Source organism: Solanum verrucosum, unplaced genomic scaffold (assembly GCF_900185275.1).
Source record: "Solanum verrucosum unplaced genomic scaffold, falcon-dt-bn FXZP01000113.1, whole genome shotgun sequence".
Classification (NCBI taxonomy): domain Eukaryota; kingdom Viridiplantae; phylum Streptophyta; class Magnoliopsida; order Solanales; family Solanaceae; genus Solanum; species Solanum verrucosum.
The window spans coordinates 295,163-367,251 of NW_026020105.1; the positions used below are offsets into that span (position 1 = coordinate 295,163).

Sequence of the window (72,089 nt, forward strand, 5' to 3'; positions counted from 1 at the left end):
ATCTGGAAATTTGTTAAGTATGGAAAAAAAATGAGTTTTTGGTCAACTTTGAACAGTCATAACTCCTAACTCAGGAGGAATTAGGTGTAGTTCCAGTTATGTTTGTGAAGCTCGTGGAATGATCTTTCCAATGCCATTGAGTTTGCTCGATTCTGAGTTCGTATGAGTGAGTTATGCCCTTTGGAAGTTGGCAGGGAAATTAGTCCGAAAATTTTGAGGGTATTTTGGTCTTTTCCCTAACCAATTCTTTTGGTTATATTAGTGTGTTAGACTGATTTTTTGATCAATTCTTCCCTTTTTAAAAGAGTGAGAGTGAGGGTTTGTGAGTGAAGAGGAGAAAGAGAAGATCAAGCAAGGTATCGTCAAAGATCGTCGTGGATATCGTTGGGGGTGATCCCTACTAGGTATGTGAGTTCATAGTGTTGGGTTGGCTCTTTCCCCACACGCCAAACTCGTTTTATTTCCGAGAAAAGATTGGTTGTGTTGTTGAAGTTGTTGGTTGTGTTGTTGAAGTTCTTGTTGGTTTAGTACATGATTTGGTTGTGTTTTTTGAGTTGAATCTCTTGTATGTTAAGGGATTTTACGATTCTTAGTGTTTGGAGTTGAAACCCTTGAAGTTAGGGTGGTTTAGAGTTGGACAAAGAAGGAAGAAAAGTCGAGTTTTTGGGGGAAAAGGGGTGGCGCGTCGCGCCTGCCACCGCACCCCAAAAGGGACTCTGAAGTCCATCCCTTGGGGCGGCACGCCTAGCAGAGCGCCAGCAGTCCCCTTCTGAGCTTTGTGGTCTGGCGCCCCGAGCCTCTCAGAGCGCCAAGGACGCCAACCTTTCCCATTCATTCCCCATTTTTTCATGCATGTTCCTTGGCATTGTACCTATGTTTCATAGTTGTTTCCAACACTCCAAGGTATGTCTAAACGTCAAGAACTCATCCATAAACGTGTGATCATATACCTTGAAACCATAATCCAATTCAAGGCGAGTTCGGATCAAAGTCAAGTCTAGAAGTTAAGAAGTAAGTCAAAGGAAGTTTTCAAAGTTGTTCAAGAGTCTTTATTGAACGTTTTAATTTCATTTTAAGGCTCAAGTTTCAAGTTGAGTAAAGAGTATAGAGTTTCAAGTTAAACCAAGAGTATAAAGTTGAGTTCATTTTCTCAAAATTTATTAGGGAACTAAGTATTCCCAAAGAAGTTTATAAATGTTTTTACATTGAGTAAGAAAGGAATTATGCTTTCCAAGAGAGCCTTTGGGCTAAGCTTTGAGTAATTATCTCAAACCAAAGAAAGAAGTTTGTTTTTAAAACATATGAGCCAAAGTATATTTTTTGGAGTAGTTTTGAGCACCGAATTGGGGACACGAGTTCATATTAACTCAACTCTCCATAAGAACCATGTAGCCAAACATGGGATTTAACGGGTCATTCTTTTTAGACGATCACGTAAGATTAAGCTAGTGGATCCACTAAGTTAAGTAAGGTCATGTATCACGGCAAGGTATAGGATGGTCCTTAGGTAACGTCAGGTAAAACGTTGTATCATCACTAAGGCTCAAAGTGGTGGTTGTCGGTTAAAAAATCTCCCACTAAAGTTATATTACTTTTATATAAGTAAAGTTGAATTTGTTATCGTTTTATCCTTAACGAACTAAGTTGTTTATAGTGTTTTACAAGCTATTTATGTATTGCATGTGTCTTATTATTTTACATTTGAGTTCAGTTATTCATGAGTCGAACAGAGCTAAGGTAAGTGTTCACTTGTACTCCTTTCAAGCTTAAGTTGTTGATTAGTTTTCCAGCTCGCATACTCGTACATTCAATGTACTGATGCCAGTTGTCCTACATCTTATGACGATGCAGACACAGGTACCCAGGATCAGCATCCAGCACACCGTTGATCCAGCTGAGCACTCCAGAGTCAGTGGTGAGCCTCTTTGCATTCCGGAGGACCCGGTTATTTTGTTCTCTTAGTTTTCTTTTATTAGGATGTTGCTGGGTCTGTCCCAACATCCATCTCAGTGTTATAGAGGCTTCATAGACAGTCAGTCAGTTAGTTAGTTTTGAGTCTCTCATCTATGTATATATGTAAATATTCTATTTTGGGACTCGAGTTGCCTTTTAGGCCAGATTTTATCAGTTAAGTTATTTTATGTCCTTGCATTGCATGGAGTTATTCTGTTGAGTTAGGTTTCCGCTGAGATAAGAAAGCCAGGCCAAGGGTTCGCTTGGGGCCAGCAATGGTCTTCAAGTGTCGGCCACGTCCAGGGTGTAGGCTCGGGGTGTGACAAATTTGGTATCAGAGCCCAGAGTTCAAGAGTCCTAGGTTGTCTATGAAGCCGTGTCTGTAGAGTCATAGTTATCGATGTGAAGCGTGCCACATCTATAATTGGGAGACTGCAACATTTAGGAATATTTCTCACTTCTTTCACATTCATCTCGTGCGTTAGAGTTTATCTCTAAAAAGTTTCTTTCTAATCCGTGCTTGCACGTGTTTTCAGATAATCATGCCTCCACGAAGAGTTGGCAGAGGGCGCCTTCCTAGACGTTATGTTGAGGAGCAAGAGTAACCTTATGTACCTGGAGTACAACATCAAGGGGAAGTTTCTAATGCTGAGTTCAGAGAAGCAATTAGGATACTGAGTCAAGGTGTGACAAATCAGATTGGTCAGCAAAGGGGAGCTCGACATGAAAAAGCTGACACTTCAAGGATTCGTGAGTTCTTGGGGATGAATCCCCCGAGTTTCACGGGTTTGAGCCCTACTGAGGATCCAGAGAACTTCATTGAGGAGTTGAAGAAGATTTTTGATGTGATGCATGTGGCAGATAATGAGCGGGTTGAACTAGCTGCATATCAATTGAAGGATGTTGCTAGAACTTGGTTCGACCAGTGGAAATGGGGCAGAGTTAAGAATGCACCACCTGCGAATTGGGCCTGTTTTGAGGAAGCTTTCTTGGGGCATTTCTTTCCTCGAGAATTGAAAGAGGCCAAGGTATGCGAGTTCCTCACACTTAAACAGGATTCTTTGAGTGTTCATGAGTACAGTCTGAAGTTCACCCAACTATCCCGTAAAGCTCCGGAGATGGTTGCGAACATGAGGAGTAGAATGAGCTTGTTTGTTGCTGGGCTGTCTCGTTTGTCAAGTAAGGAAGGTAGGGCTTCAATGCTTATCGGGGACATGGACATATCTAGGTTGATGGTCTATGTGCAGCAGGTTGAGGAAGAGAAGCTGAGGGACCGAGAGGAGTTCAGAAATAAGAGAGCGAAGACCGGTAATAAGACCGGGCAGCAGAAAGGTAATGTGAAATCCTTCAGCAAAGGCAAAAGAGACCTGCTCCATCATCTGCTAGAGCACCTACACCCAGATAAAAAGGTGAATTTAATAGCCAGAATTCAAAGGATTTCAAGGCTATACCAGCACAGTCTTCGGGTAGTGTGGCACAAGGAGGTAGTTCGATTCCTGCATGTGCTAGGTGTGGTAGAAACCACCCCGGTAAATATCGTGATGGCCAGACAGGTTGTTTTAAGTGTGGACAAGAGGGCCACTTCATGAAGGAGTGTCCTAAGAACAGGCAGGGTAATGGGGGCAATAGAGCACAGTCTTCTTCAGTTGCTCCCCCAGACAGGACGACACCTAGAAGAGCTACTTCTAGTACCGGCGGAGGAGCAAACCGCCTTTATGCAATCACCAGTCGCCATGAGCAAGAGAACTCTCCAAATGTTGTCACTGGTATGATCAAAGTATTTGCTTTTGACGTGTATGCTTTGCTAGACCCAAGAGCAAGTTTATCTTTTGTAATTCCTTATGTTGCAAATAAGTTTGAGGTTCTTCCTGAAGGACTTTGTGAACCCTTTTGTGTTCCTACACCTGTTGGGGAGTCTATTCTAGTAGAAAGAGTTTATCGTGATTGTCCTATTTCTATCAATCACAAGAGCACCATGGCTTTGTAATGGCGAGAGTAGAAATAGTGTATATGATGGAAAATGCTTGGGGGAAAGAGATTGGGTTAGTGATAAGAAAGCTTGAATCAATGTATTATGTGACTATGGTTAGTATGTGACGAGGAACAAGGGTATGATGTGAATGGTTAGTATAAATGGCGGTGGTTGTACTTGGGGATTTTTCTATGCGATTAGAATGATTAAGTTATGATCAAGAATTCGGTAAGTGGGTTGATTGAAAGAGGGGTTACTATTGAGGGTGCTAGTGTGAATTGAGGTGTTCCCAAGAGAGAGTAAAGGTGGAGAAGCGAGTGGTTTAATTCATGATCTTACTAGTTGGTTTCTTATGTTATGTGGTGGGCGTCGAGTTGACCAATGATGCCTACCAGTATGCGTGTTTTGTACTGATACTACTCTTGTTATGTCCTTTTGGATATAGTCTGGATGCAGGTTGGTAATGTTTCATTAGGTGAAGACGAAGAGATTCTCCAACAGCTTCTATTTTTCCTTCCGCATGGTGGGAGTTGTGTCTTTTGTGTATGTTGACCAGTTATACTCTTAGTGGCTCTTGTACCTATTTAGACTAGATCCATGGGAGTTGTTTAAATTACTTACAATAAAAGTGTGTCTAGAGATATTATTGATAAAATCATAGTGTTATGTTTATTTCTATTTTCTTCAAATTTCCAGATGTTTTACTATTACGATATGAGGGTTCTCCTACTTAGGTGTTAGAGTGGGTGCCCGCACGGCCTGATGGGTTGGGTCGTGACAAATTAGTATCAGAGCCTAGGTTACTCGTCTCCCAGTACAAGAGAAAAATGTGGACTAGACTCTTGCAGATTGGTGTGTTGACATCCACATCTAATCCACAAAAATCTGGAAAGCATTCTTTGAAGTTGTTCCACTTATTCTCTCATTTCGTGCGAGTGTCGCTTGTGGTATGAGTTGAGTCTAATTGGTATCTCAACAAAGTGAACTAGACGTCGTTGATACGACTGAAGGAACACCAACAAGTTAATTGGAACTGGAAAGGTTCCAATTGGTATCTAGCCTTAGGGGTTGAAAAAGGGCATGCATGACCAATAATGGTCATCTATGGAACGAACTAACTAATAAATCAAAATTGTTTGTGCATTGTGTCTTGTGAACTGTGAGAACGTGCTTCTTGTTGATTGAATTAACTGTGAATGTAAAGTTAAATTGCGTGAATGTGATGATGTGGTATTGTGCACTATCAATGCATGTCTGAATCTTAAATATGTGTGATGTGTGGGTGTAACGTAAATTAATGAGAACTAGTTGGATGTTGTGTCGTTAAGATTGATTCGGATTAGCTAATGATTTTCCTAGCTTGGAGACTTGCCCTAGATTGTTTGGTTAAGCTGGGAACCTTGGGAAAGGTTTGGAAAAATGAAAAGAACCCAGAAATTATATGCCTGAGTTCTGGTCCCTTCTGAGTCGTTGGGGCGGGATAGTGGGATATTTATGCCAGAGCAGGACAGGGCGAGGCAGAACCTCAACCTATGCCTCCCCTGCGTCAATTTCAGACCTCGAGTGTATCCGAATTCACCCCTACCAGTGTTCAGTAACAAGCGTAATAGATCATAAACATCTTAAGATTAAATAAAAGGTTGCATTAGACAGTAAAACAAGCATCTATGTGCTACCAAGAACTTAAGAGTTTCGAAAGATAAAAACAAGGTCTGTCCTAATTACAAAGCACAAGATGGGCAAAACAACTCAAAAGCGTTCAGACTAGGTAGTGTCATTATTGGAGTCTAGATCCTCTGGAGGTATCAGGACTGTAGCTACCTCGTCCATGAAGGTGAAGTGTTGAAAATCCCCTCTCTCGACCCGTGGGAGCTCCTGATCAGGGGCAACACAAGTGAAAATGCCTCACGGTCTTCCATATCTGAACTAGCAGACGATCTCTCTCCAAATTCTTTCTCCTCTCCTGACGCAACTGGCGGCAGAGCATCTCAACCTCCAAGGTAGTGCTAGGTGGGGGCGGAGTAAAGTCAGCATAGGCACTCCTCAATCTCTCCTGAACGGCTGCTTGATCCTCATCAGCTCGTGCCTCGTCATCCGAATCAGCAGCCGCCTTACCGCGGCTAGACCTGCTAGTCCTCCTCTTTTTGCTCCTAGAAATAGAATATGTCCTAACCAAAAAAAGATGAAGGGGGGGATCCATAAGAAGTACCTCGTCAACATCGAATAATGGCACTCTCACTCGCTTGCACAGGGCAGTGATAAGACCGGGGAGAAAGAAAGCCTTTTTGTTGCCCCGATAAAACATCTTCCATTTGGAGATGATCTGCTCCCCCACATTTAGCGGGATGCCCTGTATGGCGCACACCACCACCAAAGCCCGGGGAAAGGTCGCATCGATGCGGTTGCCCGATGAGGGGATCCTCCTAGTCACCAAGTGTAGCCACTTCTTAGCATCGGGTGACTAATCCGTGCTAGTAATACCCTCTGCAGTAGCCCAGTGAACCTGATCCCGATGCGTAGGCTCAACAAGACTGTCCCTCAGCCATTCCATGTCCATCTCCCTTAGTCGATCCTCAAACGCATGGTTCGGGACCTCCGACACCTCTAGTACTTCATTGAGAGCGGTGGGATTCAAAGGTATGTTGACCACTGGACATCAAATTGTTTGTCTCTTGGAATATATCAATCAAGAAGAATTGTTGACCACTGGACAAACAACCTCGTCCGCCCCTATTAGTGCAGTACGCTGTCATTTTCACCAACCACCTGACACGACAACTTTACAGTTGTATAGCAGTACAGACTTGGACGAGAGCACTTTCACAGGACCTGATCCCTGCGTTTGTGAGTATCATCAAAACACCTATAATATAGCGTTTTCCCCCTTTTTGATGATAACAAACAAACATATAATACAAAGAATATTCATTCAAAATCATTCCCCCTGTCACCGTTCCCCAGCAAGAATAATAACAACACAACAACATTCCCCTTTTTGACATCATTGAAAAGGGAGGCAGTAAACATACACAAGTGTTCCGCAAGACGGTATAGAATTCAGAGCCATAGGCAACACAGTACATAACACTACTAGAAAACTGTAAATTGCCTCGAGATTTTACTTGGGAATTATTTTCGCAGAAATTTCCTACGAATTTTCATGCGAAAAATATGAAATTCCTAAAATCTGGACAATTTTACCTGCGAAAAACATTTCTCCTGAAAAATTGGTAGGTAAATTTGGCGCTATTTTTGCAAAATTATTACTTGGGAAATTATTTGGGGCAAATAATTTGCAAGTACCATTTTCATAGGTAAATTCGCAAGTAATGAAAAAAAAAACTATTTTTTAATTTGTTTGAAAGAAAATTTCTAAATAAACTTATTTGCCATTCCAGCTAGAAATAATTACTTAAAAAATTATTTATAAATAGCTAGAAATAATTACTTATTTGGGAATTTATTTCTTGAGGATTTACTTGGGAATTTTTATACTTGTACAATTACTTCGGGATTTTATTATTGTGAATTTGATAGGAGATTTTTGAGGAATACGTACTTGAACTTTTTTAAATATAATTTTACTCGAAGTTTTTTTTTTAATCTAAGAACTTGTTTTATTTGAAAACCTTGAGGAATATTGTCTTTAAAATATATTTAACCAAATGAAAAATAACAATAATATAAAAAATAACAATGACTAGAATGAATTTTATTGTGAAATATTTACTCTACGTTTAGATTAAATAAATTATTATACAATAATATATATCTAATACGGTGTTGGAACATTACTACAAATGTCATGATCAATAATTTTAACTTATCACAAAAAACCAATGATGCGGTTTTTTTTTTTCAATTTAAAAGATAGAAAGTAATAAAATTATATGACTAGTTATTTATCCAATAGAAAAATAACTATCATAAATCTAATCAATTTTGACTTAATATTATTTATATTAAATTGTGTATTATTGAATAAGTCAAGCATTATATTAAAGTATAGAAATATGATATACATTATTAATGTGAAGTTTAATTACCCTTCATTGAAAAAATAATATTATATGAAAAATAAATAAATTTTACTTATATATCCAATTGATATTTTCTTATAAGCACTAAAAATGACATAATTTCTCTATATATAGTAAGCTATTAAATGATATTTATTAGCAAATATATAATTAACTATGTTAAGATATAATTATTAAAAGATATATTAAAATTAAAAATACCACAAATACCTAATAAGATAATAAGATATACTATCAATTATTGATTATAACATTCTTGCACTTTAAACTTATAAATTTATTTACATTTTCAATTATTTATTTATAAAAACTTTGTATGTGTTATGCCGTAATTTTACTATCTTTACAAAAAACACTTTTCAAAATGTTCTAAGTATAAAACAATTTGAGAAAAATACTTAGAAAAGAGTCGCCACTTAATTTTATAAAGAAATTAAGAAAACTTAATTTAAAAAGATTTTAACAGATTAAATCTTTAAAAAATTAGAGAAAATGGGTAAGAGGTTCTTATTTACGCTTCAAGAAGGTTTTTTAAAGCATTTGAAGCGCCCGCTAACATGCGGTTATCCTACGACTTAGATTAAATAATTTTTGACTATTTTAAAAAAAAATGATTAACTTGAGAGAATAGATTAAATAAACGACACATTTTATTTTATTTTATAGGGAAAGGAACCTAAAATGAAACATTTGAATTAAATGCAAGTGATAAGAATTTTAACAAACTAGATTAATTAAAATTTATTTGACTCATAATAATTTGAACTAATTTAGTTGATAAACCAAGAAATCATTTTAAACTAATTAAAGACAAATGAAAGTTTTAACTAAAAAACATATTTAAATATGTAAAAATAGAAGAGTTGATAAAATTGAAATTTTATTAAAATCTAACATAAAGAATATAGTTCATCTTTTGGGGATTTAATTAAGTTAACTAACAATTTTAAAATTAGAGTTAATGATAAGAAAAACAAATAATAAATAAAGACAATTAAATAATTTAAAGGTAAAGGAGAAATGAATTTGGGCCCCCTTTTGGCCAATTTCGCTGAAATTTTTTGAGATTTTACTCAATTCCATTTTTGTATACACGAGTTGTATATCAATGTATACGGATCGTATATGAGCCCCGTTTCCTGTCTTCTGGAACTGTGTCAGCTTCTGGGACCTGTTCTTCCAATTTCTAGCCTTTTTTGCCTTCAACCTGTACACTACTTTGATTTTTTGGCTGACCCATTAAGAGGTAAAATTGGGCCTTTGGCCCAACGAGGAGATGCAAGGAGAGGAGATAGGAGTTTATGTTGAACTTTCTTGGAGCAGCGAGCTGGGACAACGAGCTTGAGAGGGCAGCGATTCTTCCACCACAAAAGCCAAATACGAATAGCAACCCAAGAAAATTTGAGTGGCGACCTTCTCGGAACTTAGAACAAGAGAGCTAAATATAAAATTTTAAGTGTAAAATCACTATCGCCAAAGAACTCAAACTCAAGAACCAATTTGTAAGCTGTTTTTCGTATGTGACCTCAAAATCCAATCTTTTTCCACTTCTCCCTAATCACTGATGGTAGAGGGTTATTTATAGGGGAAGGTGTGGCCATTTTGGGGGGAATCCATTGAGCAAAATTCAAAATTTTGAATTTTTTTCTTCGTTTCCAAGGGCGAACAGTGAAAGAGATTTGAAGATCTCTGAAAATGGGGGAAAAGGAACAACGATGTGATCGATTAGGTTGCTAGGGTTATGGGTTTCACAGGGCTGATTTCGCGCCAGGTTTGCTGGGATTTTCTGGGTTGCATCTGCAACAAGAAGAACGGGGTGGGGTCGGGCATTTTGCTACTGGGTTTCTCACGAAGAAGAAGAGTAGCAAGGGTCGGGTATGTAGTTTGGTGGGACGGGAATGTTTTGTACGTATTGGTGTACTGTTGTTGGGTTGTAGGAATTTAGGAATGGGCCTGGGTTATTGTGAGTGAGTATCAAGAGGAGGTCGTTGATTGCTTTAGGGGAACTTTCGCAAATAGTCACTATAATAAACTTAATTATGCTTCATCGCTATAGTTTGCATATTTACGGGCTGTAGCTACAATTTAAGCTGTCTCGTTTGTATAATACGCAGGTTTGTATAATTAGCGGGTACATTTGTATAATTCAGTTATTTTATATAAACTCAAAATAACGAATTTATACAATTACAAACATCAGAAGTGTAAACTATACAAATTCTGAATTATATATACAAAAGTTATACAAATTATATTATACAAATTCAAAATTATACAAACGTGTGAATTATACAAAACTAAAAAGCTGAGTCGCATAATTATAGCTAAAAGTATGTCGTGAATTGTAATTAAGGCAAACTATAGCTATGTTAACTAATTAACTAGTATGTGTTTGCTTATACACGTAATTTTCCCATTGCTTTATCTTGGAACTGGGCTGGCTGGAATAGAGAAAAGACCCAAAACTTTGGTCAAATGGGTTTAAGGTGAGGTAAAAAAATGAGTTAGTTCTTGGAGTTTAAGAAATAGTCAAATTGAGTTAAATTAACAAATTCGGCTAAACCCTAAATAAGATGAATTAATATTAATTAATTAACGAGCTTCTTAATCTTAACGAAATAAAATAATTAACTTATTTGTAAATTAATGATTCAAAATTATAGTCATAATTTAAACTAAACTAATTTAATAAAATACTTACTAAAATTAAAATCTTTTGAGATGATTTTCGAAATGTTTATAAAATATACTAATTATATAAAAACTATATAAACATATATATTACTTAAAAAATTATAAAAAATGATAAAATTAATTGAAAGTAACTTGAAAAATATTTTGAACTTTACAAAAAAATTAATTATTTCAAATCGTTTGGGATTTAAGAAGCTCGGTGATTAATATATATTGTGGGGGTCCAAAATTGGATGTCAACAGTATGTACTATTTAAATTTTGTCTATGTTTAATATGCTTAATTACGAACATTATCTCATAGGAAGTGTAAGCATAAAATTGTCAAGAATGTTGGGTTATAGTGATTTATTTTTTATATATAAATAATTGTCATGTTTCACCTTTTAAGAGTCAAATTACATGAACTTTAGACAATATTTAAGATATATTTTATTATGAATTCAGAACTTTTGTAGAATTTATGAATATCTAATGATATTTTAAATACTCACATTAAATTAATTAAATTTTGCTTTAAAAACTAATCAAATTGGAGAAAGACAAAAAAAAATAGTGTAGTGTCATGGTATCTTTTGTACCACATCGTAAAAAGACACCAAAAATTTAGCATTTATAATGTTATGACTTAGAATATTGGTAGAATGAAATTTCAAGGAGTAACTATAAATGAGTGGGCATGGAATCTCATGGGGACTTGGCATTAGGAGGGCAATTAAATTGAATCTCATGGGGTATTGGGCACTTATGAAATTGTGCAATGAGTCAATGAATTGGTAGTTGTGTGAGAAATGTGGATATGTAGGTAAATGTGTCAAGGGGTTCAATGAATAGTAAAATAAATAAATAGGAGATAAAAATTAATATTGTTTTAAAAAAATTATTTGAATATATTCCTACGGCTTTACTTGCGAATAAATATGTATGAAAATTAATTTTTATTTTTTGTATTTTTTGAAAGAAAATCCGCAAGTTATTTACCTGCAGAATTTAAATCCCTAAATAAATTAGTTGGGGATTTTGAAATTCGCAAGAAATAATTACCTACGAAGGTTTTACCTTCGGATTCATTTTTTTAGGAAAATCCGCAAGAAACTGCGAATTTTCATACATAATCCCCAAGAAAATCTCATGTAATTCACACTTTTCTTGTAATGAAACAAACAAGCTTGGATTGGCTTAAAAAAAGTAGCTTTTAAGTAAAAAAATAAAAAGTAGGGGGAGACCTACTTTTGGTTTCTAACTTATTTTAAGTCATTTTTGACTTATTTTAAATCATTTTTTACCTTTCCAAACACTTTGTAACTTATTTTAAGTCAGTTGTGACTTATTTTAAGTTATTTTTTTATATTTGCCAAACACTTCCAGAAGTCAAAAACTGACTTAAAAGTAGGTTTGACCAACTTTTTAGCCAATCCAAACGGGTAGAAGGAAGACAAAGTCACAATAAAGGCAGTATAATGCATTAGCAAAAGTCAAAGTACCACAATTCTAATTGTTTAGCAATACAAAAACGGGCAGACTGCCACTGTAAGTTCGACAAGAGGTTACAACATGGGGACTAAAAGAAGGACATTTTAGGATGGAGGGGGACGAGGAGCAAAGGACTCCAGTAGAATGTTCATGCACCTATTTGCATCAACATGAGCCTGAAGGAGTTGCGTGGTGAGAGACTTTTTCCTCGTTCAACGAGGATTGGACTCAGTCAATCTAGCATTTTCACCCCTCAGCCTAGTAGCTTCCTCATTTTCATTCGTACTGGTACCTGATCCTTGAGACTGAGCTTGTTGAAGTAAGGCCTTTAAATGTGCAATTTCTACCTCCTTGTCACCCAAGATAACTGTGAAGTCCTCCATCTCCCATTTAAGTGCTTCTTGTTTTTCAAGAAGTTCAGACACATGAGACTTAGCCTTGATCTTGCCCTCTACACATTTATATTCGATGAGGGTGACCATTGAGAAGGTTTACTTGATGGTACCTAGTACTCCCCTTCCCAAAGGCATACTGAAGTGATTGAACACCCTGTTTAGCAAATACCCATCGGCTATTTCGTGCTTACCATTTTTCACCATCATGATCCGATGCAGATGCTCAAGCATGATACCAGGGAGATTGATGGCCTCAAACGTTTCCAACTGTTTCATAAGGAAGAGATCAACAGCAGATGCAATCGCTCGTTTCTCCGATCGAGACAGCAAAACCTTATTTACAAATTCAAAGTATAGTTGATGCTCCCCTTTGAGAAATTTCATTGGAACTCCAGCACACTTCATGTTCTCATACTTGGAAGCCTTTGAAATATGGTCCATAGACGATTCACAGCCTTCCACATACATGATCTCTTGGCATAGTACATCCAAGATAATCCTCAAGATCTCTTCGGTTAGATTAATCTCAATCTCATGAACTTTAGAACTTATTCCTCCATCCTCAAGTAGAACCATCTTGTAGTAGAATTCCCTCACTTCAGGTTCGTGCAAGACCGACATTTGACTTTTAAAAAACTGTTCCCAATCTTGTAAGGCCACATAGTCCATCAGGTGGCACATCCCTAGTTGAGTAAGAATAGCAGGATCAAACACTCTGCCATTTAGCACCTTTTGTTTCTTATGTTCTTCAATATGTTTCTCTTAGGTTAATTCCTTTTCTTCATCCAATCTTTGGGCAGAAGGACATGGTCCCTTAATCCTTTTGGGCTTTGAGTTTGTCTTCATTTTCCCGGTGGCCCTTTTCACTGGTGATTTGGCCTTTTTCACCGGTGATTTTATGTTCTTCCTATAACCTTTGGAACTTTCACACTATGTTCATTTGCTTCTCTTCTCCTCTTTGCCACAACCCTCACAACATCTTCAAATATAGTCTCGCTCGATTCAATGACTTTAGTTTGAGCATCCAAATTTTGAACTTCTTCAGACACAACAACATTTCGCCGCTTGCGATTTCATGGTGCAAGGCATATTTTGAGCTTGGCGAATCATAGGTGTGTACTAATGTTGATTTGTAAAATATCTAAGTGTGATCAGATATGATTTTGTAGGATGTAAATTGATCTTATAAATCATATCTAATATGCTATTGAATAGGCTAGGCTATTAGATCCAATAAAATCATCCCTTGATTCTCAAATCTACCAGAATCAAGGGATTTGATTGCTAGATAGTTTGGTTTTCTATACTATAAATTTGTATCTCTATGGATGAATAATATTGTACAACTTTGGTATCAAAACTTACATGGTATCAGAGCAACTTCATTATTGTGTTGCTTATGACTAAAAACAACATTTATTGGGTTATGTCACCCAGCGGCATCAATAGAAGCCGAGAGTTCTACTAATAAAGTTCCAATGAACCAATGCATCGATTCTTCTCATTTTTCTTTTCAACTTACTTCTTACAAGCTGAATGGAAAGAATTATTAGAATGGGCACAATATGTCCATTTGACAATTATTTGCCGAGGAAAACTTGGACACCTGACTGGAGAAATGAGAAAGCCTGAACCAGGAGACCCAAAAATGAATGCCTGGAGATCAGAAAACGCAATGGTAATCGTTTGGCTACTAAACTCCATGGATCCTGCCATAGGTAAGCCATATTTGTTTCTTCCCACTGCTAGGGATGTTTGGGAGGGTATTAGAGAAACTTATTCTAATTTAGAGAATACCTCACAGATTTTTGAATTAAAAATTAAATTGTGGAAAGTTAGGCAGGGGGAGAAAGGTGTTACTATTTATTATAATGAGATGGTTTCCCAATGAGAAAAATTATATCAATGTTATAATGATGAATGGGAGTGTCCTAAGGATAGCGTGAAAGCAATGAAAAAGGCAGAAAATGAGAGGGTTTATCTATTTCTAGCAGGGTTGAACCAAGAATTCGATGAGCTTTGTTCTCGAATTCTTGGAAAAAAACCACTGCCTACTTTGAGGGAAACTTTTTCTGAGATTAGGCGAGAAGAAACAAGGAAGAATGTTATGCTAAATATATATCCCAATCTGGAAACAAAAAATATAGATTCTTCTGCACTAGTTGTTGTGAAAAATGAAAATGACAGGAAAAAGAAGTCATGGTGTGATTTTTGCAAAAAATACTGGCACACTCGTGAGACTTGTTGGAAAATCCATGGAAAATTGTCTAATTGGAATTTAAAAAAAAGGGTAGACAACCATGGCAGCCAAGCCTTTTAATCTACCAGCGAAGAATCAAGGTTGAAATCTTCTCCAGAAATGTCACCATTCACCAAGGAACAATTGGAGCTACTGCACAAACTTCTCCAATCTCAACTCCAAAATCATTAAACTTGATCCTCCTACTCTTACTTGTTCTTTTACCCAAGCAGGTAATGTACCTTATGGTTTTTGAGTACAAATTCTATTGGTATTAGTTGATCATAGATTAAGGGGCTGGTGATCACATGACATGGAATTCCCATTTTTTCTCGACTTACATTCCATCCGCAGGAAATAAAAAAGTCAAAGTTATTGATGGTTCCTTCTCAACAGTTACTGGAAAAAGGGGCAGTCAAACTAACCGCTTTTTTTACTCTTGTTGATGCCCTTCATATTCCAAAATTGTCTCATAATCTTTTGTCATCAGCAAATTGACTCAAAACCTTAATTGTCGTGCTACTTTTTACTCTATTTCATGTGTATTTTAGGACAAGGTCTCGGAGAGGATGATTGACAATACTAGAGAGTTTGAAGGTCTCTATTTTCTTGAAGATGGTGACAATTCAATAAATCTAAGTTCAGAGTATTTGAAATCTGTTCTAGTTGATAATAAAGTCATGTTATGGTACTATAGACTTGGTCGTCGTAGTTTTCATTATTTGAAGTTCTTCTTACCTCAGTTGTTTATGAATAAAAGTGCATCCTCCTTTGAGTGTGAAATTTGTGAAATGGCTAAACATAGACGTTCATCTTTTTTCTTCCTAAAAATATCATGCAACAAAACCTTTCAATTTGATCCATAGTGATGTTTGGGGACCTTCTAGAGTAGCAACTAAGATGGCTTGTGAGTTTCATAGATGATCACACTAGACTAACTTGGATGTACCTATTGAAAGACAATGAGAAGTAAAACATATGTTTGAGGCTTTTTATGTTATGGTTGAGACAATTTCATGAGAAGATTCAAATATTTCGAAGTGATAACGGGATAGAGTTTTTCAATGACCGACTAGGTAGTTTTTTCACTTCCAAGGGAATAGTGCACCAAAGTTCATGTCCTAATACACCCAACAAAATAAAGTAGCTGAAAGAAAAAATAGGCATCTTATGGAAGTAACTAGGGCCTTAATGTTCACAATTGAATCCCCTAAATTTCTTTGGGGAGAAGCTCTTTTAACATCCACCTATCTTATTAATAGGATGTCTTCCCGTGTTCTAGGTTTTAAAACCCCTTTCAGTATGTTTAAGACATATTTTCCTAATTCTAGATTGATCGCTGACCTATCCTTGAGAGTCTTTGGGTGTAGTGTATTTGTTCATATTCATGATCATAATAGGAGTAAGCTTGACCCACGGGCTAAAAAATATGTTTTTGTTGGCTATGCCCCTAGTCAAAAGGGATACATTTGCTATGACCCAAATACTAGGAAGGTTATTGTCACAATGGATGCCACATTTTTTGAATCTCAATTGTTTTTTGGAACTCATCTTCAGGGGGAGAAACATAGACAAGATTCGAGGGATAATAAGGATCCTCTTGACCTCACATATAAGGAAAAAAATGATCTAGGTTTCATGATAGATACGGGAAATAGTATATTTGGTAATAACCTAGATAAGGTAAGAGATCCCAACTTAAATATTGAAAATGAGGAAACTAAGACAATACAACTTCTTCATGATACAATTAATGACAAGAATAGGGAACAAACAAAGGAATTACATGTTTACATGAGAAGAAACCAAAACAAAGAAAAAGAGATCAAGGACTCTTATCAAAACCAAATGTCCACCCCGCAAGATCTCACTGATGCACAAGGTAATTCTATAGAACCTAATTCTGATTTTCCCCTTGTTACTTTAGACCTTGATCTTTCAATTGCTAAACATAAAGGGTAAGAAAAGTCACCAACCATCCCATGTCAAATTTTGTGCCATATAGAAACTTGTCCCCTTCTTATATATCTTTCCTTTCTCAATTATCTAGAATGGAGATACCGAGAAATGTGCAGGATGCTTTGAATGTTCCCAAGTGGAAAGAGGCAATTCTAGAGGAGATGAATGCTCTTGATAGAAATGAAACCTGGGAAATGGTGGAACTGCCACGTGGAAAGAAAACAGTAGGTTGTAAATGGGTGTTCACCATCAAATTTAAATAAGATGGGTCCCTGGAGAGGTATAAGGCACATTTGGTAGCAAAAGGGTTCACTCAGACCTATGGGATTGACTATCTTGAGACATTCGCTCCAGTTGCGAAGTTGAATTCAATCAGGGTTTTTCTGACCATTGTTGTCAATCTTGATTGGCCCCTTCAACAACTAGACGTCAAGAATGCATTCTTGAACAGAACGCAAGAAGAAGTCTACATGGATCCTCCTCCGAGTTTTGAAGAAAGGTATGGAACTAGAGTATGCAAGCTAAAGAAATCTCTCTCTATTTGGGCCAATTGAAATATTTTCTTGGCATGGAAGTAGCAAGATCTAAAGAAGGCATTATGGTGTCACAAAGGAAGTATGTACTAGATCTTCTAAAAGAGACAGGTATGAGTGGTTGTCATCCAACTGAAACACCTATTGATCCAAATATGAAATTCGGAAACAAAAAAGGAAATTTAGTTGACCAAAGTCAATATCAGAGATTAGTGGGAAAGTTGATCTACTTATCACACACTCGGTCTGATATAGCTTTTGTTGTAAGCTTAGTGAGTCAATTTATGCACTCTCCAAAGGAAGAACACCAAGAAGCAGTCTACAGGATTCTAAGATATTTGAAAAGTTCACCAAGGAAAGGTTTGTTTTTCAAAAAGGGACAAGATAGGGGCATTGAAAGCTTTGCAGATGCAGATTGGACAGGTTCTACTATTGATAGGATGTCTACATCAGGATATTGTACTTTTATATGGGAAAATCTAGTGACTTGGAGGAGTAAAAAGCAAAATGTTATAACCCGTAGCAGTGCTGAAGCTGAATATCGATCTATAGCCCATGGGATCTGTGAAATGATTTGGCTCAAGAAGATGATGGAAGAACTAAAAAAATTGTTTGTGTTACCAATGAAGTTGTACTATGACAACAAAGCTACCATAAGTATTGCTCACAATCAAGTTCAACATGATAGAACAAAGCATGTTGAAGTGGATAGACACTTCATAAAAGAAATGATTGAAGAAGGAAACGTGTGCATGCCTTTTGTCACAACAAATAAGCAAATTGCAGATATTTTCACAAAAAGCTTGTTTAAACCAAAGTTTGAAATTTTTGTAAGCAAGTTAGGCATGACAGATATTTACATGCCAACTTGAGAGGGAGTGTTGATTTGTAAAATATCTAAGTGTGATCAGATATGATTTTGTAGGATTTAAATTGATGTTATAAAATTATATCTGATACGCTATTGAATAGGTTAGGATATTAGATCCAATAAAATCATCCATTGATTCTCAAATCTGCCAGAATCAAGGGATTTGATTGCTAGATAGTTTGGTTTTCTATACTATGAATTTGTATCTCTACGGATGAATATTATTGTACAATTTTGGTACCAAAACTTACAACTAATTTTATTAATGGGAATCAAAACTCAAAGAATATATGTTGGTCTACAACTCATAGTTATGTAACAATTTTATTAATGAGAATCAAAACCTTAACGTTATTATAATTATTAAAGTAGAGGAAATTTTTTTAACAATTCCTAGACGATTGTCTTTATATTTAGATAAATTTTAAAAATACCAAGTTCCTTGAAAATTTTCTTAACTCAAAAAATTCTTTAATGATTGTTATATTTTAATAAATTTTAAAAACGCAAAAATTTTATAGTAAAATAACAAATAAAGGAAGAAAAGGCAAAATATAAAAAGGTGTACAGTACTTGTATTTAAATAATTTATATTCAAATCCTAACTGTGCATCTGTATTTGGTTAAATAAATTTACAGACAATTTAAATAATTTAAGAAAATATAATAGCTTATATATAGACATAAATTAGGGTTTAGAATTAAATAGCTCCACGAATCTTAATTGGAATTAAACCCTATAAAGTCTCAATTCAAAGTAGAATCCCAAAAAATTTCAATGTCCGCCTATAAAGTCCCAACTCAAAGTATATTCAACGACGCTTGAAACAGCTGCTGATTTTGACACTACTACTGTCTACGCAGGATGATGGACCGATCCCCTCGCAATTGTGCAAAAACAGACAAGATTGAGGTAGAAACTGGAACTGATTGGATCAGTGCGTTGCCGAACTCTCTTATTGTTGAAATTCTTTGTAAAATCCCTATTACAGATGCCTGCACAACAACTATTCTCTCTAAGCGTTGGCAAAACATGTGGACTTGTATCCACGACCTGAATTGTTACCGCTCGAAGACTTCGACTGGTTGGTCTGCTAAGAGGTTTATTTCCTTCATCGACAATGCACTCCCTCGTCTTACCTCATCTAAAATTGAAGGCTTCACTCTACATTTCAGATCTAACATTGCTCTATCAAATTATAGTTCCAAACTCAACAAATGGCTTCAAATTGTATTGAAGAAAAAAGTGGAGAATCTTCACCTAGATTTACGGTATTACCATGATTCCATGTACTTGTGTTTCAATGGTGATCGCTATAGCTTGCCACAAGATCTTTGCAGCAGTTCATCACTTCTAAACCTTAAATGCCAACATTGCAGAATACCAGAAGATCGTATACTCAATTGGACATCCCTAAAGAGTTTAACACTAACATCTCTGCTTCTCAGTGACGAACACATGAAACAAATAACATCAAATTGTCATCAGCTGGAATCTTTGAAGCTGTGTGATTTTTGTGGTTTTCATCGTTTGCATTTAACTTCCCCAAATTGTACGAGACTTGAATTGAGTAACCACACACATCCTCTTTAACTATATGGGAGATGAGTGTTACTTTGAAATTGTTGCTCCATATGTTCAACATTTAAAAATTTCTGGGGATTTTGTTGGTGTGGAAATTAGGCTTGGAGACCTGTCGTCTTTGATCCACGCTGATCTTACTTACCACTGGTATGACTTACATGGATTAGATGATGTAATTAACAAAAGCATAGTGAAAGATCACTTGACAAGTGTAGCATGTGCTAATGACTTAATCATCTCATCCTTGTATATCGAGGTCAGTTTACTCTACCATGTCTTTTTATGCAAACATGAATATATATATATATATAGCTCATCTCTTTTTTATTTATACTAGTATGTAGATGACCTATCGAGTGGTGTTAAGTAATATTTTTGTTGGTAAACATCATCTTTATTACCAAAAATGGTATAGGTACCAACAACATATTGACCACCTTACACCTGTTTCCTCATATAACAGACTAGTCAGTTTGTGTTGTTCTTTGCTAATTTTGGAAGACTATAATTTCTTTCTTGCAAGAGATAATATACTTCACTAGTCATGGTCTTTCGGACAACCTTTTGGTGCTTGAGATTGACTTATATTCACTAGTCATGGTATTAACAAAAAAAGATGATGTCCTAGGAGTATTCAGATTCTTCAAGGAAGCTCAAGCTAGTTAGAAATTGTTCTATCTTCAAACATGTAACTAGGAGATATGCCTTTCCTATGATATCCTTTTACCATCAGTTGACTCATTAATGATCCTCCTAGGCACAAAATGTCCTTGACTACTATATATCAGTCACATTGTCAATGTATCACTCCTTGCAATCTCTTCTCATGATTTTAGATACTGTCTTTTACAAGACAGTTCAACAAGATATTGGCCTAAATTCTTTGATATTTCTTTTGAGATGTGACATACTCAAAATTCATTCCTTGCAATGCTAATCTGTTACCAGTAAACAGACTAGCCCAATTTTGATTGTCCTTTAGCTTTGGGATGCTGGCCTGCCTGCCTGCGGTTGGGTGCCTTGACATAGTGATTATAGTAGTAGGAGTGGGGGTGGATTGTGCAGTACTTCCCGCACATGCCAGCTCTAGCTTCTTAGTATATATTGCTAATAGGTATGGGACTTCAATTTGGTAAAATCATCAACAGGTCCTTTAACACCTATCGTATTTGCTGCTGTTACTGGGGTTTTACAGATATTCCTTTCTCTGGTAGCTCGATTTTCCTATCAATCCTCAGCCGGCATCTGCCTTTAGCCCTTTCCGGCAAGGTGCAAAGTAGTAAATCACACACTAAATTGCATGAGAGTAAAACTAGAGGTCGGAGGGAGTAGTACTATATATATAGTTTGGTATGTTTTTAAGCCTTATAAATTTGATATTTTGTTACTCAAGACACTTAGATGAATCTACTTCTATCTCATGTATAGATGATTTCCATGTTGATATTGCAAAAAGAAGATGTTCCATTACCGTTGTTAGAGTGCAAACGATTGACGATAAATTCTTGGACTAGCAAATATACCTTCTTTGGCATCGACAGACTATTAAGTTCAACTCCTTGTCTAGAGAATTTGACAATACATCTTAAAAAGGTACGTATGCATGATGTTTTCAACTGATTTAATGCTTTGAAATACTTTTGTTTCGTCTTCACTCAGTTTCTTCATGTATCTGTTCTGTTTAGTTAGTGAGAATAGTGTTTGATATAGCTAAGGTTCTGATTTTTATGTGTGAGCTGCACTGAAGACTATTTTTTACAATGAGTACTTAGTAGTTCCTGTTTTGTTTGGCATAAAAGTGTTACTATTACACTCCCATTGATTTCCTACAACTTCAAAACTGCAACATCTTACTCGTAAAAATGTATTTAATGAAAGATCTTGTCTATTAATATTTATTTCTGATATATGTTGTTAAGCTATTGCCCTCATTTAATAATATCCTGTTTTGTGGTTCTTCTGTATCCTTAGGACTCTACTTTCTTAAATTACTGGTGTGAAGACATGGATATGTTGGAAGACATATTTGAAGGTTCCTTGAGGAATCTGAAAATCTTAAAGGTTATTTTACAGTGGAGTCTCTTCATAAATCACATGACAACAGAGCAAACTAAAGTGATGAAGTACTTGCTTGAGCGTGCAAAAAATCTGGAGAAACTGGTTATAGTGCCAACGAACAGTGGTTGTTCAAAAATGATAAAAAGTTTGTTAGCTCTTCCGATAGTTTCTAATACAACTCTACTTGTATCTGTAGAACCGCTTGCAGATGTTGAGTATGAGTAGATTGATCCCGTTTGTTTCCCAGAATATTTCGTCTTTACATTTACTTGATAGCTTTTATACAAGTAGTATTTTATTTTTTTTGGTGCAAAATGAGATTATTTTAAATTGGGTAAAATTCCAAAATGTCAATATTTTAGCATTTAAAAGGACCCCTTGGCCACACTTTCAATAATTATTAAAAATGTCAAAATTTTAGTTTGTTATGTTTATATTATTTATTTTTATCAAAAGAATACAATTGTTTAATAATAGAAAGAAAGGAGAAATTTTACTAATATTTATAAGCTATAGATGTTTTTAATAATTATGTTAGCATTTTTTTACTAGTTTTCTAATTTATTCATCAAATATTCATAGAAAACTAACTTAAGAAGTCTAATAGAGAAAAAATACATCAACAAACTTACAAGGAAAAAATACAATGTTTATATCCTTCAGACTTTGATCAATAATAATATAGATGGAAAAATAAATACAAAATTAGTAAATAATTATTGAGTTCTAATTGACTCCTTCTCCCATATCCTATCAAAATTCATGAGATTTATTATCAACTTTAACTATAGAATAGAATAAAAATGATAACTTTGGATTTTAATAAAATAAAAAGGTTGAATTTATATAGATAAAAATGAAAGAATACCAAAAGATATCTAAAGTTTTAGATAAATATTTCGAGGTTATGAATATGAAAAGATAAGAGTATGGATATTAAGAGAATAAAAATTGAATAGGTAGTTAGATATGAGTTATGAATGTGAATATTTAAAGCAAATATAGAAATAAAAAATGAAGAATACAAAAAAAAAAAATCAGAAATAGCAATTATAATAGGCATAATAAGGCTCTATAACTATAGTTTTGATAATTGCGCTCCTTAGCTATAGTTATATAATTTTATTAAAGTCGTTAACATTTTAATTGAAATGATACAATTAAAATAGTTAAATTTTTTAAAACATTTTAATTTATAATTTATAACAAAGGTAAAACTATAATCCAACTTTTAACTTTTTTTGTTCCCACTTCTAGTAATATATTTAGGAATTAATCTAAGAAAGTCTAAAAGTCATTAACATTTTAATTAAAATGATAGAATTAAAATAGTTAACTTTTTTAAAACATTTTAATTTATAATTTATAACAAAGGTAAAACAGTAATCCAACTATTAACTTTTTTTGTTCCTACTTTTAGTAATATATGAATATGAATATGAATATGAATAAATGAATGATAATATGATGATTATTTGTTCCATTTTTAGTAATATATGATTTATTAACTTTCACATATAACAAACACAAAATTCATATTTGTATGTTATAGCAAAGTTTGCATAATTGTGCTCCATAGCAAACATAAATATGTATATTTCGCTATACATATACAAAAGAAAGCAGTTGTATAATCTGCTTTGATATACATATACAAAAAGATCAATTGTATAAAGTGAGAGAGGCGAGTGAGCGAGCGAGATCTGGGAGAGTGGCGAACGAGATCTGACCGAGGAGAGAGAGGGAAACGAAAATATATGTATATATACAATTTTCACGCATTTTATACATTTGCGTTTTTGTATAAAGTGAGAGAGGCAAGTGAGAGAGCGAGATCTGGGAGAGGGGAGAGAGGGGAACGAAAATATATGTATATATACAATTTTATCTCGTTTTATACAAACACAAACGCATTTTATACAATTTGCGTTTTTTTGTATAAAGTGAGAGAGGCGAGTGAGAGAGCGAGATCTGGGAGAGTGGCGAGCGAGATCTGGGAGAGGGGAGAGAGGGGAATGAAAATATATGTATATATACAATTTTCTCTCGATTTATACAAACACAAACGCACTTTATACACTTGCGTTTGTATAAAAAAACGAGAGAGGCGAGGGAGAGAACGAGAGTAGCGAGCAAGATTCACTAGGAGAGAGGTGAAATAGCAACAGTTTGCTATGAGGTACAATTAAATCAAACTATATTTATAGCATTTAATTTGAATTAATAGTTTGCTATTATATACAATTTTCCCTTTATTAAAGGGGGAAAGGACAAATATACATCCGATCTATCGTCTGTATACTTTTAGGACATTGATATTCTTACAGTCCAAATTTTGGAGCGTATATACCCTTTTTATTAACAAAAAGTGAGACACGTGTCACATTCTTAAACAACCTACCCGATATTTATTAAAAGATCCACCCAAATTAATTTTAAAAATCCATAATAATTTGCTTCTTACAACAGAGCACCTAGGATGAAACTTAAAGCTACTATGAATATTCAGATTCTTCACAAGTCTTGTTTAACTAATATTCCATCACTAAGCCAAGAAGGAATGGTGACATGAGAGCAGTGGCGTAGCTACAGTGTCCCGAGGGTATCCAATCCTTCATCGGAAAATTATACCGTATAAATAAATAAAGTATTATTTCTAACGGTTAAATTTAATAGCAATATGCTATGTCCCAACGGTGAGATTGTTTTTTTAATATGTAGGAGTGGGTTCGAATCTCCACAACTGCATTTTATAATCATTTTAAATAGAACACTCTTATTTTATTATTCATTAACTTATTTTTTTAATTGTCTAAGCTAATTAAATTACATTCTTAATTAGACATTTAAGTTTAGTAGCTACTTGAATTTTCAATGAATGTGATTTTTTATTTCTCTTCATTAAATTTGAAATAAAACTTAAATGTAATTATTTAATTAAAGTTAATAAACAAATTTTAAACTACTATAAAGCTACTAAAAGCGAACAAAAGAACACCTCATTTGATTCTGCTTCCATTATTCATATCTCGTTATTGTTGTCATCACCGTAGATTAGTGAAAGCTTGAAACGTAAAAATGATTTCATTTTAGGCTTAATCCTCCCCCCCCCCTTTTTTATTTTTTTTCTTTTTTCGTTCGCTTTATATTAAATTTGTCAAGACCCGAGTCTACACCCTGGACGTGACCGGCACTCAAGAACCATTGATGCTCCCCAAGCGAACCCTCATTCTGGCTAACTACAAGCGGAAGACTAACTTAAGCATGCAAAAGCTTAAAACTGAATAAAATTCAATAAACTCAACTTTTCAAAACTTCAACTCAAATGAACAACTTAGAATAAAATAATATATTCAACTCGCCATAAAATAGGCAAATTAAGTCTTTAAAACATTTAATAAAATAAATGAATAATACAGACTTCTCAACTATACTGACTATCTATGAAGCCTCTAACTGATAACGATGGAAATCAGGACAAGACTCACGACATATTGACTGAACTAAAAAGTAAATGAAATCCTCTGAAAGCAAGGAGACTCACCATAGCTAACTCGAACTCTCAGATGTATCAACGAAGCTCCTATTGATGATCCTGAATACCTGTATCTGCATCATGAAAAGATGCAGGCCAAATGGCTCAGTACGTGGAATGTACGAGCATGTAAGAGGAATTTTAAAGCATAAACATAAGCTTGAACTTTGATAAAAAGGAAACATACTTACCTCTTCTCAAACTTACTCAACTCAAGGAATACTCAAGGATACTCAAAACTACTCAACTTACTCAACTTAGAAGTATTCAAGGATAAGATACTCAACTCAGAGATTAGATACTCAATTCAAAGAATATGATATTCGACTCTGGGTACTCAACTCTGGATACTCAACTCAATATAAAGCAACAATACGCATGCAATATATGGAAAGCTTTATAAAATAGTACAACAACTTAGTTCGTTAAAGAAAATGCAATAACAAACTCAATTTTACTTATATAATAAAGTAATATAATTTTTGTGGGAGTTTCTCTAACCGACAACCATCACTTAAGAGCTATAGTGATGATACGGAACTTTACCTCACGTTACCAAGGACCATCATATACCTTGCCATCAGTATAGGACCTAACTGAACTTAGTGAATCCACCAGTCTATGCAAAAAGGATTCATCTAAAAAGTATGACCTTTTTCTACCAATGATGGCTACATGGTTTATGGGGGCTTGAGTTAATATGAACTCGCATCCCCATATCAGTGCTCAATACTACTCCCAAAATATACTTAGCTCATCTGTTTTTAAAACAACTTCTTCTCTGGTTTGAGATAATTACTCAAACTTAGCTTAAAAGCTCTCTTGGAATCAATGTTCCTTTTTCTTGCTCAAAACTCTTTTGGAAATCTCAATTTCCTCTCATCTTAAATGTGAAAACATTTACTCTTGGGAATACTTAGTTCCCATATATCATTTTAAAGAAAATGAACTTTACTCTTACTCATTACTCAATTTCAAAGCTTAAGTCTTAAAACAAAGTTTAAACATTTGTAAAAGACTTCTTAAAATATGGTTCCTGCCGAATGATGGACATGAACGACTCAATGCAAGGTTTTCAATAACCATAGATAGAACTCAATACTTGGAACTCAAGAACTTCAATGATACTACTCATCTCAAGATTTTTCGACTTATAGTATTCATGCGGAATTATGGGCATGAAATATTCAACTCAAGTACTCAAAGATGCTTCTCAAAAGGGATTAGGAACTCAACACTTAAAGGCTTAGAACTTGAAGATACCACTTCTCTGAAAGATGCTCAACTTACGAAGTTTATGCGAAATTATGGGCATGAAACAACTCGACTCGATGGTCTACATAACTATATGGAACTCATGTATACGACTCTTCTTATTCTCTGACTTACTTCCTCAAAACTTAGTTCAAATCGATAGTTGATCTCAAAGGATTCACAATTGAACTTAAATGTTTTCTTGAACTCTACTCTTAACTCTCTCTTGAATGTGAATTATGAATTCAAGAGTTATAGTTCATGATAAGAAAGATCTCATGAGGACAAGGTAGACTCATGAATACATTATTCTCACTCTCATACTCACTTACTCGAGTCTTGAAACAAGTTACTAGAAGTTGTAGAAGACTCCACAAAATGACTCAAAGGGACTTTCTTAGAATGTTCGAAAGAATTCTCAAAACTTAACTCTCAACTCTACCTTGAATTTGAATTATGAATTCAAGGTTATGATTCATGTTTCTGGATGATTTCTAGATGTTTAGAAGTCATTTAGAGTAGTTAGAATCAATAGGAAGTGCTAAAACACTTTAGAAAGACTTAAACAGACTGAATGATGAAAAACTGGTGAAAAATGACGATCTGGGGCATCCTGGGCGCATCCTGGCGCCAGTCCCAGCTTACTGGGGCTCAAATCTGGCGCGCCACCCCAGCCTTCCTGGCGCTATGGGGGCGCATCGCGCTACCTGTTCCTTAGGCAAAAATTTGACGAACTTTTAGTCTCATTTTCTGATCTTAAATCGATTTTAATCGATTTCTTCTCTCAAGTTTTCCTTAGATTCAATCACCCAACCTAAGTACACACTAATCCACTCAAAACAATCACTTTAATCTCAAGATATCATCAAAACCCCAACAAAACAAGATTTAAAATGAACTTCAAGAACACATATCAAGAACTTAAATCCTTCAACTTTTTTTGAGAATGAAACTTCGTTGAAAATAATATGTTTGGCATGTGGGTGAAGAAACCCATCACTATGGAAGCTACATACCTCTTAGGGATCAAACCCATGGCGACAATCCGCAACAACTCTCAAGAATTTCGACGAACACTTCGATCCTTTCTCTTTTATCCTCTTATCTCTTCTTCTTTTCTCTTCTTGAACTCTCAACTAAAAACCTAGGCGTATATTAGGATTATAAAACTGAACCTAATCATATTAGACCCCTAAAATATTACTAAAAACGAATTAAATCTGATTGGGTAAGGAAAAGACCAAAATACCCCTCTAAAATCCGGTTTTGACTTTCCTTATCTAGACAGCCCAACTTCGAATGGACATATCTCCCTCATACGAACTCGAAACTGAGAAAACTCGGTGGCGTTGGAAAGATAATTCAAATATTTTCCCTACGGTATCTGGTATCACACGTAACTCATATTGATATAGAAGTTATGGTCGTTTGAAGTCGACCCAAAACTCATACTTAGCTTAACTTGCAAAATTTCAGATTTTGCTATTTCCAATTTAATTCTTTTTGGAACTCAAGGTGCTACATATAGTGACCTTAACACTTAAGAAATTTTTAATTCCTTGGTAAAATCTCATTCACTACGAAGAACGGTTCGAGTCTTAATTCGAAATTTTTTTCTGGGGTGTTACAAAATTAAACACAAATATTAAGCTAAATAATATGCAGTTTGATTTTCAAAATTTTGGAACATTTATTTGTAAAAAAAAAGTAATATTAATATTATGTAGTTCAATTTTAATTTCTTCAATGCATCCATTCATCGAAAAAAAATTACTTATGTAATATATGGACACCCTTCATAAAATTCCTAGCTTCGCCATTGGATGAGTGTACCCAATCTTAGCTCTCTTTTTTGTTGCAGTCTGATGAAGAGTTAGGGTATTAGCAATGACATTTCCTTATTTCAATCAGGTATTACGAATCTTGAACTTTAGCAGTTGAAAGAGAGGATTTCAAAGATAAGAATATATTATAGTAAAAGGAAAAACCCTTCTTAGTTACATTGTTGCTCTGTTTTTTCATGATAATTCATTAGGAAAGAGCAATATATTTTGAGGAAAAGTTGAAATAATCAGGTGATATTATGATCCTAAAAAACAAAAATGATATTATAAGATAAATTCCCAAACATACATAATTATCTACTCATTCTCAACAAACTTAAACTAATTCAAAGGGTACTTCTCAATACTCATTTCTAGATGAAAAATAAAGGAGTGTGGTCAAGATCACTCATATGTTATACCTTCTGCTTACATCTCTCTCTCAAAAAATAAAAGAACTACTTTCTCTGTCCCATTTTAGGTGGCACTTTCAGATTTCGAGATTCAAACAAGTCTATCTTTAATCATAAGTTTTTTATACATCTTTTAAACATTTTAAATTATTAATTATAGTACTTTTTACGTAGTTCACACATATATAAATTTCATTTCAAAAATTTGAAGATTCCAGGGGTAAATTCTTGATCAAACTTAGTAGGAGTTTGGCCATGCGATACCATATCATGATATGGTATCATGAGATGGAATCATCGTTTGGACATGCGATTTTACACTGATTCCATCTCATGATTCCATATCATGAGATGTGATACCATATTCTCCAAAAGCCATGATATGGAATTATATGGGAATTCCATATCATGATTTGATATATTTTAATATAAAAATTGATCCACGAGTTTATATTTTGTTAAAACAACCCTACATTTATATATACTAACCATTTATTTCATATGTAAATAAAATTTATAATCACAACATTACTTTTTAAAATTTATTATTCTCACCAACATAAAATTTATTATTCTCACCAACATATAGTGTTGGTTCGATTGATGGAACATATATAGAAGGGGAGCTTCCTAAAGTGGTGCAACAAGCATATCGTAATCGCAAAGGAAGAACATCACAAAATGTCTTATGTGCTTGTGATTTTGATATGCGATTTACATTTGTTGCTGTTGATTGGGAAGGTACTGCACATGATAGTAAAATACTTGAGAATGCACTTGTTGAACCAACGTCACAATTTTCATTTCCGCCACATGGTAACTTTAAATTACGTCCTTAGAATAAATATTATTTATTTACACAAAGTTGTCTCATATACGTCACATATGCTTTTAGTAATTCTTTTTAAAATGTTTGTTGGTAGATAAACATTATGTTGTTAATGCTGGTTTCTGAAACACAAAAAGATTTTTAGCTCCATATAAAGGACTACGCTATCATTTGCAAGATTACTAAAGAAATGAAAGAGAGCATCAAAATGCCAAAGAACTGTTTAATTATAGGCATTCATCTCTGCGCAATGTGATTAAACGGACTTTTGGAGCTTGGAATAATAGATTTGAAATACTGAAATAAGGCATGAACCATTATGATATTGATACACAAGTGAAAAATGTCATAGCTTATGCAGTGTTACATAATTATTTGTGAGAATACCAAAGTACTGGTGAAATATTTATGGTCTATGAGCATGAAGATATAGTTGCGGATGATATTGACCAACAAATGGCTCAAAGTAACAATGTTAGTTCGTCTTCTCGGTCACATGATCGAGAAATACAAGTTCAACGTGAGGAAATTGTCCGTACTATGTGGGAGGATTATATTAAAGACTAGTACACTATAATTTATGTTCAATTTTTTTTTATGAAATTAAAGTTAGATGAAACAATTACTTAAGTGGAGAACAAATAGCTTTGTAATAATTTATTATGCGATTTTATAATTTTTTGTTTATTTGATAAGATTGAATAAACAATTGGGGCTATTTTAATAGTTTTACAACTTATGAAATTTTTATGTTTATGAGAAAATATACAACACAAAAATTTCACATCGCATGTCCAAACAAAACTTCAATTTCATCTCATGATTTCATATCATGATTCCATATCGCATGGCCAAACGAGCGCTTAAATTGTTTAATTCTCGAAAAATGAAAAGTGTCACATAAATTGGGACGGAAGAACTTATAATTTTGTCCAAATACAGAAATAAATGACAGATATTGAAGAGGACGAAAACAAATACAAAAATAGCAACCATTCTGAAGAATAAAGATGACAATTTTCATTTATCTAAATAATGAAAAGGATTGATGTGGCAACAACAATTGAGTAGCTACTTTGAGAAAATGTGTGTTCTACACAATTCTAGTGAGCAACTCTTTAGCTATTCTGATTTCTTTTTTTGTTGTCGTAAAACTTACTTTTTATTTTCAGAAAAATATTTAGCATGCTTTACAGTTATTTGATTATTTAATATTTTCTCAAAATGAAAATTCTAACGAATGAGACGCTTAAACCCAACTAACTAAACTTAAACTCTATTAACACAAAAAAAAAAAAAAAAAAAAAAACTAAAAACACTTAAACCCTTCAAAACAACCTCTTACAACCGACCATCTGTCTTGTTTTCACAGATTTTTCCGTTTAAAAATCTGGTCTTCTGCAATTTTCTCGAAACTGTAAAATCCGCCAGCCATTTTCTCATCTTTAAAACTCCCTCTCAACTCCACGACACACTATTTTCTAACTGTCAAACAAACTCAAACATTTTCTAACACTACTATTTCATCTGCAAATCTACTATTGAGTAGTTAAAATCAATAAAGTTTTGATCTTTTCTGGTTTTTTCAACTTAAAATTGGATTCTTGATTTCATTTGGTACAATGGGGTTTGGTAAAAACAGAGCAAGTTCATCTTCCCATGTTCTGCGAATCCCAAGAGAAGATACACCACTTTTAGCAAACACCCAACACCTTTCTTCATCCTCCAAAACTTTTGCTAATGTTTTCATAGCAGTAGTTGGAGCTGGAGTTCTTGGCCTTCCTTATAGCTTCAAGAAAACAGGATGGATTATGGGTTCTCTAATGCTTTTATCAGTATCCTCTCTTACTTACTATTGTATGATGCTCCTGATCTATTCGAGGCGTAAGCTTGAATCCCATTACAAAGTTATCAAGATTTCATCTTTTGGTGATTTGGGATATGCTGTTTGTGGATCCATAGGTAGATGTACTGTTGATGCTATGATTGTTCTTTCCCAAGCTGGTTTTTGCATCAGTTACTTGATTTTTATAGCCAATACTTTAGCACACTTGTTCAATTATTCAAATCCCAAAATCTTGGGTTTGTCACCTAAAAAGGTGTATATTTGGAGTTGTTTCCCATTTCAGTTGGGGTTGAATTCAATTCCTACACTCACCCATTTAGCCCCTTTGAGTATATTTGCTGATGTTGTTGATTTGGGTGCTATGGGGGTTATTATGGTTGAGGATGTGTTGATTTTTCTCAAGAATAGACCAGTTCTTGAAGCATTTGGTGGGTTTAGTGTTTTCTTCTATGGTCTTGGTGTATCTATCTATGCTTTTGAAGGTGTTGGAATGGTTTTACCTTTGGAAGCAGAGATGAAAGACAAGGACAAATTTGGGAAAATTTTGGGTTTGTCCATGGTTTTCATTTCTTTGATGTATGGTTCTTTTGGAGTATTGGGTTATTTTGCCTTTGGTGAAGAGACCAAAGATATAATCACTACTAATCTTGGGAGGGGATTGTTAAGCACCTTAGTGCAGATTGGACTATGCATAAATCTATTTTTATCTTTCCCACTTATGATGAACCCTGTTTATGAAGTGATGGAAAGAAGATTTTGTGAAGGAAGATACTCTTTGTGGCTGAGATGGATAATGGTTTTGGCAGTCACTTTAGTGGCATTGAAGGTGCCAAATTTTGCTGATTTCTTGTCACTAGTTGGGAGCAGTGTGTGTATTGTTCTTGGCATTGTGTTGCCTGCTATGTTTCACTTAATTGTGTTCAACAAAGAGCTAAGCTGGCATGGTTTGGCTTTTGATGCTGCACTTGTTTTAATGGGTGCAGTTCTTGCAGTCTATGGAACTTACTCTTCCATGTTGGAGATTTTTGGAGTCAAAGCTTGAAGATGGCTGGCTACTTGCTTCACATTACAATTTAATTGAATCCTTAGACATATATCGCGTACTCTCTGGCTTAGGTTGAGTTCAAGTTACTCCCAAGGACATATTTACTTTTGTCATGTCATTGAGTCAGCATTGATGAATCGTGGGTTCAATAGAACTCGTTGCATATGCAGGAAAAAATAATTATAAATTGTGTATGTGTATAATAAGATCAGACTGATTCTCCTATGAGAATAAGTTTTCCTCAAGTTCCGACCTGCTTGTATTGAATTTGATTGTTCCATCAGGGATTCTACTAGTTATCCAAGAAAAATTTAGTGAGGGTTAGTAGTAGTCTCTGTAAATTTCTTGAACCAGTTCCAAGTTCGAACAAAAGACAAGGTTGTGATAGGCAATCAGCATTGACATATAACAACAACATACTCAGAATGAAATTCCACAAGTGGAATCTAGGAAGGGTAGAATGTACGCAAACCTTACCAGGTAGAAAAGTTGTTTCCGAAAGACCCTCGGCTAACATAATCATATTACAACAGTCAAAAATCATTTGAATGCCAAATTATGTGAAATGAATACATGTGATGTATATGATCCTACCACAATCCTCAATCAACTATTATCATAATAACTGGCACTCTGGCAGTCGAGTGGGAAAAAATCACTTTGGACTAGATTATCTCTGAAATGGCAGTTAACAAAAATGAAAAGACCATTTTACAAGTTTTTATACATTGAATATGGGTATGGGTGAACACAACATAAGTTCTGTTCACCTTGACGTTCGAAGAATTAATGCAAGAAAGGAAAAGGTCAAAATAAACCCCCTGGCTAAAAACAAAAAAAAATAGCTAATGAAATAATATTAGGGAGTACAACCTATCATAATGCTACCTCATTCCACACGGAAAGACTATCTAATCACAACCAATTCACTATCCCTACAACCTAAAAACCTGGCCAAAAATAGTTTTAAATGGAGGAAAAAAGAAAAGAGAAAGAGATCGCATCCAGAGTAAGGAAATCCATTACCATATTAAAATGCTTTCCAATTATCAGAATCTCTCTTTGGTGTCTGATTCTCCGCAGATGTCTTAAATGGCTCATGAGACCCAAATGGATCAGCATCATCAAAAGATGGGAAACCATGACCATAATCTGAGTCCCTGCTGCTACGGATGGAATCAAACCTTGATAGTGACTCGCGAGCTGGAAAGGCTCCAAAATTATAATCAGAGTCTGCTGTGCTGCGGAATGAATCAAACCGAGCAAAGGAATCAGGCCGCTGGAATGAACCATTATCGTATTCAGAGTCTCTGGTGCTGCGCATGGAATCAAATCTTGAAAATTCACGACTACCAAAGAGGCCACCATCTTGCATGTTGAATGAATCATATCTGGAAAAGCTGTTCAAGTGATCTTCAGACAATTCATTAGATCTTCGAGGTGAGTTGGTAGAGCTAAGCATAGGTGTGCCTGGAACCGAGTCCGCAAAGGAAAATGGACTCTTTTTCTGGAACATGTTGTCAGCAACAGGCGAGCCACCTGAGTTATAGGCCGGTGTGCTGGGAACAGAATCAAAGAAGGGACTTGGTCTAGAGAACAAGTTGTCTCCCTGTGGGAATCCAGAGTTGTTACTTGGTGTGCTTGGAACAGAATCAAAGAATGGGCTTTGCTTTGGGAACTGGTTCTCTGAGTAACTAAACCCAGTATTATAACTAGGGGTGCTAGGAACAGAATCGAAAAATGGGGCTTGCTTCGGGAACGAGTTGCTGGAATTTGTGGATCCCGTTTTTATGGGCTTCAGGCCCCAGTCGTCGTCATCAAAAAGAGAAGTTTCCTTGTGCTTCTCATCACGAGAATCCTGCAAAATCACAGAAAAGAAGCAAAATATGAAATGCTACTTCAACTGAGCCAATGAGAAACAAATTATTCCAATCATATCACCGATAATTAGACAATTGCCTAGACCAAGATGCACCAGAAGATGCAGTGAGCCCCCCCCCCAGCCGCCAAAAAAAATAAAAAAAAATGGCAAAGAGATGCTTCAGAAAAGGTTGTAGTTCAAAGAACCATTGATGATTGACCCTGACAATTATTTTCCTATAGCATAGTAATCGAAAAAGTGAATAAATGAACATGTAAATGTATCCATTTGCCTCTTCTTCTTCTTTTTTTCTTTTTTTTTTTAACTAAAATGAAGATGTATCCATTTACCTTAGCAGCAGAATTGATGTCCCACGCAGCATCTGCATCATGGTCTGTATCAAATGTACCCCAACCAGATTCATCAAAACTTTTGTCCCCAGAGAACACAGATTCAGCTCCCCAGTGTTCACTGCACTAGTAATACAGAAGTTCAAATTTCTAGAAGAGTTACCAGTTAAGAGAAACTGAATCCATCAAAGAATACAATTGAATAACAGAAAAGATCTTTCAATATTTGGAGAGCATAACAACACTGTAGATTAAATCACCAAAAAAGAAGGATGAAAACAACCACATTACCTTTGGGCAGCATGGGGAGAACCATCAAAAGTACCGTCCTTCCTATTCAGTGATTCTTCAAATTCCTTTGATGGACTCTCAACTGCATTACTCCTGGTTGGACTATTAGTTGAACTTATTGCTGTATGGGCAGTCTCCACATCACTCATCACTCTGGCTTTTACAGGGCTTGGCAACTTCTCTGACTTTGCATCAGTGACAGCATCAGCAGATGATTTTGCAGTATCATGGTCATTTAAAGAAGATGCTTTCTCCCGAACCAGTGAAGATTTTGGTTTAGGAGGGGCAATGACATTTTGTACGTCAAGATTGAGCTCTTTCACAAATGTGAATTCTGCGGAGGACAATTATTAAACAATGCAATGAGTTTAAATTTTTGAAAAACTTGAAAAAGTTAATAATAGAATTGCTCAAAGTTTAGGGAGGAGAAAAAGTTGATTCAGTCATCTCTGAAGGCACTATGAAAGTTAAGTTTTTTTATCTAAAAATGACAGAAGCTGATCAGGTGGTCTCTGGAGGCACTTTGATCGTAACAAGGTAGCCGTACTGGAAGGTGGGGCTGGATCACCTCCTTTTCAGGGAGAATATCTGTCTTTTGATTAAATATATATCTTACGACGTACCTTCATCGTCAAATTTATCCCACTCTCCATCCCAGTCTGCTGCCCCCTCTTGGATGCCAGGTTGCCAACCTATAAAATTATTACTAATATGTCAGAAACATTAAAAAAGTAAAGCAATTAAAAACCAGACAGCTCAGGTAAGAAAATACAAGAGTCATCAAAATGGCATGCTATCCCATTTTTCCAACCGACGTCCTGACTATTAGATGAACACACACATCTCTTGAACATCAGAATTAGCCCCAACTCATGATCCAGATACACAAGACTTAAATATAAAGGAATAGGTTTCATTAAAGAAACTAAAATATGTAAATACTCCTTTTTAGTATACGTGCCACAGATTACATCCTCATATGATCAATAGGTGCTATTTTATCTTTATAAACAACAAGATTAGAAAACTACAGAACTGGAACAAATCCTAATGCAGCCAGCAAGATACCCCTACTTAAGTACTACACAGAACTCAGGTGCCAAAAGGAAGGCCAACAAAAACAAAACATAAATGGCACTTTAAAGAACAAATAAACAGGCCAGTAGAACAAAAATTTGTCGCAAATAACAATGACTCAAATAGGGTCAACTCAAAACCAAAAAAAAACAGGAAATGCTAGAAATAAATTTACACCAATGTTTTTAATCTGGATTTTATGATATCAAGAACAAAGAACACATAAAATAACTAAATGAAAGCACATATAAGTGCAACAAAAATACAAGCGCCAGTACCAAATGGAAGCTCAAGCAGAGTAGTTGGTTTGGCCCGTAGCCCATAAGTTTTGCAGCGTTCATTCAAAGTTTTCACTTGCCCCTCGAGGTCAGCCTGAATCTGATTAGCACGGTCCTACAAAAACCAGAGACTGGATTTAGATAAGTTCTAGATATCTCCAGCGAATCGATTAGTGGTAAAACATACTACCTGGATACCATCAGTTTTACCATCTTGATCCATTTTGACAATTGTTTTATACAGCTCCATTTTTTTCTCCTGCAAAAGTTTCAGCAGAACACTATCACAACAAAAGCTCTACTAAATTTGCACAATTTACTAGACGCTAATAGAACATAAGAGTTAGTATCAGTGCAGTGGGCTAGAAAGAGCCACAGTAGTACTTGAATATCCCGAAACGTGGCCTCCTCAATTGTCAATTTAGAAGCAACATCTCCAGCCTGCTTGTATTTCTGTTCATATTTTTTAGCCAGTACTTCGACCTGTAAAATTGTCAATTTTATTACATCACAAATCATTGGACGTGTGCAAATTTGTTATGCTCAAATAAGTTTTACCTCTCTTTTGTCAGCAGAAGTTCTTGCACTTATCTCATTTAGTCTATTATCACATCGGCTTTTGTATAGAATCTGGTGAAAAAGGCCAACACAAAATGACAGTTTTAGTGATGTGCTTCAACTTCAGATATCCATCAAGGAAACCCACCAATCAGTTACTGAACGGAAATTCACAGCTTCAGGAAGAACAACTTTAGACCAAGGCTATGAATGAATGTATGACATGATACCCTAGAACATATAAATATATATTCACTAATTACTCAGAACTCAGTAAGCCACAGGACAAAATCTGTTATGTCGTGCCTGAATGAAATGGAACAACATCAAACTGTTGTATGAAATATGAATAATAAAAGATTCAAATGGTAAGTGAATTTCAGACTCAAAATTCAAGAATAGTTAAGGAGACAAGTAGAGATAGTGGTGTTAGAGTCCCACATCAGTGTAGGATGTGGTAATTTGTTTCCTTAATGGTCTTGGTCAATCCTCATCTTATAAGCTAGCAATTGGGATTGAGTTATTCCCTAAGTCCATTTCTTATCATGGTATCAGAGTCACATTCATCCTAATTCTTGGTTTGCCCAATGTTAGGCCCTCATGTTATTATATTGTCCACGCTCCAAATGTTCAGACCTGCGTTTCCCACATCAGCATGGGATGTAGTGATTTGTTTCCTTAAAAGTTTTTGGCTATCCTCACCTCATGAGCTAGCTATTTGGATTGAGTTAGGTCCTAAGTCCATTTCTTATCAAACGGTGACCTGCACTCTTAATCTCAGCTGGATCTTATAATCCAAGATCTCGCTGCATCTTATGGGTCATAATTCTATATTCAGCCAGATCTAGTCTAGTCACATTTGACCCAGCTTCTCTTGCTGCTTCCATTTTTCTTTGCAAAGCTTATCTCAATCTAGCACTAGACAACGGAAAGGGCCTGCTTATCACCCACAACTATTTAGTATTTAAAGGTTCCTGTTGTTAGAACAGCATGCCAGAATATTGCAGCAGTGAAAAGTTCAAAGAAGAAAAAGTAACAGATGCTGCCTGTCCATCCATCGCTCTGCTGTCTGCTAGTCTGATGCTATGCTTCTGAGTTATGTGCCAAATGACTTCTTAAATTGCATACTTTGTCTCTGCCTCTCCCCTCTTTTAAGACTTCACGGCTTCTAAATTTTTTGTTTATTTTTCGTTTAAATGTATTGCTTTCTTTCATATTGTGTTTGAACTTCATTACCCTTTCCTTGGGTTCACCATGAATTAGTTAATTCATTCGCATAAAAAAGGTATGTAGAGTTAATTTCCATGCACTTTCAAATTTATTTCCTAACCTCAACTTCTGTTTCGTGTTCAATAAGTGATTCACTGATTGAGCATTTGGACTCGCATATCTTAACTTGAGAAGTATGAAAGTTCTAACACATCTTTAAAATGAAGAAAATTAATGAAAATATGAGGGAGCATTACAATCACTACAGTTTCAATGCTTAGCGACACTATACACCCAGTAAACACAACCATCTCCATCTATTGGATGATATTGCTCACCTAGCAAATATGAGAAAAATGCAAACTCAGAACATGCAATCCCAGTTTTAAAGTACTATATATGCTAGGCGCTTAAGCACTAAAAAACCACATACCATCATAGAAGAAATGTGTAAAGTATTCCTAGTTTCCTCCATCTCAATGTTGACCACAATATACCCAACAAAAAAATGGTTATGGTTAGACAGACTTATGAAATAGTTTATCACATAAGTAGACCAGATCAAACCGCGTATGGGATTCCGACACATGACGATATTTCAGCCACTGAAATTTCGGTCCATTTCTCTGATTCCCCTTCTTTTCCCTCTACTTCTCCCCTTCTCTAGCAATTCCTTTTTTTTTCCTTTTTGCGCAGAACAAGTATCAAGAACCTTATTCAAAAAGCATAGTTAAATTTATCGATAAAATTATGCAAGAACAATGCTAAAACAAGTTTATAATAATAATTGCTGCTGATTCTGAATCAGGTATAGATGCCACTTTCAATCAATATAGCAGAACTTTACTTTAAAAATTTCACAAACAACTAGCTTAGTAAATTATACTTGATTTTTGAAGATGATGCCATAACACAATGCGAAAAAACATATTGACATGAAAAACAGAACGGTGAAAAGTTCCAACTCTCAGATCGTGCTTTATTCACGCCCTCGGAACATTGCACAAGAGAGACACAGGTACAAGCACTAATCTGTGTTTGAGCTATGTTTAGCGCAAACTTTACCAAGAATCCAAGCTGACATGCAAAGTCATCAAAAGATAGAAACTGAATTATTGCTAGGACAGACGAAATTGGTTGCTATGTAGCTTCTAGTCTGTCACTGATTAGGTCAGTAATGAGATAACAAGTTATACAAACTGAACACAATCTGTAGTACATAACCAGGAAATTCAACCATGGGAATAACACCTAATCTATCCCCCAAGGGGCATGGAGTAGAGGGCCTAATTTCAGGATTTATAATCCAGGTTCAAAACATTGAGAGATATCTGAATAAAACCGAGAGGACTTTAGGTATGTAATAATCAAAATACTCACTATTTCTTGCATCTTTGCATGGTAGAACTGATTCTTTTCTTTGGCCTCTAAAATTTCCTTCTCCAGTTCCATGACCTGTGATTGGCATTATAGCATATCAGATAAAAGGAATATATGTCAATTATTAATGGCTTTTACAAGTACTCACCAATAAATCAAGCTTTAACTGACAAATGAAATTGGAATCTTAAGCATCAAGTTAAATCAACTTCTTATAAGTCAAAAATGAAGATCATCATTAATCCTTAATAGCAGAGGAGATAATAACTGGTAAAGATTATTACCAATGTCTTCATAGCATCAAAGTAGCATTTGCAATTCCACAAAGTCCAGAAGATATCATGAGCATGTGAGAAGTATCTAAAAATTCTGCTTATGAAACTATGATGGACCATACACCATGCCAGTAGCATATATATTTTTCACAATCTGAAGCAAGTATAAATGCTTTGCTCAGCAAAGTCACAGTGTTGCTACACCAATAAACAATCTTTCTATCCTTAAGTTTCTAATCAGAATTACTTGATGGTCTTCCCATACATCAGATGCAAAAAGAAAAGGTAAATACAAACAAATGTCGAAACAAAAGAACATGGAAGACACCAGACAATCTCTTGGAAGATTTACCCAAATATGATGTTCATATGTGAGTCATGTCCGCTATTAATTTATTGCAAGGCAAAAACTACATCATACCACATCTGTGTACATTACAGATTACACATGTCAATAAGTAGACATTTGATACGAGATTCAACAAAATGACCACTACTCTATTACCTAGTGAAAAACATCCATCCCAAATATTGTTTCTCTCACTTCTGTTCATAATTCAGGCAGTAATCATGGGAAAGAAGAGAAGAAAGGGGGTTTCAGACAAATAAAGGCGAGCAGAGAAAACATTTGAAAGAACATTTTTAAAACTGGTAACAGAATTTGAAAGAACATTTATAGTCGACCTTCTTCTCTGCATCAGTTGCTTCCTGGAATTTTGTGTTCAACGAATCCTGTTCCTCTGTGCTAAGTTGGTCAATCAGATGCTTCTCCAACACTGGAACTTTAGGCTTCTGTTTACTAGGCAGCACAGCTTCATCGGGCTGGGGAATGGGTACTGGACGTGGAGGCCTCCTTGGAGCACCAAAAGCAGCTTGTCGTGCACCACTTGGCCCCTGTGTTTGCTGGAAACCTGTGGGAGGAAGAAATGACGAGACTAACACATTAGTGAAAAGTTGGAAGTCGCAAGTGAGATTCTTGATATAGATACTGCATAAGAAATACTGAAGGCCTTGGCGATTGACATATTAGTTAGCTCACTCTTGTAATGCCTTTAAATTGTAATATCAATTTTTCACCATGCAAAAGGAATCTGAAAATACTATTTAAGGTTTACCTTCCTTCTCAAATTCAATAACATAGAGATTGATCTGAAATTCTTACCTCCCTTAAAGAATATGGCCAGTTTCTATAATAAAAAAAAATCATCTACCACATTCATCTACTGCATTCTCTTTAGACATTCATCTACTATGTTCCTTTAACAGATGACAGAGCATTGCTCTAGTACAAACAAAATTGTCCCCATAAACTTTCTGCTTGATTCCATCCACATGATATAGTACACTAACAGCAAATACAAATACATGTGTGCTTATCATGTACTTAAATAAGTTAATATGAACAAAAAATGTAAGGAATATAAAATCTCATAAATTTCGTACTTGCTCAATGGAAGGTTTTATATTAACAAAATCTAAAATTCAAAACCACAAAAATAATATTTCTTTTACAAGTCTAAACCACAATAATGATATTAACCACATTAGATCAAAGAAGAGAGTTTATTAGTCAAACTTCAAAAAAAAAATTAGCATCCCATTTCGGGAACTTGTACCTTTTAGGATTAATATTGTTTATAAAAAATGAAAACATAGAATTATCTTGCTCCTACAAACTCTAAAACTATGACAACTCCTAAATGCACCCCAACATCCCTTCAAATTCTCCTTCCTTTGTTGAACTTCTATTTTATATCTCCGATTGTGTTAAATATTAGCATGATTTTAGGATACTTTATCATTCCTTTTCCTAACGTAATTATAGGAATTTAATATTTCATTTTATTGTAATTGGTCGTCTTTCCTTAATTAGTTAGGGGCCATTTGGTTACTGGATAAGGACAAAGTTAATACATGAATTTATTCATGTATTAATTTTATACCATGTTTGGTTTGTAAATAGAATAAAAGTTATTCATGTATTAAATTTTATACAATGTTTGGTTGGTGTGTTTCCAAATATTGTATAAAAGCTATTCATGTATTGATTTTATGTGGTGTTTGGTTGTGTTTTTGTAATTCTACATAGCTAATACTCAAATAACTTATGAGGAAAGCTATGTATAATTTTATGTGGGTAAGAAGGTATAAGTTATGACTTATGAGGGTATTAGTTATACATGGATTAAAATAATAAAATTACATATCTACCCTTAATTTGTTTGTAAATAATGTGTATTAATTTACAAGATTAAGGAGTCGACTAAACTATTTCTTAATTATTTTTTTGAAAAAAGACTAAGCTATTTCTGTACCTCATTTTTTTTCAGTTTTGTCATCCCCACCCCCACCCCCACGCACCCCACACACCAGAATTGTTGCTTTTTATTATTTCTGCATCATAGTTTATAGTTAGTGGACAGGTGATACTTTGCTGTATTTTGGCTTGTTTATCAAGTATACTGCTATCATTTTTTAGATTTTATAATTTCCAATTTTATTAAAAAAAAAAAGAAATATATTCATTTACAACAAGTTAAATATTTAATAAGTAATAATTTATCTATTGTAATTTCTACATAACTAAATCATACATAATAATACCGATATAACTATTATTTGCATAATTAAACCTACATAACTAATACATCCATTACTAATACCTACATAACTAATACCGAAAAATTTTATTATGGTAGAGGCCCAACCAACCAAAGTTGTGTGAGGCTCCACCCATTTTTTGACATGTGGATCATGGGGCCCAAGCTATCAGTTAAGGCTGAAAAATGAAACCAAAAGGAGAGAGAATGTAAAGTTTGAGTGGGAATTGCAAGACAATTGTGGGGTCCACGTCAACTTCAATTAAATAAATTAAAATATTATATTGAAAGTGGAAAAGTGCACAGTAAAAAAGGTAAGGAAGGGAATAAAAAGTCATATTATTAGCTGATCAACATTTTTATTTTCTATTTTATAAAATAAAAATTATGGTTTAGATACAATTTCAATTGACCACTACTTTATTTGATTATAATAAACTTTGCACGTTTTTTAAGAAATAATAATAATTTATATATATGTCATACTCTATTACTAAGCTAGCGGTTGACTATAGATTTTCAAATACTTTTGTCAAGTTATTTTTGCGTGAAGTTTCATCATGTGTTTTATCATAGATTTTGAGACAAATATTCAACTTTTTAAAGAAATATGATTTATATTTCCAGATTCTAAAAACTATTAAAAATATCCGTAATTTTGTATAATTATTTTATGAAAATGCATGACAACAAATATAATTAATATGAATTTAAAAGGAAAAAAAAACAAAAGAAAAATATCATTAATTTTTATATGAAAAAGTATTATTAATACTTGTTATTGAAAGGCACATCGGATAACAAGCCTAAATGAAAATTATATAAAATATATATATATATATATATAACTATATAAGTTTTATACAAAGAACTACGACTGAAACTCAATCCAAATTATAAACGATGGGTGTTATTATTTATTAAAACCACCCATGTTGAACTCTATTTAACATTTATTTAACGTGTTGAATTGAATATCTATTAAAAAATATTATTCTTATATTGAAATTTGTTTGCACTCTATTTTCTTTAAACTCGCGTTACTTTTAAAAATAGTTCTATATTACAAGATAAAACAAGATTTGTGTATATTTTATTGTCTTCAAACTAATTTACTATTAACGTCAAATACCAAATTATAAAATAAAAGTTTAAAGAAAATAAAAATATTGATCAGCTAATAATATGACTTTTTATTCCCTTCCTTACCTTTTTTACTGTGCACTTTTCCACTTTCAATAAAATATTTTAATTTATTAAATTGAAGTTGACGTGGACCCCACAATTGTCTTGCAATTCCCACTCAAACTTTACATTCTCTCTCCTTTTGGTTTCATTTTTCAGCATTAACTGATAGCTTGGGCCCCACGATCCACATGTCAAAAAATGGGTGGAGCCTCACACAACTTTGGTTGGTTGGGCCTCTACCATAATAAAAATTTTCACCTAATACCTACATAACTAATACCTGCATAACTTTAACCAGTAACCAAGCGACCCCTTAGGAGTCGCTTGTACAAATACTTCTTCTCATGGGATGTAAAGATATACTCCATTTGTCATTTTATGTGGCACCCTTTCCTTTTTAGTCCGTCCCAAAAAGAATATCACCTTACTATGATTAGAAACAATTTAACTTTAAAATTCTACTTTTACCATTAATGAAATGTTTCTCAGCCACATAAATATCTAAGGATTGTTGTAGATCACAAGTTTCAAAAGTCTTCCGTTTTTTCTTAAACACCGTGCCAAATCAAAGGGTGCCACACAAAATGGGATGGAGAGAGTACTAAAATACAAAGAAGCCTTTTCCTCTTTCTCAAATAATACATGGCATCAAAGTCATTGTTGTCGTCTGAAGTGAGCTTTTCTCCCTTGCAGCATTAGGATTCCTTTTCTTTCAAAAAGAGGTCGAGTTTTCTCCTTCCTTGAAGTTGTCCGCAACTAAAACTCTATTTTTGTCAGTGTTCTATAAATCTAACACCACCATAGGTTCCAGCTAACAACGAAGACCAAACCTCAATTGTCTACAGCCAAAATCGATGCTGGACATGCCATCACGCACCACCAGAAGATTTGGCTCCCATGATGCGTAACCATCACGTGTCGATGCGCGAGGCTACTTTCGACGGACTTTTTCGAGATTCTTTCTTGCTTGGCTTTGCCTGTCAATTCCAAGCCTACCCACCAAGTTTTGGATTTTTTCGATCATCGGAACTAGGGTTCCGTCGAGGAAAACCTGGTTTTCTCGTGAGAGACCCATTCGGCGATTTTTTCCATTTTTTTCTTTTTCACTAGTTTGAAGATAAGTTCCTTCTAAATTCGAGGAAAGTCTATTTTCTAATCTAGAGTCCTATTTAAACTATGGGAACACAAAGGTGGTAGATAATAACTCTCACAAATTAGTGTTGTAAAAGGATACGAATATTGATAAACAGCTGCATCAGAAAGAACGAAAAAACAAAAGTCAAGGTGCATAGCGGTCTTGGGTTGATACGTACCTTGCATGGTCAAATCGTGTTTGCTTTTAGTTAAATCTAAAATACTACATAGGTCAGATTTTCTGGAGAAAAGAAAGCACCTATTGTGACAAACACTAACAATGGTCAATTGGTGTACTTCTGTAGTAATTGCATCCAAAGTATTAGAGGGTTTGTCAAAAAGAATCTAAACACCTATCTCCCTCAACTATCTAAGAATAGGGTGATGTCCCCCGGATCCTTGGGAATGGTCAATGGGATTTTAATAATTCTGTTGTTATGACATTGCTTTTAAATACTATGCATCCCCGAATCCCTAACCAATATCTATTGCTTGATACTTCTGAAAATATCTGGAATACAACTAAGTGAACCTACTTTTTTTTTTGACAAAGAACTAAGCGAACTCACTCACGCAAGGGTAATGATGCCAAGATCTCTGAGATTTGAAATAAAATTCATGCCACTTAGCCAGCCGAGTTAATGGGTTACAGCAAGAGATTGACTATTACCAGGATCTCCAAGCAAAGTGTACCGATGATGCAATTTTCTTTCAACAATTAATTGAAAAGGAAAGAATATATAATTTTTTGGCCGGTTTGAACCAAGAGCATCATATTAGGGTTCAAGTTCTTAGCAAAGCTCATTTTCCTTCTCTTGCTGAGAGCAAAATTTATTCATGCAAGATAGTGCTGCCCAGATCTTTGAGATCTGAAATAAAATTCATGCCACTATGCAAAGTAGTTGACTATCACTTATGATTATCATTATCATTATCATTATTATTATTATTATTATTATTATTATTATTACTATTATTCCGAGTTAAATGGTTATGGCAGGAGATTGACAATTACCAAGATCTCCATGCGAATCATACTGATGATGCAATTCCCTTTCAACAATTGATGAAATAGAAAAAAATCTATGATTTTCTGGCTGGTTTGAACTAAGAGTACAATTAGATCAGGGCAAAGTTCCTTTTCCTGCTCTTGAGGATGCATACTCAAATATTTGACTCCTCTGTTCAACAGGAAGAGAGCTGATGAGGTGTCATGTTGTATCAGAGGCTCCAATTGAAAAGTTGGGGTTAACAGTCTCTCATGAACAACTAAAGGCAATCACTGTCGTGCCAGATTTTAATAGCAAACTCATATATATTATGTCTATGATGCACGCTCCAGTTAGAAGCATCCCTAATACTACAACTGCATTATTTACCGTGTTTTCATAATCATTTATCCAAATTCCACCCATTTTTAATTGGGCAAGCTGGACAGGATACTTGCATGTTTATCCATTTTTCCATCACTGGATGAGGCCTAAAACTAATGGTACAGAAAAAAGATAAATACAACTACACTGCCACAAAACTGAGAACAAGCTCCCCATTCAATCAAGGAATTTAGCCCCAAATTAGTTTCTCTCCTAGTAATACTGAAAAGATCACTGTATATTTACTCATATTAGTTATTCAAATTTAAGTAAATTAATAATAATCCAAACCAATATGAATATATTATCTGTAACTGTATATAAAGTGAGAAGGCCAAAGTACTATGTTAGTTAATGAATAACTTTTCCATATGCACGTGTACATGATTGGCTCACAAGCCATGTCCAAGGCATGTATGTGCATAGTGTAAAAAGGGTGAAACATACCTGGTGTCTCTCTCCAAGCTGTCGAACCATGAGATCCTGTAGGCTGGCCAGAAGCAGGAAACGGTGACTCGTCAAAGATAAGATTAGCTGGAAGGACTGAAGGAAGAGAGCGACCTTCCCTGTGTCGCTCCATCAGGTAGAGTGCAATGCAGAATTCCCTCAAAGAAAGCATGCTGTCATTATCTTGATCTGATAAATCCCACACCTGTTTTAAGACCTCTGGGAAATGAAAAACAAACTGCATTAATGTCTCATAGGACCAAGTAAATACCAGCTTGAATTTAAGATAGAAAACAAGATAATCTAAGATAATTATAGGAAAGATTCTCAAAAGAGTAAAGAGATATGCTATCACACTCTAAGTAGGTTGTACAAACAATGTCTCAAAGCACCAAGTGACCAACAGCTTAGCATTGTGACAAAGTAAATACGATGCCTCAAAACAATTGTAGCCACAATTCTCAAAGAAGTGAGAATGATATGCTCTACCACTACTCTGTTCTCTTTCTTATTCGATACTGTATGCTCTATGACTACAATTCACCATCATTGTCAGTATTTGTTACAAAAGCTACTAGCTGTAGAATGGAAAATGTTGTCTTTGGAAGCCTAAAGTCAAAACTCCAACTATGAAACCTCTCTGTTCAAGGAAGAAATGTGATTGGTGAATTCCATAATTTGCCCGTTTATACTCTATGGACAACTATCTTATTATCATAAGTTATTTTTCATATGTGTTTTTTATGGTATTAGAAGTAATTATGGTAGTTGCAGTAAGTTTCAGATCGTTAGTCACTTGAATAGCATACAAGGTCCAAATCTGTCTTTAGTAACTTAAGATCAAGGTTGTTATCCTCAAGCCCCACGTTTATTCGCAATTCATTTGCAGCTTATTTCCAAATGCACCCACGGTAAGGTGCTCAACAGTGTGAATTACACCAGGTTGTCTATAAAATAAACCAGTGATAAGTCAACAACTGGTTAAATGCTTCAAACTTATAACAAGTAACTATGCAGTGTCTACAGAACCAACTCTATATACAAAGTAAACCAATTGTTTTTTTTATCCTATAAAATATGCAAATTGGATGTAGAGAAAGCTTTTGACCAATGAACTAGTCCTATCTCATTTCCATACACAGACAAACGGGTCTTGGTGAAAGATGGATTAAATGGATCAAGTTCACTATTTCAACTGTGAAATATTCCATTCTCATCGATAGAAGTCCAATTGATTTTTCCTCACCTCAAAGAGGATTAAGGCAGGGAGAACCACTCTCTCCTTTGCTCTTTATTTTAGCAATGAAGGAATTGAGCAGAATGCTAGACAAGGCCAAACAAATGCAATGGATAAGTGGTTTTGATGTGGGAAGAGTTAATCCAGTGAACATCTCTCGACTGCTTTATGCAGATGACACTCTGATTTTCTGTGGGGCAGACAGGAATCAAGTATTTTTTTTTAAATCTAACTTTGTTTATTTTGAAGCTATCTCAGGTCTTCACATTAACATGTTCAAAAGAATAATGTATCCTATTAATGTGGTGAACAATATGGAGGAACTAACAGAGATCCTAGGCTGTGGTATTGGATCTTTCTCAACCACCTACCAAGGCCTCCCACTTGGGGATAACTTTAAATCGTCTTCCATATGGAGTGGAGTAGTAGAAGAGTTTGAGAAGAAGCTTGCATCCTGGAGAATGCAATATCTCTCAATGGGTGGTAGGTTAACAAAAATAAACAGTGTGCTTGGCAGCATTCCTACCAACTCCATGTCACTATTTCCCCTTCCAGGCAAAACTTTGGAGCAACTGGATCAAATCAGGAGGAACTTCTTGCAGGAAGGGAACAGTACTGAGCACAAATTCCATTTAGTCGAATGGGATAAGGTGATACTGCCAAAGTACCAAAGTGGGCTGGGCATCAAGGATCAGGCCAAGCACAATAGATGTCTTCTAATGAAATGGTTGTGGAGACATACACAGGAGGACCAAAGTCTTTGGAAGGAAGTGGTTAGGGAAAAGCATGGAAGCCAAGACCACTGGAGTACTAAACAAGCAATTGGCCCACATGGAGTAGGAATTTGGAAGTGCCTAAGTAGGCTTTGGGATGAATTCTCACGGAATGATCAACTCATTGTTGGAAATGGTCAGCATGTCAAGTTTTGGAAGGACAGATGGCTAGGGAACACCACTCTAAAGGGTGATTTCTTGGGAGCTAGATGCAACAGTGCAACATTTGTAGAAATGGAATTTTTTTAATCTAAACTTTCAGAAGGAACTTGCAAGATTGGGAAATAGAGGATTTTCTCAAACTATTACAAGCTCTCAATGGGTTCATAGGAAATGACATTGCACCAGACCAGTTTAGGTGGGGGCATACTGATGGATGGAAGTTCAGAGTGAAGGCAGCCTACAAGATAGCAATGGACCTGAATGTCATCACTGACAACTGGCCTTGGAAGCTAAACTGGAAGGTCAAATTTCCACCCAAAATTGTTTGTTTTAGCTGGACAGCAATGCATGAAGCCTGTCTAACACAGGACAACTTTGCCACATGTGTAACAGAAAAGCAAAAACTCATAGCCATCTGTTTCTCCAATGCCCGGCTGCCACAGACTTATGGTGCATGTTCCTCACCCTTGTTAGAATAGTAATAGGTATATACAATCCTACTTAGAATAGAAATGGGAATAGTAATAGTAATAAGAATAATATATAGTGGCCTACTTAGAAAAGAATTGTATTGCAGTGTCCTAGTTGGAAAAGGTGTCTATTGTTTTGTTTTTTTTTTTTTTTTTTTTTTTTTATAACCGAGAAATCCGTCTGTGACCCGCCCTTTGGACCAATCACAGCCTTCTAAACTCGGTGGATAATGGGCCCGCCCCTCTACCCTTCTCCACTTAAATACCGGGCTTCGCTTTGCATGGTGTGGGGCTTGAACCTGCGACCTAAGCCACAAATCCTCCACCTTTTGCCACTTGAGCTAGGCCTTGGGGGCGGAAAAGGTGTCTATTGTAGTGTCTATAAATAGGGTTTCTCTGTAATAATGTAGACAACAACAATTCAATAATATTCTTTTTCAATATTTCTCACATGGTATCAGAGCCTCTACGATCTTGGTAGAAAATCAACAGGTTCCGTTGCCGGAGGGTGGCACCCATATATGTTGCCCGTCTAGCCAATGATTATGTTAGGAAAAGTTGGGTCACCGTGTATCTTTCTGGTGACTATTTTCTCATATCTAATTTGTGTAGTACCGTGCCATCATTCCGGTGACTACTTTCTTATATCTAATTTGTGTAGCACCGTGCCATCATTCCGGTGACTACTTTTTCATATTTAATTTGTGTAGCACCATGCCATCATTCCGATGACTACTTTTTCATATTTAATTTATGTAGCATCGTGCAATCTTTCCGGTGACTACTTTTTCATATCTGGTTTGCGTAGCACCGTGCCATCTTTTTGGTGACTACTTTTCATATTTAATTTGTGTAGCACCGTGTCATCCTTCCGGTGACTACCTTTTTTTGCATATTTGATTTGTGTAGCACCGTGCATCTCTCCGAACTACTTTTCATATTTAATTTGCGTAGTACCGTGGATTTTTCCGAAGTACTTTCTCATATCTGAGTTGCATAGCACCGTGTGTCTTTTCGGTGACTCCTCAGATTTGATTTGCATAGTTCCATTTGTCTTTCCGGTGACTCCTCAAATCTGATTTGCGTAGGGTTGTGCCATCATTCCGACCTTACCCATATTATTTCTCTTTTTCAATAGGGTTGTGCCATCAATCCGACCTTACCCATATAATTTCTTTTTTTCAGTAGGTTTGTGCCATCATTCCGACCCTACTCATATTATTTCTCTTTTTCAATAGGATCGTGTAGTCAATCCGATCTTTCCTATATAATTTCTATTTTCCAGTTGGGTCGTGCCATCATTCGGACCCTACCTATATAATTTTATTTCTTAGATTGTGGCCATTTTCAACTATCAATTCTAATACTCCGGCATATGAGCATGTTTTGGCCAGTTTTTCGGTGACTTTCTTCGGTGACTTTCTTGTTTAATATCGACTCATTTATTGATTCCAACATGATCCATACACTTTATACTAGATTTTGAGCACTTTCAGCGACCGTTGCATTGTGAAGAAGTCTATATGGAGCAACCACCTAATTTTGTTACTCAGGGGGAATTTAATAGTCTTGTATGTCGATTGTGTTAGTCACTCTATGGCCTGAAATAGCCTGTGCAAGCTTGGTTTGGAAAGTTCAACACTGTAATTTATCACTCTGTGTTACCAGCATTATGCATCAAATCCGGTATTTCATGAGAAGACTAAGCACATTGAGATGGAATGTCAATTTTGTGAAGTCGAGTGATCAACTTGCAGATATCTCACCAAGCTCCTCATCAATCCTTGTATTAATTATATTTGTAACAAGCTAGATACATATGATTTGTATGCACTAGCTTGAGGGGGAGTGTTAGAATAGTAATAGGTATATACAATCCTACTTAGAATAGAAATGGGAATAGTAATAGTAATAAGAATAATATATAGTGTCCTACTTAGAAAAGGATTGTATTGCAGTGTCCTAGTTGGAAAAGGTGTCTATTGTGGTGTCCATAAATAGGGTTTCTCTGTAATAATGTAGACAACAACAATTCAATAATATTCTTTTTCAATATTTCTCACATTTTTGGCCTCAGATGGGCAATGCCTAACACTATCAGGAAAGTTTTTGAATGCTGGAGCCACTGGAAAATTGACGGCACCATCAAAAAGATTTGAAGATGATACAACTGCCATCTTATGGACTATCTGGAATGAAAGAAATAGAAGATGTTTTGATGGCCTCTCAACTAGACAATCTATGCTCAAAGCTAAAAGTCTTTTTGTATTTATATAGTTGGGTTTTTTTGTCCCCAATGGATTCCCCTGATAGATTTTTAGATTTTGCTTACTCTATGATAGTGTACTAGAGATAACATACTATGTGCTCACTCTTTTGTAACTACTTTGCATCTTCTTGATGCCATGAATGGAATCAATTACTTCATCTAAAAAAAGCAAACTCAAGTTAATTTCCATAACCTTGACTTTGAGAGGTGTGTTAGAAGTATAGTGTTACTGTTAGAAATAGAAAATAGATAAATAAACATTTTTAAAAAAAAGAATATTAGAAGAGTTAAGTTAATAACTTAGGTATTCTTTCAGCTTAAACATTTTTGTGTAATATTTTTGACACCTAATAGGTGTATCTTGTATTCATTTAAGCTGGCATTTTGAATTCAAGAAAAAAGTTCAAGATGCGTATAGCAAACCTAAGTGCTTACTCTTTGTTACAAGAAGGCACTAACATAAGGTACATGGAATCTCAAAGCTAAATCAGAGACAGAAAATCGCACCTCGGGGAAGCTTCCAACTTAGAAACAAGCTGCGTGCCTCTGTGCCAGTAATTTTTCCATCCCTATCTGTGTCCACTGCCATAAATACTTTGCTATACTTCCGATAATCAGACTGCGTAATCCTTGGCCACGGAAGCTGAGGTTGACCAGGAAGAGAATTTGTGCCTGCACTAGAATTTGCAGCAGAACTCTGCACTGGAACCTGTTGGTTCGGCCTCGCAGTCAAATGAGATTGCTGATGCTGGTGTACCAGCTGCTGAGGAAGTGTAGTCTGCAAATTAACTGAGTTAGCCTTTACAGGAGGTTGGGCATCTATAGATGCTCGGTCTGTGGCTGATGAAACTGCTAAGCTGCTAGCTGAAGATATAGTTGGTGTGGAGCTTTGATTTGGTTGAACTGATGCAACTGAAAAAACATCTCCAAAGAGTGAATCCGATGGAAATCCATTTCCTGCGACTGAAACAGCTTTAGGAACCTTGGCATCAGGCAGGTTACCATGCGACAAAGTTGCATTATTTGATTTTGATAGATCTGGTTGCACTGATGACGTGGTTGTTTGTTGTGTTTGTTGTGCAGAAGGTGTCAATACAGCAAGACCAAATGCATCCTGACTTCTAGAACTGACACTTGTATTAGGAGCTTGGGAATTGGCACCTGCTTGTGAGCCACCATTCTGACCAGCAAACAAATCAGTGGAACTGGGAGGGCGAGAAGCTGCAATAGTACTTCCAACTAGCATTCCTTGACCGGAAACATTTGGTTGAGATTGGAAACCAGGGCTAGGATTTGAGGGCCTAGGAGGCCCCACATAACTTTGCTGAGCTGGTAAGCCTTGTGGACCCCTAACGCCAAAAGTTTGAGCTGCTGTTGGAGTAGCACCACCAACTGGAGGAACTGTAGAACCAACCTTATTAGTTGGTTGAGGACCTGGTATGACTGCAAGGTTTATTTGGGGAGCAGGAATTTTGGCTGAAGCTGGAGTGAATAGTGCAGCCTTCACTATTTCAGGAGTCAACTCTCGTTTTTGTGCTACCGTAACAAGCTTGAGAGCATTATAAAATTCTTGGCGACTAAGGTAGCCAGTACGACTTTGATCAGCATATGTCCATATCTACATAATGGAAAAGAAATGTGAATTTTAGTATTAACTATTAAGAAAATAATAGGAGATCGATAGCTCCAGATATCTAACACGAGTCACGGAGACTACATAAACTACTTCTTCCCCATCTTGACTATGTTGAACTTGATATCTATACGTGACTTTTGGCAAGCAGCATATTTATTATAGAGCTAATTAATACATCACCTGCTGTCATATTAAGGCATGGTTCATCAAGCACAGGCCGAACCATAAAGTTATTTTCTACTCTTTTTCCTCTTCTCAAGTAGCTCCAATATATTTTATTTTTTTTGACATAGGTAATTGTTTCTATTTCCGTAACACAATACATGGGTTGTACTAAAACCATATTTACAAAAGAACTCAAAATCTACTATCCTATCCTGATAATGAGTCTAAGACATCAATGATAAAGACAGTATCATTAGAGTATATCTAGTTACACCAAAAACATAAAGTTAAAATACAATTCATTTTGACTTGTTCTATAGTATTCTCCATATTCTCAAAGACTCTAAGGTTCCTCTCCTTCCATATTGTCCACCATATAGCTGCAGGTACAATTCTCCAATTGTTTCTGTTTTTAGCGTGAACTCCTGCTTCCTCCCAACTGTGTAACGCTTCTGTGATTTTCCCTGGCATGGACCAAGATATGTTTTTGAGACATAGGAATAATCTCCATAGTTGACTTGTGACCTTGCAATGTATAAATAGATGAACCACTGTTTCTACAGTTTCCCCACAAAAAAAACATCTCAAACATAAAGGGATCCCCTTTTTCATCAAGTTATCTTGTGTCAGCACTACTTCCTTAGCCAATAACCAGACAAAGCAAGCTACTTTGTGTGGGATTTTGGCTTTCCAAATGTGTTTCCAAGGCCATCGAAGTATTTGCTGGTTTGGTTGGTTCATCTTCCTGTAGGCTGCATTTACTTTAAAAGTCCCGTTACTATTTCCCTGCCACTGTAGGATGTCTTGTCCAGCCTTCAAACCACTGAATTGGTCAATGGTGCTGAAGAATTTTGCTACTCTTGGTATTTCCCAATCATTAAGGTGTCTCCTAAACACAAAATTCCACCCTTGAGGTGTCCACAATTCTGCTATTGTGCTCTGTTGATGTAAAACTAAGTTTAAATATCTAGGAATAATGTCTCCATGTTGCCTGCTTCATGCCAATCATCCTTCCAGAAGACAGTTTTAACTCCATCTGGGTCGAGCTCGTCGCACCGGGCTTGCCTAGTGCGGGTTACCTCTCCTATGTGGTTTGCGAGCTATTGCATAGGAGCGGGGGTTTTACCCTGTGCGCACCCAAAGGGTAGCGGCTGCGGGTTTCCCTTGTCATCAAAAAAAAAGACAGTTTTAACTCCATCTGCCACTTTGACTATGGTATTAACTTTGAATTCATTCCACAAAATTCTGATTGATTTCAGGGGATTCAATCTTCCTTGAGGTTTTAGTGGGAGTTCCTTTTTGATGCCCATTCGCGAGTGGCTAAAGGGAAATTTGCTTGTTCCGATAGTTAGTCTAACCCCTTTCCCACAGCATTCCATTCGCAGTAGTCCATAAGCTGACACCATAAGGAGTAGTGATCTCCTTTGTCATCCAATTATCGTTCTCCTCATATTTATCTTTAATGACTCTAACCCATAGACTTTGATTTTCATTTGAATATTTCCATAGCCATCTCATTCTTAAAGCTTTACTCTGATTCTTCAGATTTTTGATCCCCAATCCCCCAAATCTTTTCTCATTGATCACTGCCTTCCATTTGACTAGGTGGTAACCCTTCTTGTCTTTGTTCCCTTGCCATAGAAATTTCCTCCTGATGCTATCCAACCTATGATTCCTGGTGGGATAGGAAATAATGACATCATATACGTTGGAAGTGCATCAAGCACAGAGTTTATCAAGGTCAATCTTCCACCCATGGAGAGATATTGGGACTTCCACCTTGCTAACTTCTTCTCACATTTCTCAATCACCCCATTCCAGATTTCCATAGACATAGACTTGGCCCCCAAAGGCAATCCAAGGTAGATAGTTGGTAGAGCACCCACTTCACACCCTAAGATTGTCTTTAAGATCTCCATGTTTGGCACTTCATTAACCGGGTATAAGAAGCTTTTCCTCCAGTTAACATGTAAACCTGACATTCCTTCAAATATTACCAAGATCAGTCTCAGTATTTTGAGATGCTCTTCTTCAGCATCACAGAATATAAGTGTATCATCTGCATACTGAAGATGAGTTATCTTCAAGCTATCCCTTCCAGCTCTAGCAACCTCAAATCCTCTTAACCAACCTTCCCTGTTTGAGTAGCTCCAATATATTTTACTAACTAGTTCCTGGGTTCAATACATCAGTGATCTCTTCCTTCAATATCAGTTTGTGTACCACTATTCTTTTGCATGCATTATAAGAATTGAAACTGAAGGTACCAAATTATCAAAACATAGCGATGGTTTAAGGTGCTCGGACTCGTCACTTTAGTGCCACATACAATGAGTTTTTAAATCAAAACAAAAGCTAGGATTAAATCATAATTTAGGCATATGTCTTTTTTATCATTAAAAGATATTTGCATTAAAAAAAGTCAACAACCACAAGGTACTTTAAAGATATTTACAGGTTAACATTATTGTTGAATGTGCAATGAAATCAAGAAGTCTATCATGTCCTCCATATCATTTGTTATAGCCATGTTACAAAAAAAAAAAAAAAACAGTAAGGTTATGCATCTGTACTTAACAATAATAACATACTCAAACTTGATCTAAAAAATTTGCGCATTTGTTTCCTTCCAAATAGTCCACCAAAATTTACGCATATGTTATAACTCTATTTTTAGATATTTGAATTATTTTTAATCGAATCCCGCACCCGTATCCGTACCTGGATTCATATCCCCGAATTTTAAAATTTAGATCATGAAGGATCCGACCTCTAGATGTGCACCGATATCGGAGACCCACACCCGAGTCTGAGCAACTTATGGCCTATGGTTGTGTCAGTTCATGTAAATATTTTCATCTCACCACTTCAGGAAACTTTTCAGTATCTATTACCCCGCATTCATAATGTTAATTCTCAAGCTCCTGAAAACTGGGGTTCAGTATAATAACTGCCAAAACTTACTTTTTTCTGAACAACCATGTATTCCATCTCAGGACACCCCACCCCACCCCATAATCCATATACTATAATTGTGCAACAAAATTTGCAGCTAAAATGATCTTAAAAAACTACAGCTAGCATTGCAACGACAAAACGAAGCAGCCAACATCATGTATGGGGAACCAACATCTGAAGCACAAATCTCAAAAGATTAGAACAGGTTGTTCAATTCCTATAATGGTGTCCCGTGATGATGACCATTGCCAACAACGACTGTAGAACCAAAGCTTGCAGTTACTGGAAGAACCGGGAAGGAGAAACACATGGTAAAGAGAGAAAAGGACAGCAAATAGGCTCCTCTCTGAAAGATAGAGAGGGAAACTAGAGTCAGAAGACATGGGCGATCTGCTACTGGTTAAGATTGAATCCATCATTTGGTTTAAGCGAAAACAGTATTAAACAGCCTTTGAATGATTTCAAAACTCCCTTTCAAAAATTTCAACTGAGACTGAACTGTGCCCAAACATAGTGGAATTGGCATAGAAAACTCATACAGCTGACACCACTAGTTTGGGATTGAAGTTTAGAACATCAAATGATACTGAATATTCCAAATCTTCCTAGTTCCTACTAAGCCCACGTAACTCAAACCAATACACCTAATGGACTACAAAAAATAGAGCAAGAAAAATGAATTGAAGTACATTGCAATCACGTGAACTTCAAGCTACATCCAAAATTTAAGCGAATTGAAACAGGACCAGCTTGTGGGAAAATGAAAACTTAGTATGAGAGAAAATTAAACGGATTCTATTTCTTCTCATTGGCGCTAAGGAATTACCGGCAGGTAATATAATAGAGAGGGAAAAGAAACAAATGCAGAAATAAAATAACCTGAGCGAGGACTGGTTGGGGCAAATTTGAGCCTTTGAGAAAGGCAACGGCCTCAGGGCCACTGATCCGACCATCCTGATCCAAATCAGCTCGCCGAAAATAGGCGTCGAATTGATCCATATTCGGAGTCTGATTCTGTGCAGCCATTAGTCAATTGAGAAATCGTCCCCGATTGATTGCGGTTCTGAATTAGATCTGTGAGTAAAGCAATCGTTATCGAATCATTTATAGCAAAGTTTGATCTAAAAACTCAAAGGGTTTTAGAATGTCCGCCGACGGCGACTTGCCGGTGCCGGGGCTAAAGAGAATGAATGGGGTAAAGTGAAAAAACAGAGTGCATTCGCCGTGGTAGTTTTATGTGTTGTGATCAAAGCATGGGTTTTCATTTCAATGAATGCTGTTCTTCATCAATTAAATTATTGCTCAAATTTATTCATTTTTCTCCTTTTTGCCATAAATGTTCATTTTTTTCTGATATATTTATTTATTTTCCCCTTCCCAAGCTTTTGTAAAGTTGTAAAATACTACTACTTCCTCCCTCCTATATTAATTGTTATATTTTAAAAAATGAATTATTTTTACAATATATTTAAAATTTAAAATCAACGCCTATTAATAGTATTATAATAAAGGCCTCAAATTAAAGACATAAGAACATGCCTATTGCTGCTATGGGAGTAGTAAAATTATTGAAGGTTAATATGATATGATATGATTATGGACCTTTGCAGATTTATCATGAAAATTAAATGATCCTTAATGGATAAAAGGTCAAAATTAGATGGTTTCTGGATGAGCAAACAGAATTACACACAGTTGAAAAATACTATAGCATAGCATAGACTTTAATAATTAATTAGAAACAGATGAAGAGACATCGGACTTATCTACCCAAACAATTAATATAATAGGCTATAGCATAGACTAATTAATGTCTCCCATAATATTGAAAATAACTTATTCCATCACTAATTAAAAATTTTGAACCCCAATTTTTAAAGCAAAAATTTCTTAATAAGTAAGGTTTTCCTTTCAAAATCTTATATGAAACAAATGTAAATTTATCAAGCTGATTAATAACGATATATTTTAGATTATTAAGATATAATTATCATGAACAGCTATAGCTTAGAGAAGCTGGCGGGTAGAATTAAAAAATATATATATCAACGATTTATGACCATATCAAAAGCCAGATTTGCTGCTATTGAAGTTTGGAAACTGAGTTTAAACATTTCAAAATAAACTTGCAAATGGCATAGTATTATAATAAAAAATTGTGTTTATGTTAAAAAGGATATATCTCTTCATCTTTTTTATTTGTGTATTGGTATGTTTGGTGTTGGGTACTTTTTTTCTTTATTCGATATTCGGTACAGATATTGAATTCGATTTATTTGGATTTCCGTGTAAGCCCTCATTGGAGGAGACACATTTCTTATCAAGATTGTTTTCATATACAAAGGTCAAATTTGAGATCTTTGATTAAGAGAGGAACAACCTCATCTACTACACTACCTCGATGGTGGTATCCACTCTCGCCTATAGCCTTAACCCTCTTCTTACCTTTCCTTTGCTATTGGGGTAATATGTTTTTCATGGATGCTTGGTTAGTCAATTTTTATTTTATTGTATCATACAAAAATTATGTACGAAACTATTTTTATAATAAAAATCACTCAATTCTTCATCTAAGTATTGGATATGTATAAACAAAATCTCACATGGATAGTTATAAAAAAATATATAAGGTATTAGGATATTTTTGATGATATAAGGTCTTTGAAAAAAGATTTTTGAACTTCTTATCCAACAATTAATATTAGAGTTAATGAATCAGCGAGATAAATATAAAGATAATAGAACGATCCAAGTTAATGTCTTTACTCATATACAACTAACTTTAGCTTTGAACATGCATACACAAAGAAATTAGTGGGTCATGATGACCACAAACACTCAATTGATAGGTCATGAAAAACTTAACGGAAGTATGAAATTGTTGGACATGTTTGAACAAAGTTTCGTAGTGGTAGTTAAAAAAAATGATAATTATGAAGTGTTTGATCCACTCAATAGTGTGAGACATTTTGAAAAAATTGTGTAGGCTTAACTTAAAGTGAAAAATTACACCTGTGTTATGAATATTTTTGGGTTGTTTTAATCCACCACTAAAGACTATTTGGTATGAAGATGAGATAAACAAAGTTATCTCCTGAATTGAGATATCTTATAAGATTAGTTATCTCACAATTTTTATATGAGATAACTTATCTCATTTCATAATTGATTAATACTTCAAATTAAACGCACAATAAAATAATTTTACATTTTATTTTAAAATTATTGTCTCTAATCCATATCAAACGACCCTAAGTATGAAAAAAAAATGTTACTAAACTATTTAAGGTAACGAAAGTATTATGAATTGCCTAGGTATCACAAAAAGCGACTACACTATATTATTTGTAATAGAAACTCATTAATTAACTTTACGTAATTACTATCATGTAGGAGATTTTCTTTCGTTTCCTTTTAATAACTTTTTGTATTCCCTCCATTTTATATTAATTGAATTGTTGAGATATTTTTTATTTTTCAAATTAACTTAGTTGTTCAATTTTCTAGATTACTTTTAAATTGTTCTTTCAATTTTACCCTTGTATTGAAATTAGTTATTAATTAATGTTTAGTTATTTTAATCATAAATTTGACAATAATTAATAAGAATTAAAATGGAAAGTTATACCTAATTTATGTCTTAATCTTCTTTTCTTAAAGGATGTGAAACACCTCAACAATTCAATTAATATAAAATGGAGGGAGTAATATTTAGCAAAGTTATAAGATATTTAGAATAATTTAGTTGTACAATTACTCCCATAATACTCAGGTGAAGTTGAGTGTTTTTTTTTTGTTTAAAAACAATAATAGGATAATAGAACAAATAAAATAGTATTTAAAATAGATTTAAAAGTATATTTGAAAGTTGAATTAATTTGACGGTGGCATAAATTCAAGTGTCTTAATAATAGATCCACAACAAATATGTGTTGGCTTAGTTGATATGACAAATTAATACTAAAAAAGTAAAAGCCAATAAAAGAATTTCTCATTATCAGTTTTTAATTCCTAATATTTTATTAGTGTATCAAGACAAGAATTGACACATCATAATATATAAATTCATAAAAAGTTGCAATTGGATTTTATTTTTTCTTCAATATAAAGAAAGTTATATATTTATATAAAATAATGACATTATAAAAGTGTCAACGCAACTATAAATGATGTGATAAAATAAAAAGTAAGGCCACTAATACAGATAAACAATAATTAATTTGTATAATTTGGATGTTGCGTGGAGCAAATTATAAAGTGTACCAAGTCTCGCATGGTATTAATGAGATGATGAACATCATTTTCCACACATTAGATTAATGCCCAATTTGGTAGTTGGCTTAGTTCTCAAATCTAAACTTCCCCACCAAACAAATGATTACTCTAACTCAACTAATTTTAACCCAAATACCTAATCCACAAATAGAAGTAGGAAAAAATAAAAGGGAAAATTGCATATAATAGCAAATTATTAATTCAAATTAAATACTATAAATATAGTTTGATTTAATTGTACTTCATAACAAACTGTTGCTATTTCACCTCTCTCCAGGTGAATCTCGCTCGCCACTCTCGTTCTCTCCCTCGCCTCTCTCGCTTTTTATATAAACGCAAATGTATAAAATGCGTTTCTGTTTGTATAAAGCGAGAGAAAATTGTATATATACATATATTTTCGTTCCCCTCTCCCAGATCTCACTCGCTCGCTCACTCGCCTCTCTCACTTTATACAAAAACGCAAATGTATAAAATGCGTTTGTGTTTGTATAAAGCGAGAGAAAATTGTATATATACATATATTTTCATTCCCCTCTCTCCCCTCTCCCAAATCTCGCTCGCCACTCTCCCAGATCTTGTTCGTTTACTCGCCTCTCTCACTTTATACAAACATAAATGTATACATTGTGTTTGTGTTTGTATAAAGTGAGAGAAAATTGTATATACAAATACAAATGCATATATTTTCGTCCTATACACTTATGATTATCTTCCCCTGCCTAGTTTTCTTTTGTCTTGCTCTCTTTATACAAACACATATTATACAATTGATCTTTTGTATATGCATACCAAAGCAGATTATACAAGTACTTTCTTTTGTATATGTATAGCAAAATTATACAAACTATTTCTTTTGTATATGTATAACGAAATATACATATTTATGTTTGCTATGGAGCGCAATTATGCAAACTATAGCTATCGCATACAAATATAATTTTTATGTTTGCTATATGTGAAAGTTACTTAAAAAAAAGAAGTGAAAATCCATTATATACAAATTTCCACTTAGGACGGAATTACGGTTATAGTTCACAAATTCAACAAAATTGAATATTTTTTACTTTAAATCTTTATTTATATAAAATAAATTACTTAATATAAATAAATAATCTATTCAAAATTCAATAAGCAAAAAAATTATGATTCAAAATTCATAGATGGATAGACGGAAACATGGGTGGACCTAGAGGTTGATGAGGGGGTTCACCTCGACAAAAAATTACATATAATTATGGTATTTTAAAGAATTTTTAAGTTTATATATTGATTTTGAACCTCCTAAATGTAAGATTAGAGGTTGACTTGGTGGTGGAGGGGTTCAAAACTCATCTTGAGGCTCCAAGATCAAATCTTAGGCACTACTTTTTTTTTCCGATCCCCCTTGATGGAAATCCTGGATCCGCCACTGGACGGAAAATTCTGAATCCCCATTTGTTATTGTGGGGAACCGTTGCAAGGAAGCCAAAAATATTCCATTTACAATAATAAACACATGGTATTTTTTATTTATCAATTACGTATAAATGAAATAAAATTATCTGAGATGATTTATTTATGTAAAATCTTTAAGAAGAATAAATTCGTACATGTAAAATCACGATAATTGAAAATGTTAAAGAAAAATAAGGTAAACCAAAATTACATCCAAAAAAAGTAGAAGGAAAAAAAATCTCATCTATTCAGTTTTTATTTGTTCAGTATTAATTTAACACTCCTCTTAAAAAGTGATAAATAAAATAACCAATCTACTGTATCATTTTTTTAATATTCTGAAAAATGTATTGAGACATAATTATAGTTAATAATAAGATTAAATTTAAAACTTAAGTGATAAATTATCTATAATTTTTAAAAACGAATTGAGTAAAATTGAACATTTATTTTTTTTATTAATATAATAGAAAAATAAAAGTGGACCATGAAGTAAATTATATCCTAATTTTTTTTTGTGCTAAAGGACTTACCTAAGTTAATGAATAGTGACAAATTAAGAGTGATTTTCCAAGTCAATTGAAAAAAGAAAGTGACAATTTATTTTGATTGAATAAAAGGGGAAAGGAAATAAGCAGGGGAAAATTATAGGAATGGGAAAAAAGAGGAAAAGAGGAAAAAGTGGAGAAAACATGGTATTGAAGGCCACATATAACCCCTCAATAACGCACTGTCCCATTCATTCTTTGCTTCCATAAAGCTTTTTCCTCCGTTTCTTCCCACCCCGACATTTTCCACTTTGCTTCTTCTCTAATTCATTTTTTGTAGATCACACTGTGCGAATCACCTTTGATCCATTCATCGATCATGTCAGGTTCACCGTCCTCATCGTCGGCATCCGAAGATGAAGATGAAGGAATCGATTCATACAGAAAAGGAGGATATCATGCCGTCAGAATCGGTGATTCATTTTCCGGTGGACGATATATCGCTCAGCGAAAACTCGGCTGGGGAGAATTCTCTACTGTTTGGCTCGCTTATGATACTCGATCATCCGTAACTTTCTTTTTATTCATCAATAACTTCCTTCATTTCCTTTGATTTTGTTGTTTATGCTTATTTGAGATCGTTATTTCACGATTTGTGAAAAGCTTATACTTAATTGATGAATATCATCTTTGTTTGTGGCTAAGTTGTCGGTGATTGTTTAGATTAGATCACACCTTGATTAAGTAACTCTACTGTCCAATTGGTGGATACTAATTGGCACATGGTAATCAATAATTTTTTGTCACTGAGGATTCTATTTGACTAAGTTGAAATGAGAAGAGTCAGTATGTTGTTTATATTGAGGGATGCCAGCTTAGTCCTAGACCTATATAAAGGAGTGTCGTTGTAGATTGATAGCCACGTAAAATTAGTCTAAATATGATGAATACTGATTTAGGATCCTGAAATAGAGTGGAGTGGATGTACGGGATTCGTATAGAAAATCCCAAAGTAGTTCATTGATCTATTGATTTATTGGCAGCAGCATGGATTTTGAAGTTGGACGGTTCAGATTGAATTTATAGCATCCTGGCTACTAAGTTGTTGCACAAGACTTTTGTCAGGATCTCTGAGGGCAATATTTCCCCATTAAAAATGACACTAAGAGAAATTCTTATCTGATACCTTACGCTGTACTTGAACATATTCGGACACCTATTTCTGTTTTTCTCCCACTGAATACTGATAAGGTTCAGCCTTACCTATCTCCTTGTGTATTTGAATGATAATTTATGTTTCTGCATATCTATATGCTTGATGATAGTTATATACTGATTTTTGCTTGACAGCTCACACCCTTCCAAGAACTTCCCTAACACAATTTGAAGTGAGGGTTCCTTTTCTTTTCTTCTCTTTTAGTTCACTAATCTTGTCTATATCCGACCATCTCAAGCAAGTAAAATATGTCTCTTACTGCTTACAGACTGAAATAGTCTCCATTTAGTTTTAGTCATTACCATTCTAACCATTTCTTTATGGTGTCAGACTTGGCATATATTACTTATGTTTGTTATGAATAATATGCATATACGAGGTTTCTTTTTCAAGTTGTGAGATCCGTGACCCAAATAACAGTTTTAAGTCCTTGGTGCTGAGGATAACTTTATGTATGGGGTTAAAACATTGTTTGAAGACCTATATGCCATAATAAAGTGTAAAAAATGTTTGGGATGCCTTTCATCTCCAAATGCCTTAGGATATATTCTGAGCTCCATAGAGAATTAGGGGTTTGAACGTTTCCATGTCAAAGCATTTGTCTAGGGGGGAATTTGACCTGGTTTGGAGTCAACTGGTGATACTAGAATGATTGCTGAGCTAAAATATCAATGCATTAATTAGCTGGCATCATCAGGGAAGTTCATGATACTTTCTTGTTATGCAGAATAAGCACATGGAATTTGCTCCTCTTTGGAGAATGTTTATTCATTATGTAACTGGTTGTAAGCCACCTAGTAAGCACTGAAAAGATTCAAAAACATCTTGTTTCAAAACTTATTCCAACAAGCATGCACATTAGATTTCTTGTTCTGTGTTCTCATTGTGGATGGTTATGAAATTTATAGAATTTTGTGAATTGTTTTCTTGGAATCTGGAGCTTATTGTACTTAACTTTGTTTGGGTAGGAATTTGTAGCCTTGAAGATCCAGAAAAGTGCACCACAATTTGCTCAAGCTGCTCTTCACGAAATTGAAGTCCTTTCTGCTATTGCCGACGGTGATCCCTCTAATAGTAAATATGTTGTTAGACTCATTGACCATTTTAAGCATACAGGACCAAATGGACAGCATTCATGCATGGTCCTTGAATTTCTTGGTGACAGCTTATTGCGTCTCGTCAAATATAATCGTTATAAAGGCCTTGAGCTGGACAAAGTTAGGGAAATATGCAAGTGCATTCTAATTGGTCTAGATTATTTGCACAGGGAACTTGGAATTATTCATACAGACCTAAAACTTGAAAATGTTCTTTTACTTTCCACGATTAATGCCACACAGGATCCAATTAGATCGGGAACACCGCCCATACTTGAAAGGCCTGAAGGGATCCCAAATGGAGGAGCAACTATGAATATTATTGAGAAAAAACTAAAACAAAGGGCAAGGAGGGCAGCAGCCAGGATATCCGGTAGACGGGCTTCAATGGGTGGGGTGGGAGGAGGTGCGAAAACAAATAGAAGTCTTGATGGTATTGACTTGAAGTGCAAGGTTGTGGATTTTGGAAGTGCATGCTGGGCTGACAAGCAGTTTGCACAAGAAATTCAGACACGACAGTATAGATCTCCAGAAGTTATACTTCAGTCTGGATATTCATTCTCTGCTGACATGTGGTCTTTTGCTTGTATTGCATTTGAGCTTGCCACTGGTGAGATGATGTTCACACCCAAAGGTGGACAAGGGTTCAGTGAAGATGAGGTAAAATAATTTCATCTATGCTTTTTGATCCAGTTCTTTTGATATGCACTATGTAACTGTTGTGATAAGTGCCTTTCATTTGAATATCATCCTTTTTCTTGCAACTTAGACTCTGGGGGCCACTGGATGTTCGCAGTGTGGGGAAGGTTCTCATTTATGTTTAGAGATGTTTACGAAGTTTATTTTGCTGATTTACAATCAGCCTTTTTTGCACATGTGATGTGGAGTTATCCAAATTTGCCATTAAAAGTTTTCTATCAGATGGATCTTATTGCACCATCAAAAGATTTTTAAAAACTGCACTTGAATGCATTTCTTAGTATCTTTTTTGGTTCCAGGATCACCTTGCTATGATGATGGAGCTTCTAGGAAAGATACCTCGGAAGGTGAGCAGTTTTTTTTGGCTTGCGTGAGCCTTTAAGAAATTATTATTTAGATGTAATTCTTTACATTATATCTTATAAAAAATGATGGTGAAGCAGATAGCCAATGGTGGGGCTCGATCTAAAGATTACTTTGACAGATATGGAGATTTGAAGAGGATCCGGAGGCTGAAGTATGGATCTTTAGAAAAATTACTTATCGACAAGTTCAGGTTTTCTGAAACTGATGCTCTTGAATTTGCCAAATTTCTTTGTCCCCTTCTTGATTTCGAGCCAGAGAATCGACCAACTGCTCAGCAGTGCTCGCAACACCCATGGCTCAACATTACAAGTCAAAACCAAACAGAGGTGAAGAGTGAATCTGGTATGGAAAAGGTTAATGTTGGGATGAGAAACCTACAAATAAAGGCCGGTAAGTGATGTATGAATGAATGGTTGGTCTTCTCACTGCAGCACCGCTCCATTGCCCTCTCTCCCCTATATCAGATTACTTGTGAATTAATTTTGGATTGTTTTAAGATTTAATCATTGGTAGACTTAGATGTATTATTTTGATTGATTATCACGAGGAAACGACCGCCAAAAGGAGAAATTGGCTTTAGTCCCTGAAATATTCCTAGGTGAAGCTTCCACTTGTTTTAATGATGTTGACATTCACCAAAGAAACTATCCTTCATTCCGCTAACAAATAAGTTGGCCATGTTCTATTGAAGGCCTGGAGGAACAAAGCAAGCTCTACAGCGTTAGTAGTCTATGGCTTCATTTGGACTCAGCATTATCAATCTAGGAAAGAATCTTTAGCAGGCCTGTAGAGAACATTACATTAATGGGAGCCTCTTGATATGGAGTGTGTTATGTACATTAAACATCAAAAGATTTGGATTCTGTGGAGGAAGTTTATTCTCCATTTCCGCAGGTAGGAAAGAATTCTTTCTTTTTTGATTTTAACTCAGGTTGAAGTCTTTGTAACAACTGATATATAATTTTTTGTATACATCACTCTGAAGTATATTAGTTGCCACTTATTATTTTACAAAGAACGCCCGCCCTTCCCTTTTTGTCTTGTTGTGTCTTAATGGATTGTATTGGTTCTTTCTTTTTGTCAAACTTACATACTCAACCACTGTTATATTATAAGATGTCTATAAGGGACAATTTTAGTTGCTAAGAGGTGAATTGTCAATTACACTGTCACCAGTTCAAATCCTAGTGACCTAGTTGGGCATTCGTTCCCTCTTTAATTTTGTGCAAGAACAAAAAAAATAAATGCAAAATGTACAATTGGTGAAAGTGATAGAGAAGAAGATGCACCTACCTGGCCTTGAGGAATAATAGAAATTGATGGGATCTGACGTGAAAAAGACCCAATGTCACCAAATACCGCTACAGGGACCACGTGCCAACCCAATTTCGTTGCAAGACTTCTGGGCTTTTAGCACATGTGTGAAGTGCATAAATATCAGCTTTCAATCATATGCCTCTGAATTTATTTTATTCTTAAATTTCAATTATTCAATATCAAAATCACTCTTCAAATTTGAAACATAGGTTTGGGAGTTGTGTACCATATTGGGGTAGGGAGTCGAATCCTAGATCCTGAATTGGGGTTGAGGTCAGAGATTTATCTTGTATTGCGATCTAGGGTCGTGTCCCAGAACGGAGTCGAGAGTGGGATTTCATGTTAGGAGTTTGATCTTAAACCGGGATCAGGATTTGGAACTTGTGTTAGAGTCGTGAGTCTAGTCTCGAATTGAGGTCGAGGTCGGAAGTCGAGAGTTGGGTCCCAAGTCGGGGTCAGGGTATCCCAGATTGGAGTTTGGTGGCAAGGTTGAAAGAGGAGTTTCAAAAGTATTTTCCTTATTTTGTGGTAGAAAAGTCATTTTTATTTAAATTGGAGAAAATAAGTTCATTTGAAAATTATTTTTCATAACATTTAAGCCAATCAGATACGAGAAAATTAAAATCCATTTTTCGAAAAATGTTTCCTTCATACCGACCACACCATAAAGGTAGACTTAAGTGACACTATCACCCAAACTATAATCCACTTCAACTAAATTACCCTATGTTTACCCTCTTTAAGCTCAAGGTACAAGCTTCGCAAGCTGCATCCAACTTTTTTTTCCTTCTAAAAATAATGAGTGTCAGGTAAGGGAAAATGAGGAAGAGGGAAATGAATTCTCATCAATAGGGTGAAAGTTTAGGTAACTAACCAAATGAGCTACTAAGATTTTTCAGTTGCATCCAACTTCAATCGTATCAGTTGTTGCTACAAATTACTTGTGTAGTTTAACTTTATACGTCATGATAATTGACGTTCGCTAGTGAAATAAAAATTTTCGAAAATGAAAAAAATTACGATAAAAAATGTTTTCCTCTTTAATTGACTTTATGCAGCATGAATTTAATTATTCGGGATCCTAAAATAAATACAGAATATTGGGTGAAAAACAAAAAAAAAATCAATTCAAATATGTTGAATTATAAATGAATTGAGCTATAATTCAACCTCAGTTTGTTTAAATTAAGATAAATAAATAGTTTAGGTTAATTGATAAAACTAAACTCATTCAACTCAAAATCATTTGTGAATTGTTTGTCTACTTTTATATTTGTTATCTTCTACCAACATAAGTATATTTTTTCCTCTAATAAGATTTAAATCTGAGTTCTTCTGATTCTTAATTCATTTCATTAGACCATCAAATAATTTTCTACGATGAAACAAAATATTGTCTCCTATTTATTCCTCAACAATAAACATGTCAACCTACATACAACACGCATTTAACTATTTTAGTACTCCTTACACCTATCACATTATGGCTCCAGCTGCTCTCCTGCAATTAAAAAGTAGGAATAATTTGATAATCTATTGGTAAAACATAAATTTGTTCTATGACTAAGAAATCTCATAGGACCAGCTTCCAATGGTTCGATGCTCGATGAATAATAGATCAATTTATCTTCATATTTCAATTAGATATTAGAAGGTTTTTCTCAGCAAGGTTCAAACTCGCAATGTGTGTCTAACTCGCATATTGAATAATCTTATAACTGAACCAAAGCCTGGGATGGTTAGCATAAATTACATTTGTCATAACTGTACTTTATAACAATTGTTGAAATAGTTGAAAGATGCAAATATTTGATCAGTCAATAGAAATTACCTTGCAGAACCATACTTTGTACTATTGTTGGCAACTATGTATACTAGATAAAATTTAATAGTGAATTCCTGTTGTGCTGGTGTTTAGGGTTGACAACATACTGATATCAAATTATCAAAATCACATTCATGTTAGATCTGAAAAAGAAATGGAACTACAGCTTTGTGGTATCTGCACCTGGTTTAATTACAAGGTAATCGAAAAGGGTAACGAAACTTTCTAGAAAGGAAGTATCCTGTATGAAAAGTGGTTCCAATGCAGTAACAGGCTCATATGATTTAGCCATTTGCAGGAAGCATGTGTGATGATAATATGGAGGACTATATCAATGCCATTTACAACTTCAAATGTAAAGAATACAAATGCTGAAAAAAAAATTATACTAGAAATTGAATTGGTTGATATTATACTATTACAATCTATGTAATTGTCTCCGTGCATTCTCCACATTCAATGGCAGCACATAAAGCCTTCCAGATGGGCGCTAACATTTTCACTGGTGGACGCAATTCCTGGAAATTATATTTGGATACAGCAAATTGTGTAAGCAAGAGAAAAAAACTGGAGTTATATTCTCTACTAAGTCCTTTGTGTTGATTAAAAGTCCTTTCCGTTGTTTGTTCTATCTTAAATTCCAACCAGAAAGCAAACAAATTTCGAAGCTAGAGAGTGGACATCTCATTTTGACGGGAAACTGTTTTTCTACTACAAAGATACAAGTATGAAGATTGCTAAGGATTTGCTAGACAAATATAGCAGGGATATGAATTTCACCTTGAATACTAGCATAAGTTCTTCCTCTCCTCGAATAATCAAAGATAGACTCCAATAACAGGTGACTGGTGTGACACATTCTGTCAGCACTGGTTTCAAAATCCTGCTAATGGGGACAAACTGGCGAACTGTTTTCCCACTATATACAAAGGGCTGAATTAGAATTTTATTTTGATAAACATAAAAATGAAAACAACAGGCAGAATTAAAAGTTTCTCAGATCAGATACAAGAAGTGTAAAATGGTACCCCTCATGGTTCAATGTACATGGTATCATCAAAATATATTCAAGTGATTCTAAGAAATTAATCATTTTTCAACTTGGATCCAATAAGAACTTCATCTGTCCAATTTCATATAGGAAAATAACTTGAGCAGTGCACACAGAGAAGGTAGGTACAGAACAAAAGTAATACACTAAATACATCTACTTGTTTATGTAACATAGTTACTCATCTCAGAAAAGAGACTAAGAAACAAGTGGCTGTATGCACAACAATCTTTAAGGAAACATAAACAAAATAATAAATCCATGCCAGAATATATGACAAGTTATTTGATTTTAAAAGCATCTTTTAACAGTGTTGAAAAATTATTTTACAATTCACTTTAAGCAAATAGCAAAACATTCACCTCTATACAGGAGCAGTAAGTACCTTCCATACTGAGTCTCAAGTTGAACTCCAAAAGCTGGCAGAATTAGAACAGACTCTGTCATAAGCAAACACAAGATACAGAATGAAATATAAGTTGATGAATACATCCCAGAACCAAATGATACTAGTGTATTCTATTATACTATCTTCTATAAGGGAAGACGTTAAATCAATAAAGCATCCACAAAATATTTGAGCATTATTTTAAGAGACTGTCGTTATTTTGATACTTCTGTGGAGTAGTGGAGTTAAGACTTAAGAAGATGCGGAACATGAACTGCAATGTGATATGAATATTCCTAACAAAGTAAAAGGCAATTTTTGTAAAAAACTGTGAGACCAGCAATGTGACATTGGGGTGATATATTGGGCAGCAAGGCCAAACATATCCACTAGAAGAGCACGGTAGAAATAATGATTTCTAGATAGATGTGGGGCCGTATAAGATAAAGACCATAAATGATTACACACAGACCGCAAATGCACAAATAGAGTATAAAACGAAAGAATATTGTTTGAGATAGTTTAGGCATGTCTTACGTCAACCTCAAAATGCACTTGTCCATAGGTGTGACACTGTGTTGCTTGAAGGGTGCTAAGAAGGACAAGGTATACCTAGAACTACATGGAGTGAAGTTGTCTTCAATGACCTACAATCTCTAGGACCAATTTGAACATAACAAATAAGAATAGAGTGATAGTAATGGATCTATATAAGCAATAACAACAAATTAAGAATAAGGTTTAGTTGCTCTTATTACACTTAACATTATGTCCTGGCAGGGGTAAGGGTGATTCAGAAAACCTTTAGTTTCAACTTTCAAGAGAGCCTGTAATTTGCGTTGGAAGAAAATCTCTTTACCAGTGTTAGAATAGAAATATGTACATATACTCCTACTTAGAATAGGAAGAAGAATAGGAATAGGAATCCTAGTTAGAAAAGGATTTCAATGTATTGTCTATAAATAGGGTCTCAATGTAACAATTTAGATACACAATTCAATAATATCTTCCCCATATATTTCTCACATGGTATCAGAGCATTGGTGAGAAATTTTAAGTAATCGTGTCAAATTCCGGCGACGACGGTTGGGACTGATTTGTGTCATCTTTCGTTCTGAAGGTGTTGTGCGAAAGACAACAACATCACGAGGCTCGGGAAGCTCAGGCGACCGAACCCCAATCAGATCCACCGGAAAAAAAAAAAACCACGCGCCGGTCGGAGGTGGAAGCTTTCCGGCGAGATTTGTTCACGCGCTGGCGCGTGACTGCTGCTCCGGTCATCTTTTTTTTGAGATGTTTTCTTCTGTTGAGGTCGCCCAGTATTTCCGACCAAATTCCATTCAGTTTTCTCTAGATCCGATCACCGGAATTAGGGTTCCGGTGATTTTCAGGCAGTTTCCGGCGAGTTCCCGGTGAAATCAGATTTTTTAGGCCACTGTGGGTAGATTCCGGCAGTTTCCAGGTCTTTTCAAGTCAAATTTCGAAAAATGTCTTTCAGATGTGATGTTTTTGGCTCCAAAAATACGGGGATTGGAAGTTCAAGCCTTACAATCACTTTAGAACCATTAATGGGAAGTTCAAACTATTTAGCTTGGGCTTCTTCAGTTGCGTTGTGGTGCAAAGGTCAAGGTATTCACGATCACTTAACAAACAATGCTTGCGTTGAAGATGAAAAGACAAAGTCTAGTGACGAAGGTGCAAAAGCCAAAGCACAATGGGAGAA

At 35.0% G+C, this 72,089-nt stretch overlaps 3 protein-coding genes across 3 annotated transcripts; 2 read left to right on the top strand and 1 right to left on the bottom strand.

Moving 5' to 3' along the window:
* The first annotated feature begins 31,211 nt into the window (after nucleotides 1-31,211).
* LOC125825279 (amino acid transporter AVT3C-like) lies at nucleotides 31,212-32,515 on the top strand. Its single transcript, XM_049504630.1, has one exon. It carries the CDS (start codon nucleotides 31,248-31,250, stop codon nucleotides 32,511-32,513), a length of 1,266 nt encoding a protein of 421 aa, XP_049360587.1. The 5' UTR covers nucleotides 31,212-31,247; the 3' UTR covers nucleotides 32,514-32,515.
* A 714-nt stretch (nucleotides 32,516-33,229) lies between these two features.
* On the bottom strand, nucleotides 33,230-57,508 carry LOC125825277 (uncharacterized). Its single transcript, XM_049504628.1, has 13 exons — nucleotides 57,087-57,508; nucleotides 51,956-53,066; nucleotides 46,538-46,756; nucleotides 40,480-40,706; nucleotides 39,521-39,595; nucleotides 36,932-37,003; nucleotides 36,758-36,856; nucleotides 36,564-36,632; nucleotides 36,374-36,488; nucleotides 35,642-35,710; nucleotides 35,019-35,352; nucleotides 34,728-34,848; nucleotides 33,230-34,374 (listed from the first exon to the last, which is right to left on the bottom strand). Exons 1-13 carry the CDS (start codon nucleotides 57,231-57,233, stop codon nucleotides 33,547-33,549), a joined length of 3,486 nt encoding a protein of 1,161 aa, XP_049360585.1. The 5' UTR covers nucleotides 57,234-57,508; the 3' UTR covers nucleotides 33,230-33,546.
* Nucleotides 57,509-62,571: 5,063 nt separating this feature from the next.
* LOC125825278 (uncharacterized) lies at nucleotides 62,572-66,794 on the top strand. The gene is made up of 4 exons (XM_049504629.1): nucleotides 62,572-62,975; nucleotides 64,592-65,380; nucleotides 65,719-65,766; nucleotides 65,863-66,794. Exons 1-4 carry the CDS (start codon nucleotides 62,787-62,789, stop codon nucleotides 66,181-66,183), a joined length of 1,347 nt encoding a protein of 448 aa, XP_049360586.1. The 5' UTR covers nucleotides 62,572-62,786; the 3' UTR covers nucleotides 66,184-66,794.
* Nucleotides 66,795-72,089: the final 5,295 nt, after the last annotated feature.

Bases quoted from the DNA above. Each gene is read 5' to 3' on its own strand.
- LOC125825277 (XM_049504628.1), bottom strand. From the start codon at position 57,233: ATGGCTGCACAGAATCAGACTCCGAATATGGATCAATTCGACGCCTAT. The intron at 40,707-46,537 runs GTATGTTTCACC...TTCCTCCCACAG, and splicing joins AGCTTGGAGAGAGACACCAG to GTTTCCAGCAAACACAGGGG. The intron at 36,857-36,931 runs GTAAAACTTATT...ACAATTTTACAG, and splicing joins CTTCTGCTGACAAAAGAGAG to GTCGAAGTACTGGCTAAAAA.
- LOC125825278 (XM_049504629.1), top strand. From the start codon at position 62,787: ATGTCAGGTTCACCGTCCTCATCGTCGGCATCCGAAGATGAAGATGAA. The intron at 62,976-64,591 runs GTAACTTTCTTT...TTGTTTGGGTAG, and splicing joins CTTATGATACTCGATCATCC to GAATTTGTAGCCTTGAAGAT. The intron at 65,767-65,862 runs GTGAGCAGTTTT...ATGGTGAAGCAG, and splicing joins TAGGAAAGATACCTCGGAAG to ATAGCCAATGGTGGGGCTCG.
- LOC125825279 (XM_049504630.1), top strand. From the start codon at position 31,248: ATGGGGTTTGGTAAAAACAGAGCAAGTTCATCTTCCCATGTTCTGCGA.